The 72,089-nt window shown below is 33.8% G+C and overlaps 3 protein-coding genes across 4 annotated transcripts; all 3 read left to right on the top strand.

The window, feature by feature from the left end:
• The first annotated feature begins 28,826 nt into the window (after positions 1–28,826).
• LOC105794202 (transcription factor MYB105) lies at positions 28,827–31,234 on the top strand. Of its 2 annotated transcripts, none has more exons than XM_012623249.2 (3): positions 28,827–29,655; positions 29,779–30,306; positions 30,604–31,234. In XM_012623249.2, exons 1-3 carry the CDS (start codon positions 29,154–29,156, stop codon positions 30,906–30,908), a joined length of 1,335 nt encoding a protein of 444 aa, XP_012478703.1. In that variant the 5' UTR covers positions 28,827–29,153; the 3' UTR covers positions 30,909–31,234. The 2 variants fall into 2 exon arrangements, with proteins under 2 accessions (XP_012478703.1, XP_012478704.1); XM_012623250.2 differs by having other exon boundaries at positions 28,829–29,619; positions 30,604–31,230.
• An 11,488-nt stretch (positions 31,235–42,722) lies between these two features.
• On the top strand, positions 42,723–43,790 carry LOC105795863 (uncharacterized). Its single transcript, XM_012625519.1, has one exon. The coding sequence runs from the start codon at positions 42,723–42,725 to the stop codon at positions 43,788–43,790; it is 1,068 nt and encodes a 355-aa protein (XP_012480973.1).
• A 2,184-nt stretch (positions 43,791–45,974) lies between these two features.
• On the top strand, positions 45,975–47,690 carry LOC128039951 (uncharacterized). The gene is made up of 3 exons (XM_052628891.1): positions 45,975–46,387; positions 46,520–46,657; positions 46,757–47,690. Exons 1-3 carry the CDS (start codon positions 45,975–45,977, stop codon positions 47,688–47,690), a joined length of 1,485 nt encoding a protein of 494 aa, XP_052484851.1.
• The last annotated feature ends 24,399 nt before the right edge of the window (positions 47,691–72,089 follow it).

Below are 72,089 nucleotides of genomic sequence, written 5' to 3'. Positions count from 1 at the left end.
GTGATCAAAAGCTTGAAGTCCTAGGTTGATTTTTCTGTTTTCTTTAAATGGAGTTTCGGCTATGAAGGATGAAGGAAATGACAATTCTCTTTCTTTCCACTAATTTTTTGCTTTTATACCATGATTTAAACTTGGTTTACTTAAATAATCCTTCTTAATTAAGTTTCTAATCATATTTTAATGCTTAAGCCACCATCATCCACTAACACATATTCCAAAATTGTTTAATTACCACTTTGGACTTTTGGCTAATTAAAAACCTATAACGATTAGACTTTTACAATTTAGTCTCTGCACCTAAAATTAACTATTAATTAAAAAATTCTTGAGCCAAACTCTAATATATTTTTATACTAATATTTAGACTCGGTTTATAAAAATAGGGATCTAAATTAGCCTTATCTAACACCTTTGAAAATCGGGATATTATAGATAGTATGCAATGTTGTAAAAATTGAATCGTAATTGAATTGGATAGACCATCAATTTTCGATTCAATCAATTGAATTTTGGTTTAATCATAAAAATTCAAAAATTCTAGAAAATTCAAAACTAAAAATAAAAATAACAAACTCAAATAAATAATTATAAAAATATAAACATTCAACTGAATATTAACATTGATTCAATCGATTTTTAGCAATTCAATCAATTTTATAGATTTCATAGTATTGGATGAATTAATTGAACCAACAACACACTTCTTCTCGATTAAAACTATCTATTTGTTGTTGTCAAAATTAAATGACTTATTATTTATAAAAGCTATCCATTCCCTTTTTTGAAATATTATTATTTCTTAAAATGCAACATTTGCATATATGAAATATTGTTTTGTGAATGTAAACTTACAATATATAAAACCATTGGTTAAACCGTTTCAATAAGAATCATAAATTGATAAAAAATCGATTGAACTACTAGAAAACATATTAAATTGATGCTAATACTTAGTTGTATCGAGTTATTGCTAGTTTAAGCATTTAATTTTGTTGTTATAATCTACAAAACGAATGTTGTTATCTATATTAGTTTTTCTTTTCATATTTTCAAGATTTTTCTATTTTTCTATGAATTTTCTAGAATTTTTGGAAATTTTTATTTTCATGATTTAATTGATGATTCAATCGATTAAATTAAAAATCAATGACTTAACTAGTTCAACTATGATTTGATCTTTACAACATCGTATATTATCCATTATGTATTCATATGATCACTAGTTAAAAGGTACAATCAACAACACTTCCTTGATTACAAATTTCAAATGTGAAATGAATACTTAGTTACCACAATTTGCACATATTATGCTTTGTTAACTAGGTTTTTTGCTTCGTTAAATAATTTTCTTGTATTTTAATTGTTAATGTTGTATAATATTATTAACTCGTAAATTAAATTAATTTAAAATTTTAATTATGTCGTAAATATTTGATATGATTTTATTCATAACTTCATTTTAGATTGCTTAAGTTTCAACATATTTATGTATATAAATAGTGATTAGACTTGTTCAAGGGTCGAGCTACTCACTTAAGCTCGAAGTCCAACCCAAAATATGGGATGGCTGGAGAAAAGTACGACGTCCAAAAAATAGATTTAGGCAAAAAAAACTCGTTTAAAATATGAGTTGGGCTTGGACTCTAAAATTGAAGGCTCGAGCTCAACCAAACTTGTTTTATACTTTTGTAATACATTTTTATTTTCTTTTTATATATATTATGTAATTTATATCATATAAAATTAAATGTATAATGATATACTCGTGAATATTTAAAAATATTTTAAGTTGTATGTATTTAAAATTTTAATAAAACTAACCTATAAAATTATTAAATATTAAATTAAAACAAATATACTTTTTTTAAAATAAAAAACATAGAGGCTTGAAGAAGGATGAGAAAAGGAAGAAAAAAATGATAATAAAGAAAGAGGACATTCAAAATAAAGTTATAAGTTATATATTTAAATTGGAGTTGTGAAAAGAAATAAAGTTTGGATTAGATAGAAAAGAAAAGATATGTTTGCCAATGGTTGTGCAATTAAGTGAAACATATTACATATATTTTAGATAATATAGAATTATCTTTACATTGGAGAAAAAGATTCAAAATTTATTTTAAAATACTTGAGATTTCATACGACCATATTCTAATTCGGATATTCTAAACGCATATTTTCTAGACATTTATAATGTTTCTTTTAAATTTTTAATTTTTTTAACTTTTATAAATATAGTGTATGGGAAAAACCCGATTAGACAACGAACAAAGTGAGAAAATAAGAATCTAAAATACTGAACACACAAATTTTACGTGAAAAACCCACTCAAAAGAGGATAAAAAATCACAGGCAAAATGATATTTCACTATAATAAAGGAGAGTACAAAAGATAAAGAGAATTAAAAGAAAACTCAAAGCCCGACAAGAAAAACCTTTCGAAACAAAGAACACTCTCAATCTAATTTTTTTTGTTGTTGCAAAACCTAGAGTAACTAAAGCATATTTATAGGTTCGAAATCCGTAGCATATATGACCACAACAACTCTAGGTTAATTAAATTTTAAATGGGAAACTAAAAATAGAGTTTAACTAGAAGAAGAAAAGCCAAAATAAATTTTGGTCAAAATAAGAGGCATTCTCCCAGAAATCTCCACCTTAACTTGTATTTGGACCAACTCCCTTGCCAAGCCCTATTACGGGCTTAATTGATTCTTTATCGGATACTTACCGAGTCCAAGCAATGCTCGAACTTTGAAACTGGAAGGCTCTTTGTCAACATGTCGACCGGATTGTGTTCTATGCAAATTTTAATAATCTGAATATCCCCTTGAATGATAACCTCTCAAACAAAATGATAACGAATGTCTATGTGCTTCATTCTCTCATGATGCATTTGATCTTTGGTGAGATGTATGGTACTTTGACTATAATAATATACAACAATTTCCCCTTTTCACTTACTAGTTCACTGAACAGGCCCCTTAACCAAATTGTTTCTTTTACTGCTTTTCTAACAGTCATGTATTCTACTTCAGAAGTAGACAAAGCCACTGTAGCTTGAAGTGTCTTTTTCCAACTAATGTCACAATTCCTAAAAGCAAATAGGTAACCTGTGAGAGGCCTTCTTCAATCTATGTCTCCTACATAATCAAAATCAACATATTCGACTAAACCCTTTTGATTTCTTCCAAACTCTAAACACATGTTAGATGTACCCCGTAAATATCTAAAAATCCACTTAACCGCATGCCAGTGCAACTTACCAAGATTGGCCATGTATCGGCTAACAACACTAACAACATATGAAATATCGATATGAGTACATACCATTGCATACATCAAACTTCCAACTGCAATTGAATAAAGTAGTTTTGACATGTAGCTTTCATCTTTTTCATTCTGTGGGGAATCTAAAATTGAGAATTTAAAGTGTGCAGCTAAAGAAGTACTTACCATTTTTGCATCTTGCATCTCAAACCACTCAATGGTCTTCTTGATGTACCTTTGTTGTAATAAAAATAATTTCCTAGAATGTCTCTCTCTCAAAATTTCTATCCTCAAAATTTTCTTTGTTGTACATAAATCCTTTATCTCAAACTTAGAGTTAAACATGGTTTTAAGACGATAAAATTCAGATGGATTCTTAGCTGCAATTAAAATGTCATCAACATAAAGCAAAAACTATACAAAAGAACCATATTAAGACATTGTAGATAAACACAAATGTGATACTTAATTCGAGAAAAACCAATACTTAACATGAAGGAGTCAAAGTTTTTATACCACTGCCGAAAAGACTACTCCAAACCGTACAAAGACTTTTATAAGAGACAAACATGACCTTATTTACTTTCAAATTTGAAGCCTTCCAGTTGTTGCATGTATATGTGCTCCTCAAGGTCATCGTGAAGGAAAGAAGTCTTTATATCTAACTACTCTAACTTAAGATTATTTGATGCAACAAGGGTAAAAAATGTCCAAATGGATAAATGTTTCACAATGGGAGAGAAAACATCATGAAAATGAACTCCCTCTACTTGGTTGTAGCCCTTTGCAACTAGTCTTGCCTTGTACCTAGTGTCGTTAGGTGTGATAGCCCGAAATAGGGCCTAATCGGAATAGTGGTTTCGTAACCACAAATCCGAAGTGAAATAGTTTAATTTTATAAATTTTTATTAGTTACTGATTGATTGAAATATTGTGTGAAAATATGGATAGAAAATTTTAATGCTTTAGTGCTTAATTGAATTTTTAGGACTAAATTGAGAAAAATGCAAAGTGTGTCTAATTAGTAATTAAATGACTTAATTGAATTATTGCATGAAATTGGAAGTGTTTATGTGGCAATTAGACCATGAATTAGTGTTATGGACACAAAAGTGTATTTCTAGAAAAATATCTAAGTAATGGGTCAAGGGCATTTTGTCCAAATTGAATAAAGACAAAATAAAGATGAAAACAAGTGTTCATCTTCTTAAAATCAGACGTTTGCTGCCAAAAAATTCATGTCACCATAGCTAGGGTTCTTGAACTTCCTAAGCTCAATTGTAAGTGATTTCTTGCCCGCTTTTGATTATTTTCGTATTTTTATGCTTATTGAAGCTTGAATTTCATGTTTCTACCATTTGATTTAAATGAAATTAAAGTTTAAAATTGACCCATTCATGATATAATTGTAAATTGATTAGTGATGTTAGATAATGAATGTTTGAAGTGTTAATTACAAGTTTTACTAGATGAATTTTGATGAAAATGTTGAAAAAGGGCTAAATTGTGAAAGATGGTAAAGTGTGCATAAAGTTGTGATTTTGTGAAATTGAGGGCTGTTATGAGCATGAAATATGATTTAGTGAAGTTTGAAATTTAAAATTTAGTGAATTTTATTTTTACGAGCTTAGGGACAAAAGTGGAATTTTGAAAAGTTTTGGGAAAAATGTAAATTTGCCAAAATGTTGTGTATGAATTGTATTTGAATGAAATGTTGATAAAATGTATTAAATTGTGTTAATATAGATCAAGAAAGAAGAAATAGTGGAAGTGATCGGGAAAAAGAAAATTATCGACTAAATTACAAAAATAGTCGTTTTGCATCCGAGGTAAGTTATATGTAAATAATAGTTATATTTGTATAAATTGTGAATTATATTTGATATGTGAATTAATATTGAATGTGGAAGGAAAATTGTTCATGAATTATTCAAGTAATAAAGTGTTAAGTGTAAATTCCGGTTGAACTTAGGAATAGAATTGGATACAAGTGACATGTCACTAGAGACCGATGTTACAGTTGTTACTGAGTGTTACAGTGTTACATGAGTCCCGGTCTTGGGTGATCTAGCATGTGTTGCGACACTGACGACTTGTGTGAGCGAGGCCGTGGACATTCCAGTGTTATTGATCGGTGGTAGCTTGGCTACATTTCGATGGTAACCGGCTACATATCGATGGTAACCGGCTACATATCGATTGTGGCACTTATGTGCTAAATCTCTACGTATCCGTGTATATTCCAACTGTTCAACGGGATTAATAATGAATTAAAGTGAATATAAAATGTTAAGTGTGAAAATGTATATGCAAGTGAATTGGTAAGATTGTGCATGTGTAAGTGATTGAAATTGCTAAGAAATGTTTTGATTAGTTATATGTTAAAAGTGTTAATTATTAAATGAGTAATTATTGTTTACATGTAACTTACTAAGCTATTTATAGCTTACACATCTCTTTCTTTCCTTTGTTTTATAGTGATTTGAACTTGATCGAATAGTGGACCTTCGGACTCGTATCACACTATCATAGCCATCTCGGTATTATGTGCTTTTCAAAATGTTTGAACTATGGCATGTATAGAGTCTTAATCATTTTGAGCATGTTCAAATGATATGGCTAAGATTAGCTATTGAAATGGTTAGTAAAGATTATGTTTTGGTATTATGTATGTGTAAATGGTAACTAATTCAAAGAAGCAGTTTCTTTGACAGCAGCAGTGACGTGAATGTAAAATTAACCATAAATAGTAGAAATGGAATTAGAGAGTGAATTATATATGGAATTAAATCTTATCAAGTCTATTTTTATATGAAAGAAACGATGTAGGAAAAGGAATTCTGTATTTTGAGATATTTGAATTTTAGTGAGACAGGGTCAGAATGGTTTTTGAAGTCCCCTGTTCTGACTTTAGAAAATCATTATAAATTGTACAGAAAGAATTATGGGTCATAATTTATATTTGTAGATTTCTTAGTGAGTCTATTTTCAAAATAAACAAACGATAACCTTATATGTATTCTGTACAAAGAGATAATTGATTTTTAGTGCCGAGAGGTCAGATCTGTCGAGCTGTGAAACAGGGGATACTTTAATGAATAAACTGTACTAATTGGCCAAGTCAAAAATTCTAAAAATTTTATGGTAAGTAGTAATATGAGTCTAGTTTCAGGGAAAATTTACGGATTTAAATTTTGAGTTCTGTAACTCGAGTTATAATTAAATTAGTGAAAGTCACGCAGGTAGACAGTTTTGTTGTGAACAGTGAATTTAATTTTAAAGGCAAATTTTATGCTCGAATCGGTAAGTTAAATTGGATAACATCTCGTACTCGATTCGGCTGACGGTCTCGGGTAAGGGTGTTACAGTTAGTGGTATCGAGCTACGGTTTAGTCGATTCTCGGACTAACGTGGCGAGTGTAATAGACTATCTATACATGCCATAATTGAATAATGATAGTGTGACGACTCGACATCTTAAAATGTTTTTTATAGTAATGGATTCTAACCGAGATACGGTGATGATGCTCAAAGTAATGTGCTGTTGAAAGTCGATTTGAGACTCGAGGTCAAGGAGATGAGGCTCGAGAAGCTTTTCTCCAAATGATGAACAATTGGTACCTTGAGTTTGTTAGAACTAATCCTAATGCTCAACCTCCTCCGCCCCTCCTATTCCTCAAGTTGTTCCCATAGCTCCTCAACAAACTGAAGTGTTAAGATTGTCAAAGCCTCCGGTGGACAAAATTGAAAGTATGGAGCCAAGAGTTCGAGCTAATGTAAATGATGATCCTGAAGAGCAGAGTTCGGCTTGATAATACCATCGAGTGTTGGATGAATTATCTTGTACTCGGAAGAAAGTCTCAAATGTGCTATCTCATTGTTGAGGATTCACTTATAATTGGTGGAAAACTTTAGTGTCATGGTGCCTAAAGAGAAAGTTACATGGGATTTCTTTCAAGAAGAATTCGAAAGAAGTATGTGAGTCGGCGTTTCATTGATCAAAAGAGAAAAGAGTTTCTTGAATTGAAACAAGGCGCATGACGGTAGCGAATATGAACGAGAATTTGTCAAATTAAGCAAGTATGCCCAAGAGTGTGTATCTAATGAAGCTACATTGTGCAAAAGGTTTGAAGATGGATTAAACGAGGATATCCGATTGCTAGTGGGAATTCTTGAAATTAAAGAGTTAGTGGTACTAGTTGAAAGAGCTATCAAGGCTGAAGAATTGAGCAAAGAGAAAAGAAAGGTGGAAAGTGAAGCAAGAGATGCAAGAAAAAGATCAATGGGCAAGTCATTTCAATTTCAAACGAAGAAGTCTAGAGAAATGAATACTCGATCGAATGTTTCTAGTGTGAATTTTCAAAGAGATCGAGGAAGACAATATTTAGGTTCCAAAGCTCAGGCGACTTCTATGGCAAGTGTAGGTAGTGTTAAACCTACTAGAGTGGAATATCAACATTGTGGAAAACGACATTTAGGGAATGTTATTTAATCACCGAGCATGTTTTAAATGTGGATCTCAAGATCATTTTGTGAAAGATTGTCCGAGAAGAGAAGAGATAGAAAAGTTTCAAAATGTGAGATCGAGCGGTGTGACTACTAGAGGAAGACCATCGAGAAATGTGGGACTGGAACTAGTGGTAAAGGTGTAACAAAAGACACGATTGTAAGATCTCAAGTGGGAGCTCCAAGAAGAGCTTATGCCATCCGAGCTAGAGAGGAAACATCTTCCCCGATGTGATCATCGGTATATTTTCTCTTTACGACACTAATGTTCTTGCATTGATTGATCCTGGTTCTACTCACTCGTATGTATGTATAAATTTAGTGTCGATAAGAATTTGTGTGTTGAATTGGTGAGTATGTGATTAAAGTGTCGAATCCTTTAGGCAAGCATGTGATAGTTGATAAAATATGCAAAATTGTCCTTTGATGATACAAGGTCGGTGTTTCCGCCAACTTGATGTTGTTGCCATTTGATGAATTTGATGTTATTTTGGGGATGGATTGGTTGACATTGCATAAGGCCAAGATAGATTGTAGTCGAAAATTCTTGAGTTGAAGTGTAGTAGTGGTACAGTTCTTGGGTTGAAACAGATAAGTCAAATGTGATGCCAATTGTGATTTCGCCATGTCCTTTCGAAATGTTTGAAAATGGTTGTGAAGCATATCTTGCTTATGTGTTGAATAAAAAGTGTCTGAAACAAAGATCGAATCGATGCTAATGGTATGTGAATATTTAGATGTGTTCCCGGAAGAGTTGCGGGTTTGCCTCCGATTAGAGTAGAGTTTGGTATTGAAGTAATGCAGTCTTGCTCCAATATCGATTGCTCCTTACAGAATGGCACCAATGAATTAAAAGAATTAAAAGTGCAATTGCAAGAGTTGACGGATAAAGGATTAAATCGGACCAAGTTATTCTCCGTGGGTGCTCCGTGCTATTTGTGAAGAAAAGGATGGGACATTGAGATTGTGTATTGATTATCGTCAACTTAATAAAGTGACAGTAAAGAATAAATATCCATTGCCCCGAATAGATGACTTGTTTGATCAGTTAAAGGATGCCACAGTGTTTTCCAAAATTGATTTGAGATCCGGATATTACCAATTGAGGGTTAAAGAGTCAGATGTGCCAAAGACTGCTTTCAAAACCCGGTATGGTCACTATGAGTTTCTTGTAATGCCTTTTGGTCTGACTAATGCTCCAGCTATTTTTATGAATTTGATGAATCGGATTTTCCGGCCCTATTTGGATAAATTTGTGGTGGTGTTTATAGATGATATTCTTATTTATTCTCGAAGTGAAGCTGAGCACGCCGAACATTTAAGAATTGTGCTACAGATTCTGCGAGAAAAGAAATTATTTGCTAAATTTAGTAAAAGTGAATTTTGGCTCAGTGAAGTTGGATTTTTGGGACATGTTGTCTCGGGAGATGGCATTCGAGTGGATCCGAATAAGATATCGGCAATAGTTGAATGGAAGCCTCCAAGAAATGTATCCGAAGTTAGGAGTTTTCTGGGCTTAGCGGATATTACCATCGATTCGTAGAAGGTTTTTCGATGATAGCTTCACCGATGACAAAATTGTTGCAAAAAGATGTTAAGTTCGAATGGATGAGGAGTGTCAACAAAGTTTTGAGAAATTAAAGAAGTGTTTAAGCGAGGCACCGGTGTTAGTGCAACCCGAGTCGGAAAGGAATTTGTTGTTTATAGTGACGCGTCGTTAAATGGGCTTGGATGTGTATTGATGCAAGAAGGAAAAGTGATAGCGTATGCTTCTCGACAATTGAAACCGCATGAACGAAATTATCCTACCCATGATTTAGAGTTGGTCGCTATTGTCTTTGCTTTGAAGATTTGGCGTCATTATTTATATGGTGAGAAATGTCATGTTTTTACAGATCATAAAAGTTTGAAATATGTTATGACACAAAAGATCTGAATTTTGGCGGTGAAGATGGTTGGAATTGATGAAAGATTATGAACTTGTAATAGATTATCATCCGGAAAAGCCAATATAGTTCTTGATGCTTTGAGCGAAAGTCTCTTTGCTTTGAGAGCTTTGAATACAAGATTAACATTGATGAAGATGGATCATTGCTTGCGAGTTAAAAGCTAGTCCATTGTTTCTTCAAGAAATTTATGAGGCTCGAAAGTGGATAATGAATTACAAAGAAAAAGACTCGATTAATGCGATTGGCGATAATTCGATTTTCGAATTGATTCAGATGGATGTTTAATGTTTCATGACGAATATGTGTTAGAAAATGTTGATTTAATTGAGAAAATTTTGCGGAAGCACATGATAGTCGCTAGCGATTCACCCGTAGTGTAAAATGTACAATGATTTAAAGAAATTATATTGGTGGCCGGGTATGAAACGGGATATCTCGAGTATGTGACAAAGTGTTTTGTGTGCCAACAAGTAAAAGTGAACACCAAGTACCTTGAGGTTACTTCAACCTATTATGGTGCCCGAGTGGAAGTGGGATAGAATTACTATGGATTTTGTTTCGGATTGCCATTGTCACCGAAAAAGAAAGACTCAATTTGGGTAATAGTTGATCGATTGACTAAGTCACTCATTTCATTCTGTATGCGAATGAGTTTTTCACTTGACAAGTTAGTGAATTGTATATTCTTTGAGATAGTTCGATTACATGGTGTGCTGTGTCTATTATATCGATATAGATCCACGGTTTACTTCAAGGTTTTGGAAGAAATTACAAGAGGCATTGGGTACTAAATTGAATTTTAGTACAACATTTCATCCCCAAACCGATGGACGATCTGAAAGAGTAATTCAAGTGCTCGAAGATATGTTGAGATGTTGTGTATTGGAATTTGAAGGTAATTGGGAAAGATATCTACCTTTGGTGGAGTTTGCATATAATAATAGTTATCAATCGAGCATAAAATGGCACCTTATGAAGCGTTGTATGGGCGAAAGTGTCGGACTCCATTATATTGGATGAACTTAATGAAAATCGTTACATGGAGTCGATTTGGTAAAAGCGAAGAAAAGTGAAGATAATCCGTGATTGTTTGAAAGTCGCATCGGATCGATGAAGTCGTATGCGGATTTGAAAAGAAAAGAGATTGAGTTTCAAGTGGGTGATAAAGTATTTTGAAAGTGTCTCCATGGAAGAAAATTTTGAGATTTGGCAGTAAAGGTAAATTAAGTCCAAGATTTATTGGCCGTATGAAGTGATAGAAAGAATTGGTCCAGTGGCTTACCGATTATCTTTACCACCGGAATTGGAAAGAATTCATAATGTGTTTCATGTTTCTATGTTGAGGCGATATCGATCGGACCCATCGCATGTGATTTCACCGACTGAAGTGGAAATTTGATCGGATATGACATACGAAGAAGAGCCGATTCGAATCTTGGCACGAGAAGTGAAACAGTTGAGAAACAAAGTAATTGCTTTAGTGAAAGTGTTATGGCAACGGCATGGGATGGAAGAGGCAACATGGGAAACTGAGGAGGCTATGAGGAAACAGTATCCCAACTTATTCACTGGTAAGATTTTCGGGGACGAAAATCCCTAAGGGGGGAGAATTGTGATAGCCCGAAATAGGGCCTAATCGGAATAGTGGTTTCGTAACCACAAATCCAAGTGAAATAGTTTAATTTTATAAATTTTATTAGTTACTGATTGATTGAAATATTGTGTGAAAATATGGATAGAAAATTTTAATGCTTTAGTGCTTAATTGAATTTTTAGGACTAAATTGAGAAAATGCAAAGTGTGTCTAATTAGTGATTAAATGACTTAATTGAATTATTTCATGAAATTGGAAGTGTTTATGTGGCAATTAGACCATGAATTAGTGTTATGGACACAAAAGGGTATTTCTAGAAAAATATCTAAGTAATGGGTCAAGGGCATTTTGTCCAAATTGAATAAAGACAAAATAAAGATGAAAACAAGTGTTCATCTTCTTAAAATCAGACGTTTGCTGCCAAAAAATTCATGTCACCATAGCTAGGGTTCTTGAACTTCCTAAGCTCAATTGTAAGTGATTTCTTGCCCGCTTTTGATTATTTTCGTATTTTTATGCTTATTGAAGCTTGAATTTCATGTTTCTACCATTTGATTTAAATGAAATTAAAGTTTAAAATTGACCCATTCATGATATAATTGTAAATTGATTAGTGATGTTAGATAATGAATGTTTGAAGTGTTAATTACAAGTTTTACTAGATGAATTTTGATGAAAATGTTGAAAAGGGCTAAATTGTGAAAGATGGTAAAGTGTGCATAAAGTTGTGATTTTGTGAAATTGAGGGCTGTTATGAGCATGAAATATGATTTAGTGAAGTTTGAAATTTAAAATTTAGTGAATTTTATTTTTACGAGCTTAGGGACAAAAGTGGAATTTTGAAAAGTTTCGGGAAAAATGTAAATTTGCCAAAATGTTGTGTATGAATTGTATTTGAATGAAATGTTGATAAAATGTATTAAATTGTGTTAATATAGATCAAGAAAGAAGAAATAGTGGAAGTGATCGGGAAAGAGAAAATTATCGACTAAATTACAAAAATAGTCGTTTTGCATCCGAGGTAAGTTATATGTAAATAATAGTTATATTTGTATAAATTGTGAATTATATTTGATATGTGAATTAATATTGAATGTGGAAGGAAAATTGTTCATGAATTATTCAAGTAATAAAGTGTTAAGTGTAAATTCGGTTGAACTTAGGAATAGAATTGGATACAAGTGACATGTCACTAGAGACCGATGTTACAGATGTTACAGGTGTTACGATGTTACAATGAGTCCCGGTCTTTGGGTGATCTAGCATGTGTTGCGACACACGACGACTTGTGTGAGCGAGCCGTGGACATTCCAGTGTTATTGATCGGTGGTAGCTTGGCTACATTTCGATGGTAACCGGCTACATATCGATGGTAACCGGCTACATATCGATTGTGGCACTTATGTGCTAAATCTCTACGTATCCGTGTATATTCCAACTGTTCAACGGGATTAATAATGAATTAAAGTGAATATAAAATGTTAAGTGTGAAAATGTATATGCAAGTGAATTGGTAAGATTGTGCATGTGTAAGTGATTGAAATTGCTAAGAAATGTTTTGATTAGTTATATGTTAAAAGTGTTAATTATTAAATGAGTAATTATTGTTTACATGTAACTTACTAAGCTATTTATAGCTTACACATCTCTTTCTTTCCTTTGTTTTATAGTGATTTGAACTTGATCGAATAGTGGACCTTCGACTCGTATCACACTATCATAGCCATCTCGGTATTATGTGCTTTTCAAAATGTTTGAACTATGGCATGTATAGAGTCTTAATCATTTTGAGCATGTTCAAATGATATGGCTAAGATTAGCTATTGAAATGGTTAGTAAAGATTATGTTTTGGTATTATGTATGTGTAAATGGTAACTAATTCAAAGAAGCAGTTTCTTTGACAGCAGCAGTGACGTGAATGTAAAATTCACCATAAATAGTAGAAATAGAATTAGAGAGTGAATTATATATGGAATTAAAGCTTATCAAGTCTATTTTTATATGAAAGAAACGATGTAGGAAAAGGAATTCTGTATTTTGAGATATTTGAATTTTAGTGAGACAGGGTCAGAATGGTTTTTGAAGTCCCCTGTTCTGACTTTAGAAAATCATTATAAATTGTACAGAAAGAATTATGGGTCATAATTTATATGTGTAGATTTCTTAGTGAGTCTATTTTCAAAATAAACAAACTATAACCTTATATGTATTCTGTACAAAGAGATAATTGATTTTTAGTGCCGAGAGGTCAGATCTGTCGAGCTGTGAAACAGGGGATACTTTAATGAATAAACTGTACTAATTGGCCAAGTCAAAAATTCTGAAAATTTTATGGTAAGTAGTAATATGAGTCTAGTTTCAGGGAAAATTTACGGATTTAAATTTTAAGTTCTGTAACTCGAGTTATAATTAAATTAGTGAAAGTCACGCAGGTAGACAGTTTTGTTGTGAACAGTGAATTTAATTTTAAAGGCAAATTTTTATGCTCCGAATCGGTAAGTTAAATTGGATAACATCTCGTACTCGATTCCGGCGACGGTCTCGGGTAAGGGGTGTTACATTAGGACCCGAACCTTCCTTCTTTTTAAACACCCATTTGCAACCAACGATTCTTTTACCGATGGGTGGTTTAACTACCTTCCAAGTCTCGTTATTTTGAAGTGATTTCATCTCTTCTTCCATTGCAAAGAGTCATTTGCTAGAATTAGAGGCTTGAACTGCCTTATAATAACACGAAAGATTGGTTGAATCAATGCTCTTACCAACACTTAGAGCATAAGCCATTATGTTTCCTTCACAATACTTTTGTGGTAGTCGTATTTCTCGCCTTTTCCTGTCATGAGCTAACTTATAATTAGTTAACTGAGATGGTAAGGGCACCTGAGGGTCGAATGGAACCCAAACAGATCCGAAATAGCTTCAAACTTACAAGAATAAAAAATTTTTCGTGTCTTCGCAATTTTGTGAGACTCTTCTTCAAGACAAGACCTATGTTCGTCTTGTCATTGTGACGTTAGGCATTTGCTCGTCGTGATGTCACCCTTATTTTGGGTTTTGACTCTACCTTTCTCGAGACACTATGATTTGTTGTGTCTTTAAAAGTAAAAGTCTCATTCTCTGATCGAAACATGACATATTTATCAAACGTAACATCTCTGCTAACAATTACTTTGTTGGATTTCAAACACCACAACTTAAAACATTTTGTACTGGCAACGTATTCCAGAAAAATGCATTTAACAGCCATTGGTTCGAGCTTTCCCTAGCTAACTTTAGCATAAAAGGACAACTGAAATTCTAATATTGGAATAATTAGGAGGATTACTTGACCATATCTCCTTTGGAGCTTTATCGTTCAATGCTCGATGAGGAGATCTATTTACCCAATAACTTGCCAGGTTTATGGCTTCAGCCCAAAATTCCTTCCTTGAGCCTACATTAGAAAGCATGGATCGAGCCTTTTCTAGTAAAGTTCTGTTCATTCTTTCTACAACTCCATTTTGCTACGAAGTTCTAACAATGGTTAGATGTCTTTCAATTCCTTCTCGTTTGTAGAAATCATTAAACTCTAATGAACAAAACTCAAGACCATTAGCCATTCTCAACCACTTCACAAAATTTTCGATTTGTTTTTCTAATAGTGTCTTCCATTGTTTGATGATTCCGAAGACTTCGCTTTTATGTTTCAAGAAATAAACCCAAAATTTTCTAGAGTAATCATCAATAAAAGTTAGGAAATATTTATTAACTCCTTTTGAGATGTTAGAATATGGACCCCATAAATCAAAATGAAGTCCTTTTTGTTTTGTGCACTGCTGAATCGAAACTGACTAAATTTTGTTTCTTGAAAACGCGATGCTTGCAGAAACCTAACTTACCAACTCCAATGTCTTTGAGAAAACCTCTATTGCACAAGACTGTCCCGCATTTCTCACTCATATGACCCAATTGCATGTGCTAAAGTTTGGTTGAGTCTGAATCGATGGAGAAAGAGTCACGTCATGTCGTCGCGATGTCAGGTTGATTCTCATCTCGACGTGATAGTGATTTCAGCTTTTCTTTAGTAATCGCAGCCGCACCAGTAACAGATGACTTTAGAAAATGTATAGGCTTCCCTTTTTCTATCCTCTCATCACAACAAAAGCCCCACGAGAAAACTTTAAGTCATTTGACTCAATGACTATCTTGTAATCATTAGAATCCAAAATTCCAAATGAGATAAGATTTTTCTTTAAATCAGGAACATACTTGACATCTGAAAGTGTCTAAATAATTCTGTCGTGCATTCTAATTTGTACTATTCTGATTTCAGATATTTTACAATGAGAGTTATTCCCCATCAGCACAACTCCACCTTCAACTGAACTACACGTGAAGAACTAGTCCCTATTGGTACACATGTGATAGGAGCACCCTGAATATAAGATCCATTCAGAAGTAAGATGAGAGCCTTCGCTCGTTGACACTAATAAGAAATCATCACATCTATCCTCGGCTACACTAGCATTAGCAACTTTTGTTTTTTACTTATCTTTCTTGTAACAGCCCGCTTTTTAGTGGTGTCAGAAACATTGGTTTCAGGACCACAAATTCGACGAGTAGATTCGTATAATTAGTATTTAAATTATATGAGGTAATAATATTTTTTATATTGAATTTGGATTTGAGGAATTTTAACTAATTGAATTAAAAGTTACTATAAGTGGTTCGATTCAAAAGTTGAGTGATTTATGAAAATGAGGTATTGGGACCTCATTTTCAGTAATTCTGATCATAAATATTAAATATTTATAGAATTGTATCATAGGTGTATTGAAGTCGATCCATAATTTTTAGTGATTTACTAGTAAATTAACGTAAAATGATTAAATTGTAAAAGAGACAAAAGTGAATTACTATAGATTTAAAATACTATATGGACCAAAATGGTGATTAAACCATGGTCAAAAAGTCCAAGAGGTGATGAAATGATTAAATCCACTAACTTTTGAGTTATTTATTCATTAAGTCCTAATTAGTTTAAGGTTAAATTGAAATAAAGTTTGTTTAGTTGGAATTTAAAATAATTGAAGGACCAATTGGGTAATCGGACCCTCCTTAAATGGTCAAATGGTAGGAATGATGTGGGATTCTCTAGATTGGGGTAAATTACACTTAAATCCTAGTTAATTAAGGATTTACTAATTAGTCTATTTTTTGGTATTGTTGGAAATGGTGGTTTTGGGGCCACAACTCCTATTTGTTAGTCTATAAATATTAATCATTTAATATTTATGAGGTCATTAGTGTCGTGTTAAAATTTGGTTATGAAATTTTATCGTTTATATAGTTAATTAAATAAAAGGACTAAATTGTAAAAGCTGCAAAAGTTTATTTCTATTAATTAAAAGGTACTCAATGAAAAGTTGAAGGTAAAGTAAGGGATCTAGTAAGTAAATATACCATGTGTGTATCATGTGGATGGTAATGGGCTTGAAATTATGAGATTTTATTTGTTTTAAAAGGGTAAATTTCTAAATAGTAAATTATAATGTATTATAATACATAAAAAGATATGATTTGAGTTATCTTTCTCCTAGTTTCTTCTAGAGGAAGCTGAAACTCCATTTTTAAGGCTTGGGAGGCTTTGGCCAAGCTTTAGTTCTCTATTTGATCAAGAATAGGTTGAAAATCGAAGCATAGAGAAGTTACTGAATAGTCCCTGTACATTTATCATTTTTATAGTTTAGTCAAGTAAGTTTGTTTGGTTTAATTTTAGTACATTTTTAAATGTATTATATGTACCTAATTACATAGTGTTGGATTATATTTATGGTGTAATTGAAAATGGAAATAATTAATTGATATAACATCAATACTAATTGAGATTCTTTGAACCGTTACTACAAATCAGTCCTGTAAGTTCGTTTATATAAGTATGTTATAGATAATTTCCTTAACATTTTTTTTTTACTTTAGTAATTGTAGAGTTTTTTTATTATTGAACATTTGATTTAACGGAGGTCAATAGTGAAATTGAAATGTATTGAGTGTGTTGAATCGGGCTTTGAGCCTAGCAGGCTTTATGCTGGTGTACTATTCCTTGTGCCTAGAAGGCTTTATGCCAGTGTATTGTAATGTATTGAGCCTTGTGCCTAGTAGGCTTCCTGCCAGTGTAATTATCAGGTTTAGTGCCTAGCAGGCTTCTGGCTGGTGTAACAATTTGTACTGGATATTGGTGATTGGAGATCTTACTAAACGATAACTTGGAATATGATTTGAATTATTGTACTGTGTAATACTCACTTGTTGTAAGCTATGATTAACAGAAATTCTGATAATAACATTGTGACAAGAATTGTGCTTTTTAATCTTGTTATTTGATTTGTTGTGTTTAAATTCGAAAAGATTTATCATTTTATCGACGAACTTACTAATCTTTATAAAAGCTTACTCGTGTATTTGTCTTGCTTCCTTGTAGATAACGTCTTATGGATAATCGGCCAATCGAATCAACTCAAAGAATCACACTATTCGAGGATCTTTTAGTAGACTTTGGATTCTATTTTGCTTATATGGCATGTAATAGGAGAAATCGATTATGTTTGTAAAGGATCATAAGTACTTGTTGGTGTTATTGTTAATGAGCATATGATGATGTGATATAAGTAATTAAGTGAGATGTGCATACTTGGTTCTATGGTAAAGCATAAGAGGTTGGGCATAAGATGGTAAGTTTGGCTTGAATTTTGGGATAGAAAATAAGTTATTTGAATGTGCTTGTAGCTTGTATACTTAGTTAAGATAATGCATTGTGTAAGTACTTGAAATGTGGTGTCATTGATGATACATTGGTTAGACCTTAGGATGATTGTTCTGGCATGTTTTGGGTGTCACTGAAATGCATTTTAAAGTATTATAATTATGTGTTAAGAATTGGTTTAGGTACCTAAGCATTTGGATATGAATTAAGTATGTTTTGGGTAATTTTTTGGTACGCACGGCCTGGGACACGGGCTATCACATGGCCATGTATCACACACGGGCATGTCACTGAACGTGTTAGGTACAGTTTTTACACAGGTTGACACATGGTTTACAACATGATCGTGTGAGGGTATTTCAAATCCTACACAGGCTAGCACACAGCCTGCAACACGACCGTGTGGATTTATTTTGAAAGGTGCATGATTTGTCACAAGGTTGGCCACACGACCATGTTCTTGCACCACACGGCTTGGCTGTGCCACACGACCATGTGACCCCTATTTTGAAAATTTTCAATCTTTTCCTTAATTTTCTGATTTGTTTCGAATTGGTCCATGATTGTTTCTAAATTAATTTTAAGGCCTCGTAGGCTCGATTTAATGTTCGTAAATGTATGTATTACTCTGATTTGAATTATTATGAAATTCTGTTAATTAATTTAACAACTTGATGCTATCTATTTTCGATTGTTTTGTAAAGTACGGTAATACGCCGTAACCTTAAATTCAGTGACGGAATTGGGTTATGGGTGTTATATTTTTCATCGTTTTCGGCATCCCTTTTAATTTTATTTTGAAGTTTCCAACATTCTGCCTTAACATGGCCTACCTTTTTTACTATATCCATAATATTTGTCACGATTTTTGGATTTGGACCTTGCTTTAGACTTGTTTTGTAACACCCCTAACCCGTATCCGTCGTCAGAATAGGGTTACGGGGTATTACTGGGCATAGTATAACATACACAAACATTAAACATTCAAATGATATGAATACAGTTCAATAATTTAATCATCTAAGTAATATCATGATACAACTGTAAATACCTCTTTAATTTTTCTTATAAGCATATAACACTATGGTCATATTTAATTTCTAAAATCACAAATGCAAATCGTAGTTCATTAAATTTGTACCTTTTATAAACAATTTTAAAACATATACCGAACCATTCAAAATAAATCAAAGTAGTATATTTTACCATCTCAATCAACTCAAATAATTTAGATATATTATTTGAGAAATTTTCAAACATTCATATCTTATTATTACTACAAGTTTAACCTAAGCATATTTGGTCAAAATTTTCTCTCAATACATAGTATTTTATACTTTTATAAAATATAGCAATTACATCTATATCTTAATAAATCTCAAGCATTAATCGGATATACTATTATATCTATTAAAACCAAATAGATATTTATCAATATAACATAACACAAATCAAATCTCATAGTTACTTGCTTAATCGAAATTTGACATATTTTAATACACTCCATATGCATATAAAATAATTCCAAATACTTAATTAGTACAAAACATACTTTTAACCAACTCCTATACAAATTAAAACCCAATGATTCAATATTCTTCATTCATTAACCGCACATAATAATTTAATTATACACACCTATATTGCATATTTGACAAACCAAATTTTAGTCTTTACACATAATTCATTATACCATTAAACAACCAATCATATTAATCATTATATATATTAATATACATCATAAGTTTAAAATATATATATATATATATAACATAAATTCAATACTAGACTATCTAAGACCGGATCACTTAAAATGAAACACCTATTTATCCTTCCACACAAATAAAATACCATATAATGTATTTAATATTAATTTCATTACATATCCAAATAGACTATCATGAATCTATAGTAAAACCGAAAATGCATAATCACAACATTATACCATCCATTACATCAAATTCAATAAGACCAAACCTAATCATTCGACTATATGTCATAACCAAATCCATATTGTATCAAAATTAAACATAACATATATATATATATATATATATATACATGACATATTTGACTATTACTATCCTATACACATCCAACTAGTTAACAACTAATTCATGCATCATTATATATATTTCATAGCGAATTTAACAAATCCAAACAATATACATCATCTCAATCCTATATGTCAAAAGCAATATGACAAAATTAACCTATTAAACATATATGCCATAACCGAATACATGTTATACCCAAAACCTAACAAACCATGCACCTAATTAACACAAGCATATACACCACTTTTTTTATCATTATAAACATATGCAATGAAACCAAATTCAATCATAGGAAATAAGCCATTTTCGCATGGTTATTAAGTTCATATACAAAATTTAGAATGTAACATTCAAAACCTCATCCAGCCTATACATGCCATAAGTTGGGTTCAAATATTTAAGTACTGAAATAGTAGATAGAGTGACGAACTTTGCTGACGATCCCCGAGCTTGTAGCTTGATTTTAGAAAAAAAAAGAATCTATAAAACAGAGAAACGTAAACACATCAAGTAAGCTTTTATAGCTTAGCAAGTCTTTAAGAAATTAAGTGTTTTAATAATCATAATCATTTCGTATAATTTAAATTAATCACATCAATTTTATAAACTTCATCTCATACTATCAAAACTCATAATTAAGAGATTTCCTTATCCAAATACCACTAGGCGAATACTCACCTAGTCAATTTAATAATTGTTACTCAATATCTAATATAATTAATCGAACAATCCACACATATGATTAGTCATATACATAAGTTCGAGATTTGTAGTAAACTATCTCACATACAATTATAGTATACATGGTCGATTACATCTAACCACATTTGTACATATTTATAAAAACAATTCAATGATATACCAAATGTTTATTAACAATCAAATATATATATAAATATATATATATATATATTTCATTAACAAAGTACATAATTTGTAATAGGTATCAAATCACATACGTACCGTACCTACAAGTTAATTCATACCTGGTCTTCTGATTTGTTTTACATATCTGTTATCACATCGGCATATAGTCTTCTAGGCAATAAGCCTATAATATTACACCGGTATAAAACTTGCTAGGCATAAGCCTGATAAAAATTCACCAGCTCTACGCCTGCTAGGCTTTAGTCTGATATAAATTCACCGGCACTACGCCTGCTAGGCTTTTAGCCTGATATATCACACCAGCACGAGGCTTGCTAGGCACGGAACCTGATAATCACTGACACATAGTTATTCTAACACGTATTTTATATATATCAAAATCCATAACACGTATTTCATATAAATTTTCCATAACATTCATATGGTTTTTCATATGTAAAAACATAATTTATATATTACTTTAAACATTATTATCATACATTTCATATTCGGCAATTACTTTATTATTCTCATAAATATCATTTCAGCATATATATTTTAAATTTAATTAAATTAAGTACTACTATTAGTTTAAAGACTTACCTCGGTGATGTAAAACGGAATGGAACTACTAGTCGACAACTTTAGTTTTCCCCCGATCCAAATCCGGATGTTTTTTTTCTTTCCTTGATCTAAACATATTCAAATTAAACTCATTCAAACATATTTTCACTCAATTTAATCCAAAAACACATAAATGGGAAAATTACCAATTTGCCCCTAACATTTTATATTTTTCACAGTTTAGTTCAAATTACACAAAACACAAAACATTCAAATTTTGACTATACTATGCTTAGGCCGAATCTTTATTATACTCATACAAATCCATGCATTTCATTTATTTTGCATTTTAGTCCCTCAAAAATTTATTTTCACAACTTAGCCCTAAATACCTTCCATTAAAAGAACAAATCAATTTAGCACTTTAAAAATTAGTTAGCAATTTTTACTTTTTACGCAATTAAATCCTTTTATTTAATTGGTCATTCAAACGATAAAATTTAAACATAGAATTTCACACAATCAAATTCACACATAATAAACACACAAAATAATATTAAAATATATTTTTTGACTCGGATTTGTGGTCCTGAAACCACTATGTCCGATTAGGGTCGAAATCGGGTTGTTACGTGTTTCGATTCGTCTTTCTAGTTTGTTGTCTACCTCTTGCAACTAGAACGGAGGCTTGCCCTTCTAATTTTTTGTTTGGGCCTAACTCGTTGTCGAGTTTATCCTTTCTCAGAAGATTCCCTTTCACATCCTCGAACGAGAGATGATCTCTCCCATAAATCAGAGTTTCCCTGAAAATTTTATAAGAAGAGGGCAAAAAGCATAACAACAATATAGCTTGATCCTCATCACTAATCTCTACTTTGAGATTTTTTAAGTCACTAAGAAGGGTAACAAACTCGCTAATATAAGTTCTGATGGACTCACCTTCGGCCATTTTGAATGTGTAGAGACGCTGTTTTAATACTAACCTATTGGCCAAAGATTTCATCATATATAAGGCTTCTAGTTTCTTCCATAATGCATATATTGTTTTCTCCTTTAGAATCTCCTGTAAAACATTATTCGTAAAGTATAATTGAATAGTGGATAGAGTCTTTTCATCAAGCTCTTCCCATTCTAATTGATCCATATCTACGGGCTTCTTCCCTATAACGACCTTTTTCAGGTCGTTCTGAACTAGTATTGCAGTCATCTGAACTTGCCACAAACTGAAATTTGCAATTCCGTTGAACTTTTCAATATCGAACATTGACGTTGCCATCTTTGAACGAGTTGACTATGGAAATAGAACTAGCTCTGATATCAGTTTGTAGAGGGTAAACCTGATTAAATAACAAACAAAGTGAATAAAATAAGAATCAAAAAGATTGAACACGCAAATTTTACGTGGAAAGACTCCTCAAAAGAAGATAAAAACTATGGGCAAAAAGAGATTTTACTATAATAAAGGAGAGTACAAAAGATGGAGAGAATTAAAAGAAAATCCGAAGCTCCACAAGAAAAACCCTTCGAAACAAATAATAAATTTCTCTCAATCTAAATATTTTTTTTGTTGTTGTAAAACCTAGAGTAACTAAAGCCTATTTATAGGCTGAAATTCGTAGCATATATGATTACAACAACTCTAGGTTAATTAGAGTTTAAATGGGAAACTAAAAATAGAGTTTAACTAAGAAAAGAAAAGCCAAAATTAATTTTAGTCAAAATAAGAGGCATTCTTCCGACATATATTATAATATTTTTCAAAAAAATTATTTGTTATTCTTTTGAGCATTAAAATCATTATAGGTTTATTACCATATTTTTATCTTTTTGATACAATGTTTAAAACTATCAATAAGCCCTCCCCAACTCTCAAATAGGAGGATAATGCGCTTCAACACACTCGAACCCATATCCTCTTGCATTGACAACAATACTAATATAATCGAATTAAGATTCAATCCACTATTTTTTATATTTTTAAAATTCAATGAATTGTACATTTACACATAGGCATGATTTTCATAGCCGCGTTTATCTTCACTATTTTTTACCTATTTTAGACACATTAGATTTTATTAATGAAAATGGTTGACGTTGCTTCATTTGGCATTATTTGCTTAATTTCAAATATTATAGGGATTAAATTGCTTAATTTATCTTGGCATGATTGGAATTATTTCTTAACTTATAATTCATTAATAAAAAAGTTATTTTATTTAATACTTTCTAATGATATAAATACTAATTTTTTAGTAGGAATTAAATTGTTTTGACTCTACCGTATAGAGTCGCTTAAGAAAAAGCTATATATACTCGACCAAAATTAAATTTATTTAGCTCATTTGTTAATCAAAGCTATTATTAATTCATTTCACTGTTAATAAATATTGATGTAGCAAATAAAAATTTTAACATATCGATACATGATATGCTATATGGATTAATATGTTTACGTGACATGCCATATTAATAATTATTTAAAAATTATAAAATATATAAAATTGTAAAATAAAATTTAAAAACTTTTAAAATTTGTAGAAAAGTAATAAAAATTATAAAAATAAACAATATAATTATTATAAATTATAAAAATGAATAAAATTGTAAAATTATTATAAAAATCATAAAAAGTTTCAAAACAAACTATCAAAAATTGTAGAAAATTATAAACAAGTAAAGTTACCCAAAATATAAAAGATTACAATAAGTTATAAAATTTATTAAAAAACATAAAAAAAAATACAATAACTCTTAAGTATTTTAATTTCTTGGCTTCGAGAGAAAAATTCAAAATGGCTTTAGTACCCACGTAGCTTAAAGACAACTCTATCATATGTTTTCTCCCAGCTTCAAAGGTGATACCAAAAGGTAGGAACACAAATCCTTATACCGTTCCTCTAATGATTCATCTACAGCTAGAGTTGGAGATGGGTTTGGGTTTGGGTTTGTGTTAACATTTACTGGTAAAACTATTACAAGTAAAACGACAAAAAATAGTCATAGTTTAGTTTATTATTAAATGTTCTTTATAAATATTTTATTTTTTAAAAACATATTTAATTTATAATTGTGATATTCTATTGGCATGATGTCAAATTTAGCCCCCAATTTTTATATATTTTGTCGATATAATCTTTATTCTTTTAGTTAAACTTGACCGTCAATTTTTTAAAAGAAGTCGAATTTGACCATAAATCTTTCAAAAAGAGTCAAATGGTTATTTTTATAACGAAAACACTGACTAAAACATTAAAGTTGTAAACATAGCATCTCGCATACGACAATCTACATGTATTCCATGTTATTTTTAAAATTCTTATGAATTTTTATTTTCTCAATATTTTATAATTTTTAAATTATTTATTGATTTGGCATATAAGACACTAGTGTTAGCTAAAAACACAGAAGGGCCAAATTGATAAAAAGAATAAATGTTGAGGATTAAATTTTTCATTTTGCCTATTTTTATTTTTAATTTATGTAATTTAAAATTATGATATTTTACTATTAGTAACATTATCTAATCGGTGACATCAATTTTAATTTAAAATTATGATATTTTTATTGTTAGTAACAAAAGGAAAAATGATAGTCAAATTGTTTGAGAGTGGTGTGTAAAGTTAGATCATATAACTGTGACATTGTTTTTATTGTTAGGTAAAATGCTTAATTATTTTAAACTTTCAATCTCAAGCAGCCACAAAAACTGATAAAAAATAATTTTGTTATTTGCATTGCTATGATGATAACACTTGAGAGAATCAGAGATAAAAAGCAATCACTTTTTTCACATTCTGCATCGTTGACATTGCACAGCTCTGTAGAACTTTGCTCATATGTTTCCATTTACTTCCATTAAGAAAGAAGATGATTGTAGTTTGTTAGTAATACTAAATTAATTAAATTGATAAATATGAGAAAAAACAAAAATGAAGGCACTGTCATGCCAGTTCCCAATGTCGTGATGACATGAAGACAACCCTATAACCTTATGGCTATGAGCATGCTCACATGCAAACACCATTAATGAGCAGTGCAGTGAGGGCCAGGGAAAACACAGAGTAAGAGACACTAACAAGCCCTCCTTGGTAGGGGACCCCATGGCCGGCTGACCCTCCCCTTGTATAAGAGTTAACAACAAGCAACTGAGCTGAGTGAGAAGGTAAAGTTAAGTGCAAAAAATGGAGAACGTCTCTAATCTCTCTTCTCAGCGACGGAGACCTTTTTCTCTTTATGTCTATATTTAGGGTTTGGCCGCTTTGTTTTCCCAAATAATTTTCAGCTTTTGTTTTCGAAGTTTTTTTGACCAAAACTTTGTCCAAATCTCCAGTACATTCCTGTTACTCTGTGATCACATTAAATGTAACGTCTGTCATTAGGTTTCCACTTTCCAGTCACTGAAAACTGAGGGAGGAAAAAAAGAAAGGACTAAACAAGAAAATAGTGGACCATCCATTATCCATGTATGTATACATATATGGCAACATAAACCTAGTTTAGCATATAAAATTAATCAGTCTTTTCACCTTTTTTCTGGGTAAATGTGATGAACATTCCTTACATGGTAATATGCTCAAGTAATGATAATTGAGTAGGGCAATGTATAAACTGTAGACAGTCTTTTCAAACTTTAATGAAGATTCTGCAGTCATTGATGATCCATTATATTAACCTTATTGATTTGAGAGTTAATTATTAAACCCTTTTAAAAAGTTTCAAGCAGATATGCTATGATATTAGAAATTTATGATGCATCATATTACTGACATGGTGACATGTATGTAGGATTTTTTAGATACGTGATCTTATAAGTTTTAAAAATTATGAAAATATTTAACTTAAAATAGATTAAAGATTAATTATGGGAATAATTTGATTTTTAAGATAGAGTTAAATGTCGATATGTTTTAGGTGACATCATTCTAAATATTTAAAAAAGTGACATCGGATTAAAATATATAGGGATAAAATATTTAGAGACTTGATGAAGTAATTAACCTTTTAGATTTGCTAAAAAGAGTGTTGCATGGGAGTATAGTAGCATTAATTAAATTTTTGATCTATTTGCATGTTAAGTTTGTCTAATTTTAAAATTAAATTTAAATAGCTCTTAAAAGATATAAAGTTACAAAATAAATCCTTCTCATTTTTTATTTTGTTAAAACAATAAACTTAGAAAACTATATAAAATTCTTATTTAAATTATTCAATATGTCCCTCAAAAATTTCCTCAAGTTTTCTAAATTTAAACATTTTCAATTTTCAAATCCTTCCTAGCATATTTGAATTTAGATAAACTTGAGGAAATTTTTGAGGACATATTGAGTAATTTAAATAAGAGTTTTATATAGTTTTTAAGTTTATTGATTTTAAAAATAAAAAATAAGAAGGGTTTATTTTTATTATTCTTATATCTTTTAAGGGTTATTTAAATTTAATTTAAAAAATAGATAAACCTAACATCTAAACAGACCAAAAATTTAATTAGATGTCTCCATACTCTCGAAGACTCTTTTTTTAGTAAATCTAAAAAGAATAATTACTTTATCATGTTTCTAAATGTTTTGCCCCTACACGCTTCAATCTGATGCCATCAATTTATTATGCGACACCCAAAAAATTATTTTTTGAGGGGATTCTTGGGGTAGTGCGTATGAGTAAGTGGCAAACCCAACTCTATTGTAAAAATTAATTTATTCTCAAAATTAATATTGAAGTTGAATATTTTTATAATCTTTTAAACTAAGTTCATATTCCTAAAAGCACATGTACCTTCATTTATCAGGAATGCAAGTATTGTTCTATACGTGGGTTTTAGTGATCTCAGAGAAAGATAGTTAGAAACTTGAATCTCATCAGTTTCCATCTTAAAATCTCTTCCCCATTTTCTTTCATCATTCACTTGTGCTTTTTACTGTTCAGCCTTGTAGAAATATCAAAACAAGAAAAGGGAAATTTGTTTTTCTAGATACAGGTTCCATAATATTACGTGGACAAGTAAATTTACTCAACATCATGTATAAATGCAAAACCTTTTCAGCCATAACTAGTTGACGGAGCATGTATATTTTTGGGTGATAAAAAGACTGACGGCCATGAATCTTGATATTATGATATGCATAAACAAGTGTTAAGTGTTTGTTCCTAATAAAGAAGGGTAGATGCAAGGGAGAAGAAGAAGAAGAAGAACAGGTGGGGGAGTTGGAGATTAATAAGTCATTAAGATGGGCAATGCTTAGTTTGTAGTGTTATAATTAGTTGGGAAAGGAAGAGACATGTATCTGGTAAAAAATTCTTGGTTGGGGGGTATGGTTGTTGGGTCAACTTCAGGTGGTTAACTGAAACCCAGATTTAACCCATTCCTCAAGTTAAATTTACTTTCTTTCCTTCTTCTCCTATTCATTGATGTTTGATAGGGGTAGGTTTTTTTGTAGCTTTAACTTTGGCAGGGGCCTCTTTGTCTCACGCTCTCTCAAAGAAAGGGTGTCTACACCTTACTTACATACACATCACATTATCAGGTCTATCTTGTCGATAAAGAGAGGGACAGACTAAGAATCCTAATGCCTACAAGACAGTGAAAGAGGTTAAAAGAAAAAAAGAAAAAAGAAACTTTACTCACACACGTGTGAATGATGTTGGATTTTTAAAAAAAAGTCACAAATAGAGTGCAAATTTTAATGTTGCGAATCATTAAACTAATGAAAATAAATTTAAATTATTAAATATGTTTATTCAATACTTGTTATTTACTCAATCAGTAATTCATTAATTTTTACATTAAAAAATGAGTTTTGACCTTATATCTATTAAGTGTAACTATGATAGGAACTTGAATCAAGTTAGGATCTAAATTATCCAATAATTTATTTTTCCTTTTCACTTTTATGATGAGAAAATGATATAATTTAAGTATGTTATAATAAAATACAAACTTGAAAAAGACTAACTTTGTTGGCTGTCAAAAATTCAGCTCCTTAAGAAACTACTAACATGGGGCAAAGGCTTACACATTTTCAAAAATAATTTTAAATGTTAAAAGGTTTTAAAATAAAACAATATTTATATACAACTTCAATTTTTTATTTAATTTTCAAATAAGAGAAAAAAAATGATCCCTTACCCAAAACTATTTAACTTATAATTGTATCAACTTAAAAAATGAATGCTTCATGTTTACTTTTAAGATGAGAGCATGGATTCGCACCACGGCACCAAAACTAGTTAAACTAGGGGGGGAGGGGGGGAGGGGTCAGTCAGGGTGGTTAACTACTTCAAGCACTCCTTTTTTTAGTCCCTTTCTTAACCCCAGCCGTGTAGGTTTCCCTTACACACATGCCTTAATTGCTGTTTTTTCCTGTTTCCATGTTTTAATCTTTTTGGCTTGACTTCACTTTTCCCAGTTCTCTCACTATTTGTCAAACTTGCTTCTCGTTTTCAGTCTATGCAATGCAAGCCACCCCTTCCCCTTTTTAGTATTCCCTTTTGTTTAATATTTATGTGCGCATGAAGATGACTTTGTAACAGTTGTATAACAGCATTTGTCAGATGAGGAAAATGAAGGCATGGGTAACAAGCGTGTGTTTTATATGCACCAGACAACATGAATAGGCTCAGCTGTCACTCTTCAACTACTCCTTCTTCCTCTTCTTCATCCATGGGGATGGTTTATCCAGACATGGGTTGTCTTTCTCTTCCACCAAACTATGGTATTGTTGTTTGTTCCTCACGGGAAAATGAAAGAGCTTCTTCGGGTTTTCGTTTCATGGAAAACAGCAAAACAAGGAGCTTTGAGGAAAACCACAGCTCTGATGCTGTGGAGGGTAAGGGCTCTGATTACAGTGACGGGTTTGGAGATAATAATATGCCCATTAATCTCAATTCCAACTTAAATGAAGAGAACCCCAATGAGAATGCGGTAAGTGGCAAGGAAACAGACAGTGGACAGTCAAAGCTTTGTGCCAGAGGCCACTGGAGGCCTGCAGAAGATACTAAGCTGAAGGAACTTGTTGCTCTTTATGGCCCTCAGAACTGGAACCTTATTGCAGAGAAGTTGGAAGGAAGATCAGGTAAAATAGTGGCCAAAAACAGTGGAAAAAGAAAAAGTGTGTTATCTATCTTTGTTTCATTAAAACATTTCTCTTTTAGTGACATATTCTTAGTGTTAGAATCAATGTGCTTATAAGCCAAGGCTTATTTGTTCTGATTCTTGTCTCTCGGATTTGAAGGTAAGAGCTGCAGGCTGAGATGGTTTAATCAGTTGGACCCTAGGATCAATAGAAGAGCTTTTACCGAAGAAGAAGAAGAGAGACTAATGCAAGCTCATAGACTTTACGGTAACAAGTGGGCAATGATAGCGAGGCTGTTCCCTGGAAGAACTGATAATGCAGTGAAGAACCATTGGCATGTGATCATGGCTAGGAAGTATAGAGAAAAATCGAGTGCCTACAGGAGGCGGAAGCTGAGTCAATCTGTTTATAGAAAGATGGAAGAAACTCCGAACATTGTCTGCAGAGATGCAGTAACAAAAGCAGAACCACCCCCCTACTGTCTCAATATGTCGGATAGACGTCTAGGCATTATCTCCCACTATCAGTTTGGGATCTTCAACGGTGGTGATGCAGGTGGGGTTAACGGTGGCTCAAATGTTTCACCCCACATGACCAGTGAGAGAGAAGCAATCCTAAGCAGCGAGGCCTCTTATCGTAATGGGTTTTGTGCACAAGCACAACAGCCACCTTTTGATTTCTTCCCTGGTGTGTGATTCTCCTCTTAAGCTTCTTTTATGATACGTTTTGGTCTGTTTTGGTTTCTATGCTGTTTGTCATTGTTTTCATTTTTGGAAACCTACCTCGAATTTCTTACCACAAGTCTTCTGTGATTCACTTTTCTTTCAACAGCTGAACCAAATGTGTGATGATTTTTGTGTTCATTTGTTCTTTTGCTTTATAGACATTGACTGATGTAACTGTTTTCATCTACCTTTTTGCTGCTTTAAATCCAATACAATCTATTCATTACGTTTGGTCTTGCTGGTTTCTCAACATCTGTAGATCTTAGCAATGACATGATGGGCACGTTCAGCCAGACCAGATTTTGGGATAGGCCCATCGATGAACCCCAAGTCCGTGGCTACTATCCCCAGCTTCAACATCAGCAGCTGCACCCTTCACACATGATGACAATGCAACAGTCAGAGTTCCTCAGCTCCCAAAGTAACACAGAATCCACAGCATCAATAACACCTCAAGTTTCAGCTATTGAATCTTCATCATCCGTGGCAGGGAGCAGTAACTACAGCCACTATGAGACTATTCTACCGCCATTCATTGACTTTCTTGGAGTAGGAGCCACATGAAGTCACCAATAAACAGGTTTTCCACCTTAATGTGGAAGAGCTCCAAAGATAACTGAGAGGACAACGAGGTAAAGAGAGAAGATCTGTTTTCTTCAGATGGGTGACAGTGGATATAATCTCTGTAACAGTGTCATATCCCCCCCAAAACCATTTTTTTCCCTTGTTAGGCCCTCCCTTCTCATCTCCTGGATCCTGAGACCTTTTCCAAAAATTTAGAAAACAAAGTTTTAAAAAACATATATTGTAGTTACTGTCTCTAATAAGCATGCCGCTTTTCTATCATTTTCCTTTTGTTTATTCTCTTTATGAAGACTAATATTTCCAATGGTTATAGAACCAAATGAGCCACCGGTGAATATCTACATTAACAGAACTTAAAAAGACAACTGAATGGAAAGCATCCAAATATAAATTGATGTTTCCATTTACAAAGATTGTATAGTTGTTGGATAAGGTTGTTTGAGGATAGAATCATGAAAAATATAAGACAAATAGTTTTTTTTTTGGTTAAATAAAGAATCATACAAGGGGCATGATCCATGAATATATATGATATAGTACTCGAGATAAAACATATGATAATGACGAGGCAAAGTGAGACAAAGCATGAAACTGCATGAAAATCAAAACATCCTTTTTCTTCTCATGCGACTGCAAAAATTCAGGCACAAATTACGCAAACAGAATTTCTCCTTTGCATTCATGTAGGGAACAGTTGAATATCCTTCTTTCGTTCTCATCACCTGTAGGATCTTTCACAAGAACTAGAATCTTTTTCAAAAATATATTTGTAATATCCTGTTTTTTCTGTGGGTTCAAAAACAGTGTTTTCGGAACTACAATTTCAAAGAGTGAGTTGTTGTTTTATTATTTAGTTAATATTTATAGAATTAAATCATGGTTATATTAAATTTTGGGTGAAGAAATTTTATCGCTTATTTGGTTAATTGAATAAAAAGATTAAATTATGAGAGTTGTAAAATTTAGTAATAAATGAATTATATTGACTTGATAAATTAAGTAGTAAATGATTAAGGGTTTATAGAGTAATTAGCCCATAGGGTATTTAGATGGATGTTTATGCTTTTTTCATATTTGTGAAGTTTTGTAAGTTATAGTAAAGGGTAAAATTGTAATATAAGAAAACTAAACTAAATAAAATAAAATAAAATTTTGTATCATCATCTTCCACAATAGGCAACTGAAAATTTTGGGGGAAAGAATATCATTGTTCTCAAGCTTTAGGTTCGGCTCTAGCTCTTTGGTTGCATGTGAGCTAATTATAAACTCGTTTCTTGTAATTTTTATATTTTTGAAATCGTTTCAATTAGGTCTAGTTAATCCGTATATTAGTTTTTAAAATTATCAAGGATTTTATATGTTGTCATTGATGAATCCTTATTAATTTGAATGTTAAATAATAGATTTGAACTATTAGTTGTTGATTATGAGTATTTTATAAAGTGATTTTTGTTAGTTTTTGAGTAAAGGATTAAATTGATTAAATATGTAAAAATTTAGGGAAAATATGTAATTAATGAAAAGTTAAGGGTCATATGCATTAAATTGAGTGTGAAATGTATATGAATTTAATAGATTGTATTTAATTATCATTTTAGATTAATATTTGAATCAAAATGACAGTAATCGTGGAACAGAAAAAATTACGGAGTAATCCCTGTTGTGAAATCGGGAGTGATCGTAGGTAAGTTCCTAGTGATTTATTATATAATATAATTTGCTTGTGAATATATTATTGTTTCTAGTTAATTATTGAATGTATGAAATAAAATTGAAAAGAAATGATAGTAGCATGATTTGGAGTTGCATATATGTATATATGAACGTATTAAGTTTATAGTATATGTTCGGAAATGATGAAGTGCCTCTGTATAATGAAAATGTATTAAAGTAATGGATTTACGTATATTGTTCGGTTGAACATAGTAATTGCATAGGATACGATTTGTATGCCAAAAGGGTTAGTATGCGCACTTGTACGGAATTTGCACTCCGATGTCTTTGTTTGCACTTCAGTGCCTCTAATTGCACATTTGTGTCTGTAACGCCCCAAAAATCCCTTATATATTTATTTTTGCGTGTTTGTGATCCAGACATATGTTATTGGGACGTCCTTGGCAATTCGACCACAAGGTCCTCCACGATGGCTATACGAATCGCTAAACATTCAAACACCTTGGGAAAAATGTGACTTTAGTCCTAATGATGCGTAGACAAGTTTACGAAGATCAATTGAGGCTTAGAGATTCCATTGAAAAATTTAGAGAGAGTGGAAAAAAAGAAAAGATTGAAATAGAGAGTGAAAAGAAAAGTGAGAAGAAGAAATAAAAACAAGTGAAAAATGTGAGAGGAGAAAACAAAGTGAGTGAAAACAAAATGAGTGAAGAAAAAGAGAACAAAAAAATGAGTGTTTATGCAAAAAAGAGTGATTTTCGAAAGTCTTACTTGATGAAGCAACCGGTTCTTGTACTTATGTACAAGGAAAATCTTTTGAATACTAACGACTTTGATCAAAATCTGCCCTCTTTGATTGTTTCTCTTTTGCAGGATTTTGAAGACGTATTTCCAGAAGAAATTCCTAGTGGGTTGCCGCCTATTCGAGGGATAGAACACCAAATCGATGTCATTCTTAGAGCGTCTATTCCGAACTGTCCAGCTTACGATAGCAACCCCGAGGAAACCAAAGAGTTGCAAAAGCAAGTTAACGAACTTATGGAGAAGGGGTATATACAAGAAAACCTCAACCCTTGTACTATACCGGTACTATTAGTGCCAAAGAAAGACAAAACATGGCGCATGTGCCTAGATTGTCGCGTGATGAAAAAGATAACTATCAAATACTGGCACCCAATACTGCGCCTAGATGACATGTTAGACGAGTTGAGTAGTGCACAACTGTTTTCCAAAATTGATCTCAAGAGCAAGTACCATCAAATTCGGATGCGCGAAGGTGATGAGTGGAAAATTGCGTTTAAGACAAAACATGGGTTATACGAATGGTTGGTCATGCCATTCGGTTTAACCAACGCGCCCAGCATCTTCATAAGGCTTATGAATTACGTTTTGCGTTCTTTTATAGGAAAATTTTGTGTTGTTTATTTCGATGATATACTTATTTATAGCAAGTAATTAGACGAGCATGTAATGCATTTGAAAGCTGTTCCGGAAGTCCTTCGAAAAGAAATTTTGTATTTTGCACTAACAAGGTTGTTTTCTTAAGTTTCGTGGTCAGCTCGGAGGGACTCGAGGTAGACCAAGAAAAAGTGAAGGCAATACAGGAGTGGCCTAGACCAACGAGCATCAGCCAAGTGAAGAGCTTCCACGGATTGGCGAGCTTTTATCGGCAGTTCGTTCCGAATTTTAGCACCTTGGTAGCACCTCTAACTAGCGTGATCAAGAAGTCCTCAACCTTTTATTAGGATGAAGAGCAAGAAAAATCATTTAATTCTATTAAAGATTCTTTAACTAATGCCCTATTTCTTGTTGCCTGATTTTGCTAAAACGTTTGAAATTGAATGTGATGCCTCAGGTGTCAGAGTTGGAGCTGTTCTAACACAAGATGGAAGACCCGTGGCGTATTTTAGCGAGAATTTAAATAGAGCCATGCTCAACTACTCGACGTACGACAAAGAGATGTACGCCCTAATACGAGCTCTCGAGACTTGGCAGCACTACTTGTGGCCAAAGGAGTTTGTAATCCATTCGGATCATGAGGCGTTGAAGCATATCAAGGGCAAAACAAAATTGAATAAGCGACACGCCAAATGGGTAGAATTTCTAGAATCTTTCCCTTATTTTATTAAGTACAAGAAAGGTAAGGAAAACATTATGGCTGACGCGTTGTCAAGGCGATATACACTTATGTCCTATTTAGATTCAAAGTTCCTTGGATTTGTCTTTTTGAAAGAATTGTATGTTGATGATGTAGATTTTGGGAAGATCTATAACTCTTGTGAAAGTATGACTGTTGATAAGTTTTACAGGTGTGACGGGTTTCTTTTTCGAGAAGGCAAGCTTTGCGTTCCACAAAGTTCGATACAGAGTTTATTGGTGATTGAGGCACATAGCGGCGGCCTCATGGGCCACTTTGGGGTGTCCAAGACTTTGTCAATGCTCCACGAGCATTTTTTTGGTAGGGAATGAAGAAGGACGTTGAGAAGATTTGTAGCCGATGCATAATGTGCAAGAAAGCCAAGTCCAAGATCAATCCACATGGACTATATACGCCATTACCAATACCCGATGCACTGTGGGTTGACCTTTCTATGGACTTTGTCCTAGGTCTACCAAGAACTAAAACCGGGAAGGACTCTATCTTTGTTATTGTAGATAGATTTTCTAAAACGTCTCATTTTATAGCTTCTTCAAAAACTGACGATGCTGTTAATATTGCCAATTTGTTCTTTAAGGAAGTTGTCAGATTGCACGGGATTCCGAGGACAATCGTTTCTGATCGAGACAGAAGTTTTTTAGTCACTTCTGGAGGTCATTGTGGGGAAAACTTGGAATGAAGTTATTATTTTCTACAACTTTTCATCCCCAAAGGAACGACCAAACAGATGTGGTGAATCGCGTGTTGTCTACTTTATTGCGGGCTATCATTCGAAAGAATCTCAAGTCGTGGGAGGAGTGTTTGCCACACGTGGAATTCGCTTACAACAGATCTGTCCATTCCGCAACTAAATATTCACCTTTTGAGATTGTTTACGTTTCAATCCCTTGACTCCACTTGATTTACTTCCTTTGCCTAATGACCAGTTTGTTCATGTAGATGCCAAACGAAAGGATGATTATGTGAAACAACTAAACCAAAAGGTAAGGGCCAACATTGAAGCAAGAACCGAACAATATATGCGTAACGCTAACAAAGGAAGGAAACAAATATTGTTCAAACCCGGTGATTGGGTTTGGCAACATATGAGCAAGGAACAGTTTCTAGCTCAGCGGTGGTCGAAATTGTTACCAAGGTGAGATGGACCCTTTCAAGTGTTGGAGCGAATTAATGCAAATTCTTACAAGCTTGACCTCCCAGGTGAGTACAACATTAGCGCAAGTTTTAATCTGGCTGACTTATCTCTATATGATGCAGGTGGCGATTGGGGGGCAAATCGCTGAGAAGAGGGAGGGAATGATGCAACTGAGCCCCAAAGGTTACCAAGAGCTAACATGGATCCCCTTGACCTACCTATAGGACCAATTACCCGAGCTCGGGCTAAGAGATTCAAGGATGCAACCTCAGCTCTAGTTGATAGAGTTTGGGGCGAAACCGTAGCTGGTCTTCTTGAAAGTTCATGGACCAGCAAGCCGAGCACTCCATGCAATCTTCTTCAAGCTCACTCAACTCAACTCTAGCTCAATGAGCTCATTCTTAGCTCACTAAGCTCGTTTTAGCTCACTTTAGTTTGCATTTATTTTGCTGGAATAAATATTTAATTTGTCTCTAGTTAAATTAATTAAAGTTAATTAATTTTTTTGAATTCTGGATAAATAATTAATCAGGTATTTTAAGTATGTCTAAGTTTAGTACTTAATTATTTGTTTGTTTTAAATATGTCCTAAGCAATTAAAAAGAATTAATATTTTAGCCGAATTCAATGTTCAGGTTAATATGTTCATTTGCTGCAGAATTAATGTGTCTGAAATATGATTAATTTGCTAAATGTATTTGCTGTAGGTACACTCCCTTTGGACGGAAAAGGTGTATGAATGGTGTGCTGATCTTTCGAGTATTCCAGGTGCCTTTTTAGCCAAACTCTCCAGCTCTCCAAGAAGGCCAATTGGCTGCCCAATGCATTTTAAAGACTGTTCACACCAGCAGAATATGCCTTTCACATTGGGGGCTGTTCAGTTTTGTTTATTCACATTACATGACCACTCAAATCTCTTTGTTCACACCACATGACTATTGAAGTGTCCTAAGCAGCCCCATTATTACCAAGAATATTCGGCTGAACCAAACCATTCTTTAAAGAGCATTCAAGCAAATATGGCTGAACCATTTTAATGCAATTCAGCTCCCAAGCATTTCATTTGATTGATCAACTGAACTAAGACATCTAGAAGCTGTCCATTGCAATTCTCTATGCACATGAAGTTTTAAGGAAATTTCCTAAGAATTTCTGGAAATTTCAGCTATCCATTTAGTTACTTTAGGTGTCCATTCGGCTAACTTTTGTAAAGCCTCTAAATAGAGGCTTATTTTACCTTGTAAAGGACTTTTGAAAATCTGAATATTGAACTTATTTCTTTTGTGTGAGAATTTTCTTCTCTCAATTTCGTCCAAAAACTCAGTTGACTTATCTACATAGTTAGTGGCGTCAACCCTGTTCTTTGATTTACTAAACTCATACTTCATTGTGTGGCATTCAAACTCTTATACCGAGGTTCCTATTTTCAATAGGTAGTGGGTCAAGGTTTATCCTATTCATCTTTTCACCGAACCATCTTAAGAACATATGAGAAACGGGTCGACACTTAAACAATTATAGTGTTGGTTCTTTCTTGTTTTTAAGCTCATTTATTCCATCTACCACCTCAATCGATTTACTATCATCCTATAATCATCTTTCTTTAATAGCCGAGTCTAAACATTAAGCTAAACTCTTTTTGAACCTAAGTGATCCCTTAGTTCCAGTCTTAGCCGAACATCATCCCTACATTCACAAAATGAACAAAAACTTCATCGTTAAATGATCGGGCATTGAAAGCGATTCAACTCAGCAAATCGAACCGAGATCGCATCAGTTTGGGGGGAGAGATTTTACGGATTGTGGATTGAGGGGAGTGTTTTGAGGGATATGGGTATTATCCTAAGGAATTTTGGTCAGAATAAAATTTTTTGCTGAAAAGTTTTTCTTCCTCCTTTCTTTTTGTGTTCTGTCGATTTTCTACACTCCATCTTCTTCCCTCATTTTTGTTTTTAGCTGAAATATCCCCACTTGCTGCCTTTTTTAAAGAACTTCGGTTCCCTTTTCTGTTCCCAAATTTTTGACGCTAGTCTCCACTTCCCCTTAAGCCGATCGTGCGTCATCTTGCTCCTCTTCTTGGCCGAATATTTCTAGGTGAGTTCTGTTTTGCCTTTTGTTCCTTTCAGATTTGCACTTCCCTTCTCATCGTTTTCTTTTTCTCTTCTTGCCGTCACCCCCTCTATTTTGCCTCTTTTCAATCTTTGATTCCACTTTTTGATTCGTTCTCTCTTGCTTTTCCAAATTGTACTACATTCTTTCGTCAATTGGGTAAGTGATTTAGGTGTTTTGTTGTCTCGTTTTATAAGATAATGAATGAAGGGTTGTGTTGGATCGGTAAATATGATTTAATTGAAGTTTGTAGTGTAATTCGATAAAAGGTTTAACGAAAAGGTTTGTGACTCTTGTTTTAGGTGGAGACCAAGGGTTGGTTGGTGCATCTTCAAAGAATTAAGGTGAGATTTTGGTAAGGAGGTTTCGATTGTTGATCGATTTTTAACTTCGTTAGGCGTTGATTGAATAACGAGTTAAGTAGTTGATTGAATGATGTTTTGGTTGAATCTAGGTTTTGGAGTACTGGAAGTGTAGGTTAACTTCAAACGAAATCAGGTGTGTAAACTCAAATCTGAAAATAAAAACCGATGAAAAGCTAAAAAATGTGATTGTCGATGCCACACAGGTGTGTGGTCGCCTGTGTGGTAGGCCGTGTGATCGAACATGAGCGTGTGATCGACAAGGCTGGCCATGTGCAATTCATGGGCCGTGTGGGCGACACAGGTGTGTGAGCTCCACACAGGCGTGTGAGAATATTAGGCTAGGCTATGAGATCCACATGACCGAGGCCATTTTGGGCCGTGTAGGCCCACATGGGCATGCAACATGGGTCGTGGGCCCATTTTCACTATTTTATTACTAAGGTTGCACGGGTCGTCCGAGTCGACTGTAGACCTACTGTAGGGTCGGTAAGCTTACCTAGACCCCTAATTGACTGAATGATTGTTATACTGAAAGGCCTCGAGCCTAAATTATTGGCAGCTTAGCTGTAAACTACTGCCTAGTGCCGCATTCGGTACTTTTTGGAGTGTAGGGATGGGTGGGTTGATTATATCCCTAGATGGAGTGTAGGGTTGGACGGAGTTGGAGTGTAGAGGCCGGTTGGGTAGGATTTGATACTGCATATCTATTACTGTACTGAGTATTGATACTGTAATGGGCCAAGGCCCAAATGCATGACTGCTTCTGTATTGTAATGGGTTAAGGCCCTAACTGAAACTGAAATTGTTACCAAAATGGGTGTAATAACCTAAATTTGTCCGGCCCACAAACATTTAAAAAAAAAAATATAAAGCCAAATAAAAATTAAAAGTCCAATAATATCAGTCTAGTTACAATAGCCTAATAATTAACCCATTACCCAAACCCAAAATACATTTTCCAAACCCTATAGTAGGCCTAATACCCAAACCCGAGTAACCCAACACCAGACCCAAACCCTAGCCCAACTCGAAGTGGCCCATTTGCTTGAAACATCTAGAAACCCTAGGGTTTTTGGAACAATTTGTGCCGCAGGCAAGCCAAGCTCCTCTCACGCGTGCACCACCACGCCTCCCAGCCACGCACGCATCCGCACGGCCACCTCCGTACCACCAGGCTGGCCGAATACCTACAAAAACACACAGAGGCAGCAGCCAATAGGGAAATAACAGAATAGGGATGAACCTTGTATTTATTTTATTTTATTTTTTATTTTCTGCAAATTGGGCTATAAGAAAGCCATTCAAACACTGTAAATGGATTACACATCCAGAATACAAAAAAAAATTTGAAATATTGAAAGGTGATTTCCGAGTTTCTTTTCATTCTCATTTTGCTAGTATCAGTTTTCTTTTTTTCTCTTATTTTTTGTGTTCAATAGTCATTAGTTAAGAGAGAAAACAATAAAGAGGAAAGCGAAAGACATACCTGGGGGTGGAATCCTGGCTCTCTCCGTCGTCATCGGAGTATGGGCTAGGATCAATGACAGCTCAAATACCTTCAATACCCAGAACGACGCTGAGCCTTTCTTTTTAGTTTAGGTTTTGTTTTAATGTAAAGATAGGTTTTTTTTAGGGTTTATTTAGTTTTAAGCGTAGGATTTAAAACGTCGCCGTTCAGAGCCAATGCAATGGCACCAAAATGGCATCGTTTTGAAGACCCGACCCGAACGGTAACCCGATCCAGGAAGGATCCGCGCAATATGGGTCGATTGGTTTATTTGTCCAATAGGTCCTTGCGTGTTTATTGGAATTGTAATTTACTTTCTTTAATTGTTTGTGATTTATACCATGTATTTAACTCTATTTTCATTTGGATCCAGACCCAAACGGTGTCGTTTTTGTGATGGATTGTGATTATTTTAATGCTTGCGTTTAATTGCCTGATTAGTCCCTCAATTCTGAAATAGATTTCAATTTAATACAAATCTAATTTTCTTTTTCAAATTCAACAAAATTTTTAAAAATTAGAATCAGTTTTACTTTCTTTTATTATAAAATTTAACATATTTTTTTGATATTTAGCTTTTAATAATATTTTAAATTCATGGTTGCTATAGTTTTAAAATCTATTAAATTATTATTTTGATTTATTATTAATATTTTCAAATTCATTATACACTATTAGTTGGAACTTGCTATGCATATTTATTTAATTTCGTTTTTTTATGTTCAAATTTTATTTAAACTCTATTTTTTGATGTTTTATTATAATTATTGTATCATTTTTAAAATTGTTTTATCATATTTAAATTGTCTTCAAAAATGTTTTTAAACAAATTAATTCTTATTTTAATCTATTATTTTTAACATCATTTTGATATTTAGCTTAATATTGTTTTCAAACTTTTATTAGCACAATTTTTTAGAAAATAATACACAAATTCTATCAAATTATTATTATAAACATATTTTAAGTTCATTAAAATTATTTCAAAATTTCTATTGTATACTTTATCTTCAAATTTAATATTATAATTGGTTCCATTGTTTTTAATATATCTATTAGCTACTTTATTTCTTTAAATAATGTATTTTAGAATAACTTAAATCTTATTTTCATTACAAAATTATATGATTCTTTTGTATATATATATATATATAATTTATATGCAAATATATTTTAGTATTCATGTATATGTACACAAAAACATAGTATTAACTTTGAACTTTTTTAGTTTTAAACATAAATATTTTGTCGTTTAATCATTATTTATTTTATTTGATTTATTGGTTGTTTATTTATGAGTATTTAAGTTTGTATGATGTGGTTAAATTCAATGTTGGTATTTGCATAACACTTACTTAATTGTTTTTAGTTTAAATTTAGATTATATTTCTTCTTTTACATTATATGTATTGTTATCCAATCATGTTCCTTTTGCGAGAATTGCATTCCATTAAAACATTATAATTGTTTTATTTCAAAACTCCTAAAAAAGGGCTTGGTGTTCATAAGTTCTCGAGAGAATTGTGCCCTAACTTACTAAGTTTCAATTCTTCTCGATGAATTTATATCATCAAGTGTTCATTTTATTAAACCATACGATCGTTAAAATAAAGTTCTTAAGATTACAAAATGTTGGATCCTAACTTACTAGATGTGGCATTTTGTTGTCTCTATTTTAAAATAAAGGCGATATTTGAGGTTTAAGAATTTCGAGAAATTGAACCCTAACTTACTGGATTCTGATTTCTCGATTGACTTAAACAATCAAGTAACCTTCTTTAAAACAATCAAGTAACCTTCTTTAAACACATGTTTTTCTTAAATGAACACATTTAATTTCGAAGATTGAATTGTAACACCCTAACTCATTGAGTGTGATAATTTATTTCTTCGAAATAAGTGCGTCTTATCATTCAATCTAGTTTATTCAAGTTTTCTCATCAAGGATCGTATTTTAAAATCTTTTCAAAATTTCGACACTAAGGCATTAAACAATCAATTTGGTACCAATTTTGGGCGTTACGAGGGTGCTAACCCTTCCTCGTGCGTAACCGATTCCCGAACCTATTTTCTCAAAATTCGTAGACCTAAAATTGTTTTCAAGGTGATCCGATCACACCTCAATAAAAGATCAGTGGCGACTCCCATTTTATTTTCAAAGTCAATGCCTATTTTTTTCAAATTTAAAAAGGTGGTTTCGACAGGTTGGCGACTCCACTGAGGAACATTTAGAGAGTCAAGCCATAAATGAGATTGTTTTTTTTGTCTTATTGTCGAAAATTAAAAATTTGATTTGAAAAATTACGATATTCTCTTTGCATTTGTTTGTATGATTACTGTAAATTAAGCTCTATATTTTTGGCATCATATTGCATAAAGACTTTTTAGTCTTACCCTTTTAAGTGGGAGTGAGAAGCTACTCCTTCGTGAGAAGCTACTCCTTCGTGAGGTTTTCACCTCCATGCAGGATAGTGAATCACTTTCGGAATACATCCGTACCTATGTCTTCGTGAGATTTTTATCTCCGTGCAGCCATAGGGAAATGTATTCCCCTGAACCGAACTCGGTCTGTATGAGCCTATAATGGATGAAGATCGAGGAATCTGCTGGTTCAGGTACCTTAAATTTAGAACCAAACTCCATATAGTGGACTTAGGAACTCAACCTAGTTAGAATTATTCCAATCTCTAGTGATTGCCCAGATAGGTGTATGTGTTTCTTATACTTGCTTTGAATTTTTTTTTGTGTTGTACTAACTTGTTCGTGTTTTGTTGATGTTTTTGCATGTCACTGCATATTTCAAAGAGTGTCGATTCAAGTTCAGTTACTAAATTAGAAAATTGTCATGGCAAATGAATTTCTTGATAAAGTGGAAGACAATGCCAGTGTCCGTATATGGTCAGAGAAAGGGCAATTGGAGAAAGGAGACAGTTTAGCTAAGGGATATGTGTCAGAGCTATGGGACTACATTCGTATTAGTGTGACGCAGAATAACCTTCAAGAGTTAAGAGAGATATGGGATCGGTGGAACGATGAGACCAAACAGTTGTTCTACTCTAATTATGGGGACTTGCCGTACCTATTTGACATCAACGTAGATGAACATTGGTTTCGAGCCTTTACTCAATATTGGAACCCTGCATATAGCTGTTTTACTTTTGGGAATGTAGATTTGGTGCCTACAGTGGAGGAATATACAGCTTTACTGTATTGCCCAAGGCTTCAGGTTGATAAAGCGTATTCCAGAGCCGCATATGTCCCAGCATTCTGGAAGAAATTATTGAATATTACGGGAATGAGTGAGAAATGGATCACGGCCAGGATCAAGCAGAAGGGTGAGTGTAAATGTATCCCATGCAGGAATTTGCGAGATTTGATTCTAGCACATCCAGATATGAAAAAGAAAGTGGATATGTTTGCTTTGAGTATTTACGGGTTGGTGATCTTCCCTAGAGCACTGGGGCAAGTTGATGAGGCAGTTGCAGATCTTTTTGATCTACTGGATAAAGGGGTTACGCTTGTTCCTGGGATTTTGGCTGAAACGTTTAGATCTTTGAACGCATGCAGGCGAGCTAGCGAGGGCAGATTTATAGGTTGTGCGCAGTTGTTACTAGCCTGGCTTCATAGTCAGTTCTGGAAGGTCGACAAGATTTTGTACCGGGTTTTCTCTGAACATTACTCTCCGTTAAAAGAGATAGTGGCTACGCCACGAAGGGACGACATATCGGAAGAAAATTGGACTAAAATTCTCCAAAATCTTCAAGAGGAAGATGTTGAGTGGAGAGCTCCTTGGCTGATTCCTAGCAGAATTCTGTATAGATGCGGGAGCTTTGATTGGGTTCCTTTGCTTGGAATTTGGGGAGCCGTTGGATATGCACCTTTGCTTCTACTGAGACAATATGGTTCAAGATAGTTTGTACCGGCAACGCATGGTTTAGCTCAGTGTGAGTTCTCGTATCGAGGAGATAATTACAAGAAGAAGGTAAAAGAAATTTCTCAAGCATGGAATCAGGCTCATAGGATGAAAAGGTTATCGGTGGGCTTAATGACGACTCTTGAGTATAGTGAGTGGCGAAGCAAGAGAGTTAATGATAATATTCCGGAGTTAAACTCAGAGGGTGTTCAACCAATGGAAGAGTATTTACAAGTGATCCAGAGTTGGAAATTATAAAGCAAGATTTTGAAAAAAAGAATTTAGAGCTTGAAAAGAAGATAGAACGATTAGAAGAGGAAAAGATGCATTTAAGGTTAGATGTTGACGTTCAAAAATTAAAGGCTGAAAAATTAAGAAAGGGAAAGAATAAAGTAGAGGGGGACCTAGTTAGTCTAAAGACGAATTACAAGAAGTTACGACTATCAATGAGAACTGTTGGGCTGGGAAAGACAGCAGAGCAGTGGCGACAGGAGATCGAGAAAGAAAGAAGTAAAGCCGATCGGTAGGAAAAAAAGTTTCAAGAAACACAAGTACAGAAAGAGACTCTAGCACGACAGATGTTAGAAACTCAAAACCATCAAGCAAAACTAAAAAATAGAATAGCAGAACTCGAAAGGTCACTTGCGTCGTATAGAAGTCGTAACTCTGTGGTAGAATTAAAGGCAAGTCTGTGCAAGATTGAAGAAATGAAAAAGAGGATGGAAGAATTGGAGTACGCATTACAAGGCTGTGGACAACGGATCAAATTCTTGGAGGGAAATGAAGAGCATTGGAGGGAACAACTTTATCACTCACAGAATCAAATCCAGAACAGAGATTACATTATGGGTAAGGTCGTGTCTCAGATTCAGGAAGTAGCAAATTATTTACAAACAATGGCAATTCAGGCTAACGTTTTAAGCACAAAGTATGAGCTGGAATCAGATCAGGGTCAGGATTTAGCTTCATTGTTAAAGGAAGTTAAAAATTTGAGCATTAAGGCAAAGCCATATTTGTAATCCATTTTATGTAAAGAATTTTGTTTATCAATAAAGTTTTCTAAAAGAAATTGGATTAGAATCGACACCTTTTTGCATTCATTCCATAGATTGCATTACATGACATCATATGCATTCAAGATTATTAAAATGGGTTTTAATTGGTTAAAATTATGCCTCAGCTAACCTGGACACCAACAAAAACTCATCAACCAAGCACTGCTACGGTTCCCGTGCAAAGTCAAAAATTATGGATCAAAGATTGAAAAAGTTAGAGCGACTTCAAAAGGAAATGGAGGATCAGTTACAGATGCAAATGAAGGAGCAATTTGAAAAAATTCAACATGACATGACAGAAAGGATGCTAGAATCTCAAAAGGACATGATGGCTGAGCTAACGCAATTACTGACTAAAGGGGTAAATAAGGGGAAAGGTCCTATGATTAATGATGAAGAAGAAGACAAGGATGGACCCACCTATGCTTCAGGCTTTACGCCTTCGTATGTGCAGGTTCAAACTGAGGTGCATCAGTGTAGATCCTCTGTTTCAATAAAGCCTTAGCAGTTTCAAACCGATACTCCAATACCGATGAACTTCCAAGCCGGATTAGGCTCTAACCCTGGTGAGAACCTGATAAATCTTGCTGTCTCGAATTTCGATGAAGTAGCTGAAAAGGATAAAGTAAAAGAAGAATTGCCAAAACAGTTTGAGGAGAAATGGAAATGGGTTGAAGAGAAGTTTAAAGCAATAGAAAACATTGAAAGTTATCTTGGAATAGATGCAAAAGATCTGATTCTGGTCCCGAATTTAGTGCTCCCTTATAAGTTCAAGATGCTAGAATTTGAGAAATATAGTGGGACCAGTTGCCCTGAAGCCCATATTAATATGTTCTGTAGGAGAATGACTGGGTACATTAACAATGATCAGCTATTAATACATTGTTTTCAGGATAGCCTCATTGGAGCAGCATCTAAATGGTATAACCAGTTGAGCCGAACCAAAATTGGCACTTGGAGGGATTTGGCGCATGCTTTTATGAGACAGTACAATCATGTATCTGAAATAATGCCTGATAGAATCACTTTGCAGAACTTGGAAAAGAAATCAAACGAAATTTTTAGACAGTATGTACAGAGGTAGAGAGAGATTGCAGTTCAAGTTCAACCACCACTTTTGGAAAAATAAATGACGATGCTTTTCATCAACACATTGAAGGCGCCGTTTATCACCCATATGTTAGGAAGTGCCTCAAAGAGTTTCTCGGATATAATCATGAATGGCGAAATGATTGAACATGCTATTAAAAGCAGAAAAATAGATAGTGGGGAGAATAATCGAAGGTCAGCTCCAAAGAAAAGAGAAAGTGAAGTAAACAATGTGAACGCATACAGTAAATCAATTACAGTGAATCAACCAAGGAAGATGGTTGCTGATCAACAAGGCTCATCAAAACAAGAATCAGGAATGAGGCAAAATACTAAGAAGCCCCAATTCACGCCCATTCCAATGACATATAAAGAGCTGTATCAGAATTTATTTAATGCACATGTTATTGCTCCTCGTTACTTGAATCCTCTACAACCCCCATATCCAAAATGGTATGACACGAACGTACAATGTGACTATCATGCGGGAATTTCAGGGCGCTCAATAGAAAATTGTATCGCTTTCAAGAAGGTAGTAGAAGGACTTATCAAATTGGGTGTTGTCAAATTTGATGATTCACCCAGTACAGAAAGTCCGTTGCCCAATCATGATGATAAGGGAGTGAATATGTTGGGCGAAGGTACGGGGGAAGAAGTCAAGACTGACATTGCTGAAGTAAAAACTCCATTGAAATGGGTCTGGAAAGAGATGGCAAAAAGAGGGTTAGTTATTTCAGGTTTTGAGGAAGGGCATGAGATGGGAAATTATTGTGAATTCCACCATAAAATAGGGCACGGAATCCAATAATGTGAAGGGTTCAGGGCTTTGGTTCAAAGCATGATGGATAACAAGGAGATGAGGTTCTATGAAGATGTGGAAGAAAGGAGGAGCATATGCGCGACAGAGTCAGGAACAGGGACATCGAAAATAAATCATCTTGTGGTCATTATTTCACGCCCTAAGAATAATGAGGCTAGGGTTCAGGTAACACCAAAAATTGTAATCATGAAACCGTCAAGTTTCACATATAAGGATGATAAAATGGTCTCGTGGAATTACAGATGCAATGTGACAATCCCAGGAAAAGAAGTTGAGGGAAATATGGTAAAAGAATATCAGGAAAGGGGTTCTTACACGCGCAATAGGAAACGATATGACGCTCAAGCAGAATCGTCAAGAGAGAAGAATTGGAAAAAAGAACAGAGGAAAGGGAAGGCAATGGAAGTTGAGCCATTGGTTAATGAACCAATAAAAGAAGATGAGGCAAAGGAGTTTTTGAAGTTTTTAAAACATAGCGAATACAGTGTTGTGGAGCAATTGCACAAACAGTCGACCTGCATTTCTATATTAGCTTTGCTCTTAAGTTCTGAAGTGCATCGAAGTGCACTGATGAAAGTACTAAATGAAACATATGTGGCTGATGATATCTTAGTAAGCAAGCTAGACCGGTTGGTCAACAATATAAGTGCTGACAATTTTATCTTCTTCAATGATGACGAAATATCGTCTGGCGGTAGAGGTTCTACTAAGGCTTTGCACATTACTACCCGATGCAAGGGGTACACACTGCTAGGGGTCTTGGTCGATAATGGATCTGCACTAAACGTATTGCCTTTATCTACTCTCAATCGGTTACTGGTGGATAGTTCACACATGAAAGCATGCCAGAGCATAGTCAGGGCATTTGATGGAATCGAAAGGAGGGTTATGGGGAGAATTGAAGTACCCGCTAATGATTGGCCCAACTACTTATGAGGTGGATTTCCTGATAATGGATAGTAAGCCTTTCTACAACTATTTATTGGGGAGACCGTGGATACATTCAGTCGGGGCAGTACCTTTACCGCTACATCAGAAGGTGAAGTTAGTATCAGAGGGACGGTTGATAACAATAAATGCAGAGGAAGATATCATCTCAACAGTAAATGGTGATGCACCTTATATGGAAATTAACGAGGAGGTAGAGGAATGTTCTTTTCAGTCATTAGAATTTGTGAACGCGTGTTTATTGCTGAAGGAAGCAGAATTTCGATACCAAAAATATCCAGGACCACAGAGATGGGGTTGCGATTGATGATTGGAAGAGGAGTGTCACTCGGGAAAGGGTTGGGAAAATATCTTCAAGGAAAGATTGAAGCACCGATGCTGAAGGAAAAGTTTGATTGTTTAGGATACAAGCCAGACATGAAGCAGAAGAAGAAACAAGCGGAGAAAAGACAAGAGAGAAGAAGGGCACGTTTAAGCAGAGAGGAAGTCAAGTGGGAGCCTTTGACCTTCCCCCACATATCTAAATCCTTTGTGTCAGGTGGGTTTATTTACCCTAAGCAAGGGGTATCCAGAAGGGAAAGCATTGAAGAAATGTTGGAAAATTTTCACATCAATGCTATAGAGACAATTGAAAGAAGGACCTTGTTGGAGATTTGCCCTTACGAACCTGGGAGTGAGCTAAACAATTGGACTGCAGAAGAAATACCTGTAGTCTTTAGAGCTTATTCAGAGTAATGTTCAAAACATTCTTGTTGTTTTTAGCCTAAGAATAATAAGAAATCCTTTGTGAAATAGGCTTAAGTCTAAATATCATTATTCTAATAAAATACATCTTTGCATTTATTTCAAGCAATTATTCTTTTATTCTTTCCAAGCAAGTAAATATTTTCCATTTGACTGATTGTCTTCCAAATGATTATTTCATTATATTTATAACCTGATTGTACAAATAATTATTCATAAATTTATATATTTTTTGTATATTCTTTGGTGTATTCCCATAGGTCCTCAGATATCAATGACATGAGTGATGCTGTTTCAAACACGGAGTCTCTTTTTGAGCAAGACATGTGTTCGGAGGGATCTCATTATTTATAAAATGACGAAGACTGTGGCGTATCTCCGGACTTATTGAGGATAGTGGAACAAGATGATAAACAAATCCTACCTCATAAAGAATCATTAGAAATTGTGAGCCTAGAGGAAGGAAAGGAGGTGAAAATTGGAACTGATATCACTGCAAAGACAAAACATGACCTCATTGAGTTACTCCGAGAGTTCAAAGATGTTTTCGCATGGTCATACCAGGATATGCCAGGGCTAAATACTAGCATTGTGGTACATCGTTTACCTATAAAAGAAAATTGTAAACCAGTTCAGCAGAAGCTCAGAAAAATGAGACCCGACATTATGTTGAAAATAAAAGAAGAGGTCAAAAAGCAGTTCGACGCTGGTTTCTTACAAGAGGTCTAATTTTTAGAATGGGTAGCAAACATCGTTCCTATTCCCAAAAAAGATGGAAAGGTACGAATGTGCGTGGATTATAGGGACTTGAACAAGGCTAGTCCAAAAGACAATTTTTCGTTGCCTCACATTGATACTTTGGTAGATAACACAGCTGGCTACTCATTATTTTCTTTCATGGATGGCTTTTCTGGGTACAATCAAATAAATATGCATCCTGAAAATATGGGGAAAACCACATTCATTACCTTATGGGGAACGTTTTGTTACAAAGTAATGCCCTTTGGATTGAACAATGCGGAAGCAACGTATCAAAGGGCAATGGTGACTTTGTTTCATGACATGATGCATAAGGAGATCGAAGTTTATGTTGATGATATGATTGCAAAATCTAGAACTGAAGAAGAACATCTCCGAGTATTGAGGAAATTATTCTTAAGATTGAGAAAATTTCAGCTCAAGCTCAACCCAGCAAAATGCATATTTGGAGCCAGATCAGGAAAGTTGTTGGGCTTCATAGTCGGTAGGAAGGGGATTGAGATTGACTCGAATAAATTTAAAGCAATACAAGATCTGCCACCTCCAAGCACTCAGAAAGAGGTCCGAGGTTTCCTAGGAAGGTTAAACTACATTGCTCGGTTCATTTCACAATTGACTGAAAAATGTGATCCAGTATTTCGTCTTCTGAAGAAACATAATCCGAGAGAATGGGATGAGGAATGTCAGAAAGCTTTTGACAAGATAAAGCAATACTTGGCTAATGCTCCAATACTAACATGACGAGACAGGAAAGAAAGAAAGGGCAATATACTATCTCAGCAAGAAATTCACTGATTGTGAAATGAGGTACTAGTCAATTGAAAAGTTGTGTTGTGCTTTAATTTGGACAACTTGAAGACTAAGGCAATACATGTTGTATCATACGACTTGGCTGATTTCAAAGTTGGATCCTTTAAAGTACATGATGGAATCAACTGCTTTAAATGGGAGAATGGCTAAATGGAAAATTTTACTCTCTGAATTTGACATAGTATATGTAAGTCAGAAGGCTATAAAAGGAAGTGCAATAGCTGATTTTCTAGCCAGCAGAGCCTTGAAAGATTATGAGTCTTTAAACTTCGATTTTCCAAATGAGGACTTAATGTATGTGGCAAACATTGAAGAAAACTCTCAAATAGACCACATATGGAAGTTAAACTTCGATGGAGCTTCAAATGCTATGGGTAATGGAATCGGGGCAGTCTTGATATCCCCAAGTAGAGATTATTATCCTGTCGCTAGCAAGTTGGACTTCGATTGCACAAATAATATGGCAGAATATGAAGCATGTATTATGGGTATTTGTGAGGCCATTGAATAGAAAATCAAAGTGCTAAAAGTGTATGGGGATTCCGCATTGGTGATATACCAACTTAAAGGGGAATGGGAAACTAGAGACCCTAAGTTAATCAGTTATAGAAAGCTAGTCCTCGAATTGGTTGATGAGTTTGACGATATCACCTTCTGTTATCTCCCACGAGAGGAAAACCAAATGGCTGATGCATTGGCTACTCTAGCTTCGTTGATTCAGGTGAACAGATGTGAGGTAATGAGGCCTATTCAAATGAGTATCTATGAAATCGCAGCTCATTGCTATAGTATCGAGGAGGAGGGAAAAGATGATCATCCTTGGTATCAAAGTATCCTACAGTATGTGAAGAACCGAGAGTACCCTAGTCAAGCAACAGAGAATGACAAGAGAACTCTGAGAAGAATAGCCATTGAATATGTCTTAGATGAGGAAGTGCTATACAAAATAAGGAATGATCAAGTACTGTTAAGATGTGTGGATGCCAGGGAAGCCAATAAAATTTTGGAGGAAGTCCGTGAGGGTATCTGTGGGATGCACGCCAATGGTTTCACCATGGTCGTTTTCCATGTGGGGTATGGATGTTATTGGGCCGATATCACCAAAGGCTTCTAATGGGCATCATTTCATCTTCGTAGTCATTGATTACTTTACCAAGTGGGTAGAAGCTTCTTCATACGCAAGTGTCACGAAGTCAGCAAGTTCTTGAAAAAGGAGATCATTTTTCGATATGGAATGCCTGAGAAAATCATATCCGACAATGCGTTGAATTTGAACAATAGCACAATAGCTGAAGTTTGCAGCAAATTTAAGATCAAACATCATAACTCATCGCCGTATCGTCCAAAAATGAATGGTGCAGTGGAGGCGGCCAATAAGAACATTAAAAGAATTATGGGGAAAATGACTAAAACGTACAAGGATTGGCATGAGAAGTTATCATTTGCTCTCCTTGCTTATTGAACATCCGTTAGAACTTCTACCGGGGCAACACCCTTTTCTCTAGTTTATGGGATGGAAGCCGTTTTACCTATTGAGGTGGAGATTCCTTCTCTTCGGGTATTAGCTGAATTAAAATTGGATGAAGCAGAATGGGTTCAGTCTCGATACGACTAGTTGAACTTAATAAAAGGGAAAAGGTTAAAAGTCATCCAGCATGGTCATATGTATCAAAAACGGATGATGCAAGCCTATAACAAAAAGTTCGTCCCAAAGAATTCCACGAAGGCAATCTGGTGTTGAAGAAAATTCTTCCTATACAGAAAGACTTTAAAGGAAAATTGATGCCAAATTGGGAGGGTCCTTATGTTGTAAAGAAGACCTTTTCTGGTAGAGCTTTAATTCTAAGTGAGATAGATGGTAAAAACTTGCCAAATCCTGTAAACTCGAATTCAGTCAAGAAATACTTCACTTGAAGGAAAAGGGACCAAAGTGAAAACCCACAAAGGGCGCTTTGATTCCTAAAAAAAGGCACTTTGAGTCCAAAAAAAATTCAAAAAATAAATCAAAAAGAAAATGGAGAGGCCAAGGTGAAAACCCGCAAAGGGCGCCTTGAGAACAAAGGGGATTTGAGTTGAAACCCCCCCAAAAAAAGGGGGCGGCTCAAATAATGATCAGAATGGGGCATGAGGTGATCAGAGTAGTTCATTTTTTGTTCAGATTAGGCCATGTAACAATCTTGCTATACCTGAATCAATGGGAAAGGGTATGCGACATCTTGGAGCGTTGACAGAGTACTGTAGATCTCATAAACACATGTCAAACTCAGAAAGGTCTTCAGAAAGTTTGTACAGAGAAATTCAAGCTGCAATATCTGGGGCATCTAGTTTTTTATGCTAGCCATATTTGTTTTCTTGGAATACTTCATTCTTTTTCAAGACACAAGTCAATTCCTCTTTTATTCTCAATATTCTTGATAATTTATTCATTGCAAGTTATGCTCTCAAATCAAGTCTATTCTATCCATTGTTTTGTTCTTTGTGCAAGCATGTTGCATTAGAATAAGGATTAATGGACTAATAAAACTTTCAGAGTGGAAGTTCTACATATTACTCGGAAAAATTTTCTAAATAATACAGTAACCATGAAACAGGACTTTTGTTTAGAACGAACCAAGTTTAAAGGTCAGAAATCTAAGAAGGAAAAGTCTGAATCAAGACAATCCTTTTAGATTTTGTTGACAGAACAGTGATTGAAAAAATTACAAAAAGGTCATGTTGATGATAAAGCTTAAATAAAACAAGCAAGCAATGATCATTAGGCAATAGGAAGAGGTTTCCTCGAAGAAAAAAGCCTTCATTTGTGTATAATATTTTGGTACGACACCCTGGGAATGATGTAAGGGACCAAAAAGATTTAAATCTGGTATCCTTGAATCGTGATAGGAAAGGATAAAGGGAAAGCCACATATTTCTACCCTTGGATTACAGTGGGAGAATGATGGCACAAATCTTACGCCCTAATGGATTGAACTTTGAGGTTTACAGTGGGGGCAATCTAACTAAGTGTTTCTTTAGAAAAGCCGGTCAAACAAGAAGGCGTTGGAGCATGTCAGTGTTAAAGCCTTAATAAATTTCGAGTAATGACAACCTAAGCGGGATCATTCTCGGAAAAATAAAATTTTGCATTTATGCAAACACCATTCACACAAGTCTAGTTAGGAGCATTTGTTTCATTTTGATCATGCCATCCTAATCATTAGGCATAATTAGGTTCATTATATAGGGCATGTTCCCCAGAGAATAGATTAATGAATATAGCAGATATTGCCTTCCTGCATCGACAGAAGAGCAGATCAAAGATGGCGGATTTTACCTCCCTGAGATTACAACGGAGCAGATTGAAGCCAGTAATCCTATTTCCCTGAGATTACAATGGAGCGGATTAAAATAAAGGATCTTATCTCTCTGAAATTACAGTAGAGTAGATCGCATCAGGTCTTATCTCCCTGAGATTACAAGGGAATAGACTGAAGAATCTTATCTCCTTGAGGTTACAGTGGATCAGATTGAAGCTAGAAATCTTATCTTCCTGAGATTACAACGAAGCGGATTAAAGCTAGTAATCTTATTTCCCTAAGATTACAGTGGAGCGGATTAAAATAAAGAATCTTATCTCTCTGAAATTACAGTAGAGTAGATCGCATCAGGTCTTATCTCCCTGAGATTACAGTGGAATAGACCGAAGAATCTTATCTCCCTGAGGTTATAGCGGAACAGATTGAAGCCAGAAATCTTATCTCCCTGAGATTACAGTGAAGCAGATTAAAGCCAGTAATCCTATTTCCCTGAGATTACAGTGGAGCAAGTTAAAATAAAAGATCTTATCTCTCTGAAATTACAGTAGAATAGATCGCATCAGGTCTTATCTCCTTGAGATTACAGTGGAATAGACTGAATAATTTCAAATCTTATCTCCCTGAGGTTATAGTGGAGCAGATTAAAGCCAGTAATCCTATTTCCCTGAGATTACAGTGGAGCAAGTTAAAATAAAAGATCTTATCTCTCTGAAATTACAGTAGAATAGATCGCATCAGGTCTTATCTCCTTGAGATTACAGTGGAATAGACTGAATAATTTCAAATCTTATCTCCCTGAGGTTATAGTGGAGCAGATTGAAGCCAGAAATCTTATCTCCCCAAGATTACAGTGGAGCAGATTGAAGCTAGTAATCCTATTTCCCTGAGATTACAGTGGAGCGGATTAAAATAAGGGATCTTATCTCTCTGAAATTACAGTAGAGTAGATTGCATCAGGTCTTATCTCCCTGAGATTACAGGGGAATAGATCGAAGAATTTCAAATCTTACTTCCCAGGCGGTGCAGTGGAACAAATTGAAGCTACAACAGTGAATCTTACTTCCCCGACATTGCAGTTAAGCAGATTTTAGTCACAAGCCTTATCTCCCTGAGCAGTAAAGGAGTAGGTTGAAAATTGCAGATCTTATCTCCCTAAGCAGTAGTGGAGCAGATCGAAGACACCAGCCTTATCTCCCTGAGCAGCAGCGGAGTAGGTTGAAAATTACAGATCTTATCTCCCTAAGCAGTAGTGGAGCAGATCGAAGACACCAACCTTATCTCCCTAAGCAGTAGTGGAGTAGGTTGAAAATTGTAGATCTTATCTCTCTAAGTAGTAGTGGAGCAGATCGAGGACAGCGAATCTTATCTTCCCCAGGAGTAGGGAAGCAGATTTAAGTCACAAGCCTTATCTCCCTGAGCAACAGCGGAGTAGGTTGAAAATTTCAGATCTTATCTCCCTAAGCAGTAGTGGAGCAGATCGAAGACAGCGAATCCTATCTCCCCGACGTTTTGGCGGAGTGGATCGAAGCAATTCCTATACCTCTGAAGATGCAGTAGGATGGAATGTGGCTACTTGAAGAACAACACCAAAATCCCGTATGACCAGGCAAATTTGGCTTTATCAAAGTCTTTGCTTCATTCCCGTTACATGACAATGAGCAAATAGGGCAACTGTAGTAACCCAAATTTGCCCGGCCCACAAACATTTAAAAATATATATATAAAGCCAAATAAAAATTAAAAGTCCAACAATATCAGTCCAGTTACAATAGCCTAATAATTAACCCATTACCCAATCCCAAAATACATTTTCCAAACCCGATAGTAGGCCTAATACCCAAACCCGAGTAACCCAACACCAGACCCAAACCCTAGCCCAACTCGAAGTGGCCCATTTGCTTGAAACAACCAGAAACCCTAGGGTTTCTGGAACAATTTGCACCGCAGGCAAGTCAGGCTCCTCTCGCGCGTGCACCACCACGCCTCCCAGCCACGTAAACATCCGTACGGCCACCTCCGTACCACCAGGCTGGCCGAATACCTGCAAAAACACACGGAGGCAGCAACCGATAGGGAAATAACAGAATTGGGGTGAACCTTGTATTTATTTTATTTTATTTTTTATTTTTTGCAAATTGGGCTATAAGAAAGTCATTCAAACACTGTAAACGGATTACGCATTCAGAATACAAAAAAATAATCAAAATATTGAAAGTTGATTTTCGAGTTTCTTTTTCTTTCTCATTTTGCTAGTATCAGTTTTCTTTTTTTCTCTTATTTTTTGTGTTCAATAGTCATTAGTTAAGAGAGAAAACAATAAAGAGGAAAGGGAAAGACGTACCTGGGGGTCGAATCCTGGCTCTCTCTGTCGTCATCGGAGTATGGGCTAGGATCGGCGACTGCTCAAATACCTTCAATACCCAGAACGACGCTGAGCCTTTCTTTTTAGTTTACGTTTTGTTTTAAGGTAAAGATAGGCTTTTTTTAGGGTTTATTTAGTTTTAAACGTAGGATTTAAAACGTCGTTGTTCAGAGCCAATGCAATGGCACCGAAACGGTATCGTTTTGAAGGCCCGACCCGAATAGTAACCCGATCCGGAAAAGATCCGCGCAATATGGGTCGATTGGTTAATTTGTCCAATAGGTCCTTGCGTGTTTATTGGAATTGCAATGTACTTTCTTTAATTGTTTGTAATTTATACTGTGTATTTAACTCTGTTTTATTATAATTATTGTATCATTTTTAAAATTGTTTTATCATATTTAAATTCATCTTCAAAAATGTTTTAAACAAATTAATTCTTATTTTAATCTATTATTTTTAACATCATTTTGATATTTAGCTTAATATTGTTTTCAAACTTTTTATTCGCACAATTTTTTAGAAAATAATACACAAATTCTATCAAATTATTATTTTAAACATATTTTAAGTTCATTAAAATTATTTCAAAATTTCTATTGTATACTTTATCTTCAAATTTAATATTATAATTGGTTCCATTGTTTTTAATATATCTATTAGCTACTTTATTTCTTTAAATAATGTATTTTAGAATAACTTAAATCTTATTTTCATTACAAAATTATATGATTCTTTTGTATATATATATATATAATTTATATGCAAATATATTTTAGTATTCATATATATGTACACAAAAACATAGTATTAACTTTGAACTTTTTTTAGTTTTAAACATAAATATTTTGTCGTTTAATCATTATTTATTTTATTTGATTTATTGGTTGTTTATTTATTAGTATTTAAGTTTGTATGATGTGGTTAAATTCAATGTTGGTATTTGCATAACACTTACTTAATTGTTTTTAGTTTAAATTTAGATTTTATTTCTTCTTTTACATTATATGTATTGTTATCCAATCATGTTCCTTTTGCGAGAATTGCATTCCATTAAAACATTATAATTGTTTTATTTCAAAACTTCTAAAAAAGGGCTTGGTGTTCATAAGTTCTCGAGAGAATTGTGCCCTAACTTACTGAACTTCAATTCTTCTCGATGAATTTATATCATCAATTTTTCATTTTATTAAAACCATACGATCGTTAAAATAAAGTTCTTAAGATTACAAAATGTTGGATCCTAACTTACTGGATGTGGCATTTTGTTGTCTCGATTTTAAAATAAAGGCGATATTTGAGGTTTAAGAATTTCGAGAAATTGAACCCTAACTTACTAGATTCTGATTTCTCGATTAACTTAAACAATCAAGTAATCTTCTTTAAACACATGTTTTTCTTAAAGGAACACATTTAATTTCGAAGATTGAATTGTAACACCCTAACTCACTGAGTGTGATAATTTATTTCTTCGAAATAAGTGCGTCTTATCATTCAATCTAGTTTATTCAAGTTTTCTCATCAAGGATCGTATTTTAAAATCTTTTCAAAATTTCGACACTAAGGCATTAAACAATCAATTTGGTACCAATTTTGGGCGTTACGAGGGTGCTAACCCTTCCTCGTGCGTAACCGACTCCCGAACCTATTTTCTCAAAATTCGCAGACCTAAAATTGTTTTCAAGGTGATCCGATCACATCTCAATAAAAGATCGGTGGCGACTCCCATTTTATTTTCAAAGTAGATCCCTGTTTTTTTCAAATTTAAAAAGGTGGTTTCGACAATGGGCTTAGGCCCTGACTATGATTGCATACTGTCTGCTTGTTTATGTGGGGATTACAAATTGAGTTTTCGTAAACTCACCTTTCTGATTCATCTATTTAGGTAATCCCTAGACTTAGGCGGATTGGAGCAGCGGAGGACTCAGCTGTGGCCACACGACTCCTTTTTACTGTTTCGTATTTAATTATGCTTATTTTTTAAAGCTTTATTTGGGGTATTTTTCTGTAATACTGGCCGCTATGAGTTTTTGCTTAAAATTTGGATTTTATACTGCTTTATGTTTTATATCTGCAAGAGGTAGATAAAACACGGGTTTTTAAAAGAAATGCATGTGTTTTAGCAAAATACCCACAAGGACACAATCTGTTTTAAAAAGCTTCCACAACGTATAATATTTTGCAAACTAGCGACTGAATAAAAATCACTATTTTAGGATTAATAAAAGATAATGACGAGATCGAAACGAAAAATGTTTTAAGCAAAGTTATGATTTTTCAACACGAGCATCGGTTTTCAAACACATTATCATATTACATCGCTAGATTCGAACATAATGTCTAGGCCAGGTTTGGGCTGTTACAATGTCTCTTTCTGTATTTCGGTGGCTCTGTTTGCACGTCGGTGCCTCTATTCGCACTTTGGTGCCTCTGTTCACACCTCGGAGCCTCTGCTTGCACATTCGTGCTTTTGTCTGCACTTCGATGCCTATGTTATGCATCTATGATGCCTTTGGTGTGGTGTATTTACCAAGGTATCTGAGTCAAGTTACTTAGTTCGTCAGACTAAATGTTAACAATATGCATGGTTGACTTATGGATTTAAGTGTTGATGCATATTTAAGTTATTTGAAAGTGTTAAATGTTTAATGAAATACTTGTTTATATTTTAGCACATTTATTTTGATGACATGTTGAATATGGAATTGATGAACTATTCGTGATGAGGATTATCATATTATATGTTGATTTGTGATCATGAACCAATGTGATCTGAGAATGTGTCTTCGGCTATTAAGAATTGTATGTTATCTCTTTATATTTTAATATCAATCAAGGTAAGTTTAGTTTGATGATTTAAACTATGAACTAACTAAGCTTCATTAGCTTACAGGTCTTTGTTTTTAATTCTTTTGTAATTACCAAATTTGCGGACTGACTAGACGGATCGCCTGAAAGCTCACTCTATCCAGCTATTTTGGTAACTTTACATTTCATTTGGAATGTGGCATGTATATAGGTCTTTTTTGTCAATATATAAATGTTATGTTAAATGACATATTTAGTGAAATGGTTGAATTAAATATGTATGGTTGATGTGTGTTGGTTTGCTATTCTTAATGTTAAGATTAAGGTCATAATGCTTGAAATGGCAATTTGATGTGTGTGTTTATATTTATTTGGTCATTTTGGATGAAGATTGAGTATGAATTGGTGAACCATGTTGTGTTCCCTTTTATAGTTGAATGGTTGTTTTGAATGATTATTAAATGTGGTGCCTTTGAATGGAACATTGGTTAGGCATGAGATGAATGAAATTTTGGGCATGTATTTGGTGATTTAAATATATTTTTGAACCTAGGAATTGATCTAGATATTTCATGTCTTAATGTGCAAGGAATAATGAATGACATTGCTTGAGTTAGGGGTTAAAAGGGTGCACACGGCCTGAGACACAGGCTGTTACACGGTCGTGTGCCATACATAGTCACCATGCATGGCCGTGTGTAATTATTGATTATAGGTGCAATATTCACACGGCCTGCAACACAGCCGTGTGAGCCAAAACAGATTGTTACACGGTCATGTGACCCTATTTCGAATACTCACACTGGTGGACACACAAGCTGGGACACAGCCGTGTATTCTGACTTCGAATGTTTACATGGTCTGGGCTTTGTCACACGGCCTAGCCACACAACCGTGTGACCTCTGGTTTCAAGTTTTGCAAGTTTTTCTGAAATTTTCTAATTTGTTTTAGTTTGACTCCAGATCGTTCCCATGTTATTTTTAGGACCTCGTAGCTCAATTTAAGGCCTATAAGAGTACTTATACCATAAGTTGAACTATTTATTGTATGTGTATAAATTATTTGAATAATTGTTCTAAAATATTGTGAAATATTTTGTTTTGCTTGGTAATACTCTATAACCCTAATTCGGTAACGGAGACGGGTTAAGAGTGTTACAATATTTATAGTTAGAGTTGGCAAAACAAGCATGAGGGTAAAAGCCCGTTTCATGCTGATTTGAGCAAGTAACAATCCGAAAAAGTTCATGTTTGTAAATAGATTTGAACTCGAGAATGCTCGTGATTAAGAAATTCGAGCTCGAGAAAATTTGAGTTTGAGGTAGATGACTTGAGCTCGAGATAAATTCAACCCAAAACCTAAAAAAGCTCAATTTTATAGTTGAACAACCATAATAGATAATAGTTAAAATAATTTTATGATATTACTTAAAATAAAATAAAATAAAATAAAAACAAATGATAATTATTTATTTTATGAAAATGTGTTTATAAAGATTACACATTTATATTAAAATTTTATTAATAACGAAAGTAATTAATAATAAAGTTGTTATGTTTAACTATAAAGTGAGAGAATTTTAAAACTTTTATTGAATATAAAATATTTTAATACTATTATTATATGTGTATAATAATATAAAATTAATAGTTATTAAAATTTATTAAATTTAGATGTAATGATAATATACAATAACTAGTATTATACTTATCACAAATGATTTATTATACAAAAACTAATAATGTTAGTAATAAATTTAATTTTAACGATTTGAGAAGTGAGGTTTTAATTTTATTTTTATTTATTAATGTTTAATATTTTTATGAATATTAAATTTTATTTAATATTATTATCTTTATATTAATTTCTAATTTGGAATGAGTTTATTTTTATTTAGATTGGGTTTTGAAGACAGTTTAAATTGTATTTAGATTTGGGTTTGGTTGGGTTTGGGTTTGGGTTTAAATGTATATTACATTTAAAGTTTTAAAGTTGGTTAATTTGGTTTAAACAGTTTTGAATTTCAAAATCGAATCAACAACATCAAATCAACCGATTGCTTAACCCGACCTTAATGCATATATGTAAATGATTAATATATTAACCGATATATTTAATCATTAATTCATATAAAAACTATTATGTCTCGTTTGGTTACTAGTGTAATAACATGAGGAAAATGTTTATTTATTACATATGTATTACAATAGTTAGACATAAAATAAAGAATAATTGGTACAAATTTAAACTTGAAACTAAAAAGATAAATAAAAATTCTTGTAAAAAATAAGACATTTTCACTTTAAGTGAAAATTTTTCCTTCTCTTTACTTAAAATAAAGCATAGGATTGACTAAATATGTAACACCATATACCCGAGCCGATCGTCGGACCCGAGCCGATCGTCGGGTCCGAGCTACAATATGTCACATTTATTGTTAGAGCAACTATGACCGAGTTAAATACAAATCACATCATCAAGCATATAACCATAAGAACTTTAAATAAAAAATACAAATAATAATCATTCTTGGATCTTATACTGGCTTATGTAAGCCTTAAAGTAAACTCGATGTTAAATTAGGACTGAATTGTAAAATATTCAAATTATAGGGTTAATGTCGTTACATCACAATTCTGCATCGAGACTTCGCTGCACAATATGTCGCGTCACGACATCACTTACTATTTTTGTCTCGTCAAGACGACAAGGTTCCTTGTTTCAAAATGACATTAGAGGTCATTTCTTGTTCCAACAACATGCATTTGATGTCGCGATGTCACATACTATTTTTCCAAAATCTAAGACCCTTAATTTGCAGTTTCTTCCATTCAATAATTGCACATATATATTACAACATCCAGCTAAACCATGCTAACTTCAAACACTCAAAACATGATTCTCAATACCATGATACAATAATGTATCAAATCTTAACAAATTCAATTAGGTTAACTAATTTACTACATCTATGCTTTTGTCAACTATGTCAAATTCATCCAAAATCAAGTCCAATTGCAGCGTTATACACATCACAAACATATAACTTAATTATAAGCACATAATCACACTATCAACTAAATTCACATATACCAGTTTGATAATCACATTCATATGGATATCAAGATATACCAAAAGTGACGCAACTAGATAGGTAAATGCCAAACTATTACAAAACCGAAATTACACTAGCATTGTTGAGTTGGGTTCGTTTCCTGGATGCTGAGATGTCCTTCCTCGATCTACCGAAATTCTATCTTACCTGCACACAGAGAAAACAAAACCGTACATTGAGTAAAACATTTAGTGGTATTTTCTATGATTCAAACATTATAAACAAGTTTATGTAACACATATTTAATTTCTAACCTTTCATTCTATTTCATATCAAGCACCTTAGTTTCATATAAAACATTGTTTTACCAATCTTACATATCAACCATTCATCTATTCTTACAAAAAACTATCATTATATATACATATGAATTTAAACATAATCACCTTTGCAACTTATTACATTATAAGCATGTCTAAACATATCATTCTTTTATTCAATTATAATTTACTTTGTTGAAAACATTAAACATAATTCCATGTTATTAATTCAATCATTTTCGAGTTTACAAGTTCATCAAAACTTAATCTACCCCCTAGGGCTCATTCTCAATTCAATTCGCATACAATGAAAGTTCACATTTCATTTTACTTTCCATTTAAGCAATTTAAATGTTTTCTTAACCCTATTAACTTGACACAGACTCAGAACAGATACGCGAATTCATCACCCCAAGTTGTCTGGCAACAATGACACTACAACAATTTATAATACCATTCTTGATCCCAACAATGATGACTCAACGTTTATAATCTAACATCCCAGGGTGTCTGGCAACGGTGGTTATCAACAATATTCTAACCTTATGGCATGCCAATTATATTTGAATTGGTCCAAACAACTAATAGGGTATTCCACTTTCGATTCATTATATTCAATTCAAATTACAATTCAAAAATATCAAATCAATCAACATATCATAATTCCATAACTTATGTAACATATTTCAACACAAGTCCATGTAAATTTAGAAATATCAAGTAAATTCCAAGTTTCATACTTTATTCAATTTAGCCCCTATCTTGAAAACTAATCTCATACATACCAAATCAACTCAAATAGTCATCAATGATTTACCTAAAAAATATATGATGTGAAATGACATGAAAATGCAGTAATTAAATAGGTCCTGAATCATAGAAATGCAAACCGAAAATTCTGAGCTACTCATCGACGACTTTTGATTTTCCTTTCCCTCTCGACGAATTTAGGTCGGCGTTAGCTAGGGATTAACATAAAACATACAACAAAATCAATATTCAACCAATTCACAGTAAATTATCAATTTATATAAATTTTTTAATTTAATCCCTAAAAATGATACTAACATAATTTTCAATCTAAAACTCCAATTTGTAATCTGATTTCACTATTATTTATTAGGGACCTCCTATTTCTTATTTCTACAACCAATTTTATCATTTATTCAATTTAGCCTCTAGTGTATGAAACTATCAATTAAGCTTTACAATTTAGTCCTTTTCATATCTAAGCTTAAAATCTATCAATTTAACACCTAAAACTTTCAATTCTCAACTATGGAAACTTTTAAAACTTTAGCAATTTTACAAATTGATACATGGGCTAGCTAGGTTAAGCTCCCATGAGTTCAAAAACATTAAAATTATAAAAAAAATAGACTAAATTGAACCAATTTGCTGTTTAAAAGCTTGAAACCCTTGTTAACGAGGTCTAAGGTGTTCTTCTTCTCCCAATTCAGTTGAAAGAGATGATACCCTCTTTCTTTCCACCAAAAATGATATATATACTTAGATTAGTTTATGATTTAACTTAATTAATTATGTTTTACTTCATTAAAATTTAATTAATTAATGTCTAATTACAATTTAAGCAAAGGTAATGGGTTTTCATGTCATCCACAAGATGGCCCAATTACCATATTGATCTTTTAGTTATTCAAAAATTCATAATGATTGACTTTTACAACTTTTTAATTTAGTCATTTTACCTTAATTAATCACTAATTCGCTAAATTACTTACTCAAGATTTAATTCACCTATATTATCATTTTTACATGCCCGATTTATTGAAACGGGTCCAAAAGCTGTATTTTCTAACACCAACGACTTTTTGGTTGTTACAAAATATTACCAATTGAATTAGTTTATTGTTAACTTATATACTAAAACATATGCAAAAATAATACTTCAACCAAACGTAGCATTAATATATTATGCATTATATTTTATAGAACATTATATAATATAGTGAAAGGACTAACTTTTAAATGTACGAAGAGTATAGGGACTAAAAGCATATTTCAACTAGTAATATAATAAACAATATATTTTGTGCTACTATTATAGTATGTGATATAGCAATACATAATGTAATAATATATTTTAAAACTATTAATGCATATATATAACTATTAATTGGTCCAAAATCAAAATCGAATTTACCAACCGATATGTTTGAATTGGCTCGAATTTGATCGGTTAAGTCGCTTTTAATCACCGACTATAATAAATGATATACTATTACATAATATAATAATATAATATGTAACTATTACTTAATCTTTAATACATATATAACTATTGTTATATTATAAATTATAAGAAAATATGTTGTATTACACAATATTATAATGTTTAATCATTAATGCATATATATAAACTATTAATATATTATATATTATACAATATGATATAGCATTATATAATGTAGTAGAAGCGTTAATCATCAAATGTACAAAGAGTATAGGGACCTAAAGCATATTTCAATTAATATAATAATAAAGAATAATGTATAATGATAATTAATATATTATGCATTACTATCATAGTGTGTGATATAACATTACATAATGTACCAATATATTTTAAAATTATTAATTGGTCCAAAATCAAAACTAAATTTACCAACCAATTTGCTTGAATTGGCTCGATTTGGTCGGTTGAGTTAGTTTTAATCGATAACAATAATAGATGATATACTATTAAATATAATATAGTATATGGGGAGTGATGTTGGGAAATGTGTCCATATTGTAGCAAACGTGTAACTATTTTTTATTTATTTGAATGATGAATAAATAAATACATTTAATTTCACATTTCACTATTATGTCTTTTGTATTTTCTGTCTTTTATATGTTGCATGCATAGCGAAATTGTGACAAGTAAATATTAGCTCATTGATTATCTAAAGTTCAAACTGAAGATAAGTGGCATTGTAAAGAACGTTTACATTGCGAGAAAGACAACTCACTTTAATGGATAATCTAAATGAGTCTGTAATCCTGTAAAAGAATCAAAGTGAACATTTCATTCAAATACTGAGAAGAATTATTATGTCGTCTACAATTCCAATTAGGGAGATATCTAGTCTTGCCTATTGGAGCAGTTGACTCCATGAGTGGAAACATAGATGTATTCATTGGTAGAATGATACATTGGACTAGACCCAAGATGAATAAATTCTGAATCCGTTTGTGAATTAATTCACTTGTGACGTTCATGGTGTGATTTACCTAAATCTTGAGTTAGTCACTAACCATACGTATGCAACTCATGTGCTTTGATATTAGTGGAGGCTTATGATCTAAAGATGATCGAGCCCATAGCTGATATGTTGGGTATATGACCTGTGTATACTAGAAACAGTGAAATTCATAGCTCAATTAAAGAGTTAATTATATCCTCTCATTGGCATTGTGTAGTTTGATAAATATGGAACGTGACCACGGGTTGCTTGTTCTCAAACAAGCAATTTATCACAGTCATTTGTTGACAATGATCATATTAATCATTAAGAAGACATAATGCTGACAATGAGATAAAAGAGGATTGTATTGAGTGAATGGATTTAACTTAAAGGAATCAAGGATATCATATAAGGGCAACACACACATGATGAAGCCATTGGACAAAACAGTTGGATGAATTGCTTTCGTAAAGAGTATACAATAAGGAGTTTTCAATCATGGTACTTCTTGTGGACTGACTCCATGATTAAGTAATAGTGAATTATCAGAATGATGCTTCTGGACATATTTTCAATCACTAGAGCCTAATTGTATATGTCCGATTGGTCTCTTCGCTAGCTCAACAAAAGCTCGATCAGACTGAATTTGAATCGGAAGAAAATTTTACGACTTTGAGAATAATTTAATTGAGTCAATTTATTTGATGTGGAATTAAATTAGGTAGTCGTGAGAATTGTTCAACTAGAGAATTTCATTAAAATAATTTTCTTGAAAAATTAATTTGGAAAATCTAAGTGATTTTCGAAAAAATTAATTTTAATAAAGTAAATTAAATTAATCAAATCAATTAAAATTAATATGATATTTTTGGAAGTTAATTTTCAAGTCAAACAATTGGCCCAATAGGTAATTGAACTTGAAAATTGGACTTGAAATTGTAAATTGGGCTCGAGAGCCCAAAACCGATACCAAGACCCAAAAACTGGTCGAATCGAGCCTGGTATATGAAATCAGGCTGACGGTCCAACCGGTGGCTAGACCGGATCAATCGGGTCATCACTAACCCGGACCGAACTGATAGCAACCAAACCAGCTCGGGGTGTTGTAAGGGTGTCGCACCTACATCACCGAACATGGCATTGCCGATGCCTGCAACGGCGGCATCCCAATGACTGGTGGCGATTGGTCGTCGATGGTTGAGTAGTGGAAGAGTTACACTCTTGCTGGGACTCTACCAGAGAATTTGATTTCAGATTAATTGTTCCAAAAATAATAATATTTTAATAATTTAATATTAAATTTAATTATTTTATTAATTTATATTAAAGTGATTATCTTAATATTAAATTTAATTTGATGTTTATCTTGTAGAAAAACATTCTATTGTTTTAATAAGATTTAATATTAATTTTAATTTATAATTTATCTTGTTAAATAATATATTACTTTAATATTAAGGTGATTAAGTTTAATCATACTTGGACTCTCTAAACTCTCTCTATATAAAGAGAGCCTTGAGTTATTATTTACACACACTTGAGTTCAAAAGAAAGTTGTAAAGTGAAAATTTTCTGAAAAGATTATTGTAGAAAATTTCTAGAGATATTTTTTATTTACAACTTGACCCAAAAGTTTAGAGAAATTGCAAAATTGCCCCACTGATAATTTTTTGTGAAAAATTTTCTAATTCAAAGCGAGCTCACACTCGGTAGACGTGAACTTGAGGATAGCGGAGAAGACTATTCGATCGAAGCACTCATCCTAGACGAATCAAAAATTTACAATTTTGATTAAGTGTTTATTACTTTAGATATCACAACCAAGATCTAGTTTTGAAAAAAATTTAAAACTCTGGTTTTTCCCTAAATTTATTTTCCGTTGTGTTTTCCAACCCGTTTTTCCAACTCTTAGTATGAGAGTCAGGTTGTGTTCTACCTATAAGTATAAACAGAAAACCTGAATAAATTTCTCTTCTTGAATGATTTGATTACATAGAAAGTGGCATTCTTTAAATCTTATGCATGTTTTGAGTTATATATGGGAATGGATGCGATATTATATATTTGTTTTTTTCGAGGTTGTGGTTTTGAGAAAATTGACTGTGGACTATCATCTCCATGTAGGATTATTTTTTTAAAATTAATAGAATTCTTGAGAGCTGGAAACGGACATAGGACTTAAATGTAATTTTTCCAAAAGGATTCCATGACGAGTAAAAGAGACGGTGGTAGTTGAAAACCCAAGGAATGCCTTATGGTGAAAAATTATGTAATTTTATTTTTCCATTTATTTTCTAGAAATAGAACTATGGAAACCTTGGTTGGAAATTTTATTTTAATTACCTATCTCATTATATATCGTTAAACTAAGCCTTATTGGATAATATTTTTGATATAAAATTAAAGTGTTTTTGAATAAAAGTAAAGTTGAGCAATTTGATAAAATCAAGTTGAAATGGTTTCAATTGATTCAAACATTTACAAATATGTTTTAACAATTTTCAAATATGTTGAAATGGTATCGAGACTTTTGTCTGAGTATCGATATTTTAAAAGATATTGATACTTCTTTGATAATCGATACCAAATTGACATTTTGTTTCTTTCAAACCCTGGTAGGTAACGATCTAGTATCAATACTTTTCTTAAGGTATCAATATTCCTGCTCCAACAGTCACTAAAATCTGCATTAATTACAAAAAATATCGATACCCTTTTAGTAGGTATCAATACTCATTATTGCATGTAACACCCCAAACTCGGCCTAGACGATATGGCCGAATCTGGTGATGTCACATGGAATTGCGTTTGAAAATCGTATCATTGCTAAATTTGTTTTCCATTTAGAACTTATCATTATCTTTCATTAATTCTTAAATCGTGATTCATTTCCAAAATGTTATACTTTGCGGAAGCTTTTATAAATAGTTTGCGTGTGCGTGGTATTTTGATAAAATGTTCATCTCTTTTGGAAACCCAAGTTTTACCTACTTCTATCAAATATAAACAGAAAACAATATAAAATCCAAATTTTAGGTAAAAATCCATAGAGGCCATTATTACGGAAAAATACCCCAAAATAAAACTTATAATCGTAAATAGGTATCAAATAGAAAAAATGAGTCGTATGGCCACCTATGTCTGGGGATTACCTGTACAGATTAAACAGAAAGGGTGAGTTTACGTAAACTCAGTGTGTAATCCCCATGCAAACAAACAGACAATAATAGATAGTCTCAGTTTGGGCCTAAGCCCCTTTCAGTATCAGTAAGCATGAGGGCCTTAGCCGCCCATCACAGTACAGTAACAGTGACAATTATGCAGTTATAAAATCCTACCCAACCAACCTTTACACTCTATCTCCGTCCAACCCTAGTCTGCATGTAGGGATATAATCAACCCACCCATCTCTACACTCCAAATAGTACCGAATGCGGCACTAGACAGTAGTTACAGCTGTGCTACCAGTAAGTTAGGCCTGAAGTCTTTTGAGTACACTTCCTCAAATCAATATTAGTCCCCAACCCAATGCAATGCATCATACAGACATATCATGGTATCATGTATAAACAGTACAGTGTATATAGCATGCTCAACATACATATATACATATCTATCTCATATAGGCATATAACAGTCTTTCAATGACTTTAGTAAATTAAGGGTCTAGGTAAACTTACCGACCCTTTAGTAGGTTCACAGTCAACTTGGGCCACCCATGCAACCTTAGCAGTCAAACAGTGAAAATGGGCCCACGACCCATGTTACATGCCTATGTGGGCCCACATGCTCGTGTGACCCACACAGCCAAAATGGCCTTGGCCGTGTGGATCTCACGGCCTGGCCCAATATTCCCATATGCTTGTGTGGGGCCCATACGGCCCAATTTAGCCTGACCTATGAATTGCACATGGCCAACCTCATCGATCACACGCCCATGTTTGATCACACGACCTACCACACGAGCGACCAAATGCCAATATGGCGTCGACAATTTGGTTTTTGACTTTCGTCGAAACCTCGTTTTCTGCACAATCGAGTACACACCTATTATGATTTTGCTCCTACACACAATCCCGTATTTCTAGAACCTGTAATAGATATTACCAAGGCCGATTTTAGCAGTACATTCGAAAACTAAATCGAGAATATTTCACGACAAAACCTTAAAATATTGAAAAAGTGAAGTCGGTCACTTATCGACAGCAAATCGAAAACCTAAACATTTAAATCTCTGCAGAAGCACTTATCGCTACTTGATTTTTACCTAATCTGAAAGAACCAAAACAACCATTTTTCAGAAAACCAACCATGGAATGAAAGAAAGTGGCAAAACGAATACTTACCGAATCGAGCGAGTTCAATCGTCGAGCACGATGGAGGCATAAAAGAAAGCAAAAGAAAAGAGGGAGGAAACAATGAAAATTTAGCAAAAAATGAGTGAATAAACGTCAGAACGATGAAAGAAATTTTGGGGACGAGAGAATAGAATTTTGGATAAACTGAAATTAGCAAAAAGATTTTGATAGAATCCCAAAATCCCTTAATTATCTCACCACTACTCCCATTATCCTTTAATTTCCTCCACTAAACCATGCATCACACTTCCATTCACCCTCAAACTCCCCAAACCGTCCACCAAAAATCCTTCAACAACCGAATTTAAACCTCATTCAAACACTACAGCATTTTGGTCAACCTACAACAGTCACACGGCCCAAGCAGTAAAAATAAATCCTTTGTTTGCTCAGAGTCTCGAAGTCCTGACCTTCAGCACACCAACTCACCATTTAACCACCAGACCAGCAGGCCCATTCTGTCATATTTTACCAACATTTATTTATAAGTCTACTGGTTAGAGATAGAGGTTTATTCATTTAAAAACCAAAAATTTGCCCAAGCTAATTCTTGAACTTGAGATATCTCAAACACTTCCAGAACACATAACCACTAAAGCTGACAAATATTTGTATCACAAATATACAAAAATAAATATATAAGGGATTTTTGGGGCATTACAACTCTACCTCCTTAAAGAAAATTTTGACCTCGAAATTTTACCTGATCAGAATAGATGAGAATATTGCTGTCGCATTGCATCCTCAGGCTCCCATGTGGCCTCCTTAGAGCTATGATTAGGCCAAAGAACCTAACCATAGAATGGATTTTCTTCTTAGAACCTTTACATCTCACTCCAATATCTGAACCGGCTCCTCCTCAAAAGTCAGATCTGGCCTAACATCGATTTTCTCAACAAGAACAATATGCGTGGGATCAGAGCGATAACGCCTCAGCATAGAGACGTAGAACACGTCATGAATCTGATCTAACTCTAGAGGTAACTCTAACTGGTAGGCAACTGGTCCTACACGCTTCAGGATACGATAAGGCCCAATAAACCTAAGGCTCAACTGGCCCTTATGACCAAATCTCAGTACCTTCTTCCATGGCGAAACCTTAAGAAAAACGAAGTCTCCCACAAAATACTCAATCTCTCGACACTTTAAATCCGCATAGGACTTTTACCTGTTTGATGTTGCCTTCAGTCGGTCTCGAATCAACCTAACTTTATCCTCGGTATCAGAAACTAGCTCAGGGCCTAGAACATGCCGCTCGCCTAACTCAGTCCAACATGAAGGTGTGCCACACCTACGACCATATAATGCCTCGTAGGGTGTCATCTGAATGTTAAACTCATAGTTGTTGTTATACACAAATCTTGCTAGCGGCAAGTAATCCTCCCAACTGCTTCGGAAGTCAATCACACAACTTCTCAACATATCCTCCAGTATCTGAATCATCCTTTCTGACTGACCGTTAGTGTGAGCATGGAACATAGTACTGAAGTTTAATCTTGTACCCAGAGCTTCATGTAGCTTCGTCTAGAACCAAGACGTGAAGTGAGGATCCCTATCAGATATTATTGAACTGGTACCCCGTGCAATCTCACTATCTCAAACACATACAATTTAGCCAGCTTTTGCAGAGACTAGTCAGTGCGAACCGGTATGAGGTGGGCAGACTTGGTCAATAAATCCACGATGACCCATACAGAATCCTTCTTAGTAGGTGTGAGGGGTGACCTACTAACGAAGTCCATAGTCACTCTCTCCCACATCCAAAGCGGAATATTGACTGCCTGCAACAAACCCGAAGGTAACTGATGCTCAGCCTTAACTTCTGGCAAGTCAGACACTTAGCTACAAATTCGGTAACCTCTCGCTTAAAACCTAGCCACCAATATAACTTACGAAGGTCACGGTACATCTTATTTCCGCCAGGATGCATAGCATAAGGGCTACTATGCGCCTTTAGCACTATAGACTGCCTCAATTCAGTATCTTTCGGTACACAGATTCTCCCACAGAAACAGAGTACCCCCTAGCTATTCAGTCCAAAATCTTCGGTATTCCCACTCTCAACCTATTAGAAACGAAAACCCAACAACTCATCCTCTATCTATTTACTCTTAATTTGCTTTATCCACATCAGTTTAACTTGAAGTTCAACCAACAAACTACCATCATCAAATAAACTGAGGTGAGCAAACATCGCCTTCAGGTCAGTCACAGCTCTACGGCTCAGCGCGTCGGCCACAACATTAGCCTTACCAGGGTGGTATTCAATAGTACAATCGTAGTGCTTAAGCAGCACAATCCATCTACGCTGCCTAAGATCCAGCTCTTTCTGAGTGAGGAGGTACTTGAGGCTTTTGTGATCAGTGTAAATGATACACTTCTTACCAGATTTTCAGTACGAATACCACTGCGGCCAACTCCAAGTCATGTGTCAGATAATTTGCCTCATGAGTCTTAAGCTGACGAGACACGTACGCTACCACCTTACCCTCTTGCATCAACACACATCCTAAACCGACATGTGATGTGTCACTGTAAACAGTAAACTCCTTTCCAGACTCTGGCTGTATTAGAACAGGGGCCTCAGTCAGTACGGTCTTAAGCTTCTCAAAGCTCTCTTGATGCGCATCAGTCCAGTTAAATGGCACACCCTTACATAGCAGTTTAGTCAAGGGTGCTGCAA

This window comes from Gossypium raimondii, chromosome 3 (assembly GCF_025698545.1).
Source record: "Gossypium raimondii isolate GPD5lz chromosome 3, ASM2569854v1, whole genome shotgun sequence".
Classification (NCBI taxonomy): domain Eukaryota; kingdom Viridiplantae; phylum Streptophyta; class Magnoliopsida; order Malvales; family Malvaceae; genus Gossypium; species Gossypium raimondii.
The sequence above is the reverse complement of the archived record's forward strand: the minus strand, read 5'-3'. Positions and strand labels throughout refer to the sequence as shown.

Excerpts from the sequence above, each read along its gene's own strand:
- LOC105794202 (XM_012623249.2), top strand. The coding sequence starts at position 29,154 with ATGAATAGGCTCAGCTGTCACTCTTCAACTACTCCTTCTTCCTCTTCT. Across the intron at positions 29,656-29,778 it reads AAACAGTGGAAAAAGAAAAA|GTAAGAGCTGCAGGCTGAGA; the intron begins GTGTGTTATCTA and ends TCGGATTTGAAG. Across the intron at positions 30,307-30,603 it reads ACCTTTTGATTTCTTCCCTG|ATCTTAGCAATGACATGATG; the intron begins GTGTGTGATTCT and ends CAACATCTGTAG.
- LOC105795863 (XM_012625519.1), top strand. The coding sequence starts at position 42,723 with ATGGCAAATGAATTTCTTGATAAAGTGGAAGACAATGCCAGTGTCCGT.
- LOC128039951 (XM_052628891.1), top strand. The coding sequence starts at position 45,975 with ATGACGATGCTTTTCATCAACACATTGAAGGCGCCGTTTATCACCCAT. Across the intron at positions 46,388-46,519 it reads CAACCCCCATATCCAAAATG|TACAGAAAGTCCGTTGCCCA; the intron begins GTATGACACGAA and ends TGATTCACCCAG. Across the intron at positions 46,658-46,756 it reads AAAGAGATGGCAAAAAGAGG|GGCTTTGGTTCAAAGCATGA; the intron begins GTTAGTTATTTC and ends TGAAGGGTTCAG.